The sequence below is a fragment of the Hibiscus syriacus genome, unplaced genomic scaffold, assembly GCF_006381635.1.
Source record: "Hibiscus syriacus cultivar Baekdansim isolate YM2019G1 unplaced genomic scaffold, ASM638163v2 tig00013738_pilon, whole genome shotgun sequence".
NCBI lineage: Eukaryota > Viridiplantae > Streptophyta > Magnoliopsida > Malvales > Malvaceae > Hibiscus > Hibiscus syriacus.
In genome coordinates, this window is record NW_024062308.1 from 802,615 (window position 1) to 874,703 (window position 72,089).

Below are 72,089 nucleotides of genomic sequence, written 5' to 3' on the forward strand. Positions count from 1 at the left end.
CAAATTTCTAGAATTTGAGTGAGGACGCCTCGGATGATCAAGTTCAAAAGTATGCACAGACATGCATACTACAACTGATAGGAGGGTTGCTGATGCTGGACAACTGCATCCAAGTTCACTGTATGTGGTTGCAGCATCTTGACGATTTTCTTTTGGTTGGATCACTGAGTTGAGGCTCTGCAGTTTTGGTATTCCTGTATAGGGAGATGTGTCGAGCTAGTGACTATAGGAAAAATGCTATCGGCGGATGTCTCTTTCTGCTGCAGTCTTGGGCATGGTATCTCTTGCCCTTTTTATGTTCTATTGTAAAGAACTCATTCGTATTCCCGCTACTATTGAGGTAATTACAAAACTGATTTCGTATATTAATCATTTTATCTAGTGTATAATAAACATTATTTCCTTCAATAGGTGGTCTATTGATAGGAAAAATCATCAGGATCTACCTGATGAATTAGAAATAATCAGGCTACTAATTGATCAGAAGGTTGGCACAGAGGTATGTATTTTAATGTTTGAAAATCTATTTTGTATTATAGTTATATAATTAGATTATTATTTTGATAAGAATTATATATATATTTGTTTTAGTTTGAATGGGCTCCTTATTGTAGTGATAATATGAGGATTTACATCACACCTGAGTTAAGGGGCCCATTAAATGATTGGATGGTGGTGGTCCCTCTAATCTGTTATGCGATTGTCGAGTGGCACCCCACTGATCGCGTGCTCCGATAATTTGGTTTTGTACAACCAATTCTGGAAGCACCTCAAAATATCGACCAGTTGCATAACACAGACGTGGTAAGACAGATATAGATTGGCTGGTGAAGTATTATAAGTGGGTCATGATATGGGAGGATCGACATCGGTGCATTCCCCATAGAGAACCCATTTATGTTGACCATTTGACGGTTGCAGATGGTTATTATGAGTGGTTCAACAGTAACGGGAAACTGTTCCTACTTTCCTAGGATGTACGAGGACGGAGCATTCATCGACGTCGATAGAGACGTGCACCGTCATAACCCCATCGTTCCCCGACTCGTGGACGGAGAGTAAGTGCTTTCGGTTTGTCATCAACTGCACCACCGAAACCTTCACATCAATCACTGTCTGCAATGACGTACACCCCGCAACCATATCAGATGCCACCACCGTCTTTCCCATACCAGATGCCACCGCCGCCACCATCACAAAGTTATATGACCCCTCCTGGATGATATTATGGTTCTATGTTTGCAGGTTTGACTTGGGATTCATATGATGGTTATTTGGCAGGTGCAGCCTCACCACCGATGGCTGCCGCATAGACACCTCATGTACAGTTTTCTCACTCATCGATGTTTGTGCTTTCTGAGTTTTCCCAGTTTTCTATGAGCGGTGGGATAGTCAGTCATACACCTCCAAGGTCCTTATTCTATGGAAGTGCTACACCATCATTAGTTCCTCATCAACAAAATGTATTTGCTCCTGATGACGATGACGACGATGATAGTAATGATGATGATGATGATGACAGTGAGGAGTTAGAACTAGTTATACAAAGAAATCCTCCTCGAGACATACAACCACCGCCTTGCGGAACACATTCGCACCGCATACATCGATAGTTTTTGATATTTTATTATATTTGTATTTACTTGTTTGTTGGACTTTCTTTATTGTAATTTTTTTATTTACCATTTAATTCTTAATTTATTTTGTTAATTTTGTTTATTACTTAATTTAAGCGAATGGTGATGATCATTTAGTGCTTTCTAATTGTTTTTATAATAATAATAGTAAATTTATGTATCAAAAACAATTATCTTTTAAAAGTTTGTTGTATTTAAAATTATATTCAAATTATTTTGATAAAATTTAATAATTGTGTTCGATAACTTTCTTAAGTTTTTCACTTATTATCTCTTTTATTTTAATCACATATAACGCCAACGTCGAATCCCGTTGTACCAATAAAAATGTGTCATATATTTGAATGGTTCTTCTTTATCAATGTTGATGGATAATTTGCGCTTTAAATGGTTCTTCTTTATCGTTTTCTTGTATTGTTTTTTAATTAATCAGTGGTTATCAAATGACATTAACTTTAAGTAAATGTGAATTAAATTACAAGAACTATTATTTGATAAACAACAACTACATCAATTCCTCATCAATGGTTACTTGTTGACAAAAGAAGTAGACATGTTTTTCTAGTGTGTCATGGGTTTCTACAATGCCCACATCTTCTGAATTTTATTGGATTTTGGCCGACCACAGTCCCTCAATAAAGTCGGATCTGGTATAATCGGAACCCAATTCTGAACCTCATTAATGTCTTTTTCATTACCTATGGGGAAACTCAAATTCGTATACCTTAAGCACTTCTGATAGTAGGTATACGAGATCCACAAAATGGTTATAGTCATGATGGGTATGCGAGCAAGCTGCTATCACATGAGAGCATGGAATCTTCAGAACTTGAAAAAACCCACAGTCGCACCATCTGTCCCGTAGATTTACTCTTAACGAGTTAGCTTTAATCCCTTGAAATGGTCGCAACATCAATGTGATACGAAACAATTCATGCGTTCTAGAGAAGCTTGTTACATATATTCCATTTGATGCAGCAATTTTTTTTGTAGATCTGTAACTAATCTAGGGTGATAGACATGACCGCCTTACATCCATGTTCGAGTTTGTCCCCCGAGCTTCGCAAAAAGCGCCCCCAAATGAAAATATGTCATTTTTACTAAAGTCGCTACAAGTAAGTGACATGCCCTTTTAAGGTCGAATTGATTGCCTCAGCCAAGTTGGTCGTCATGTGTCCATATCGAAATCCACCATCATATGCATTTGTCCACATTTGTTTATTGATAAGGCTGATGTAATCGTATCATTCCTCGTTCTTCACCCGCAAATCTTGAAGCATAGATTCAAATGTTTGAGGTAGTAGTTCATAACTTGATCACAAGTTTCAGTTACTTGTTTCTTTAAAAAATAAAAATGATCGAAAGAAAAAAAAACTACAACAGTTTCACTTACCCATGCGCACAAGTAATGGGCGCTCATCATTCTTCTTGAACCTTCCATGGTAGTTCGTAGTAATGTGTCGGATACAGTACCAATGTTGACAAAGGGTGGTTGCCATATTGGACCCAAATACTTCATTGCTGCTTTGATCCCAGCTCCGCGATCTGAAATGACACAGATATTTTCCCTCGTGATAACATGTGAAAGTAAGTTTCAGAGAAAAAAAGCCCAAGAATCTATATCTTATCCTTCAACAATGGCAAAAGCAACTGGAAGAATATTACGATTACCATCTCGGACAACTGCCAATAATAAAACTTGCTTGTATTTTCCATACAAGAAAGTCCCGTCAATCTAGACCACATGCTTGCAATATTTCACAGCATTAATGCACTGTATGTAAGTCTAAAAAACTCGGTAGAATTGACATCGATCACGAAAAACTTGATCATTATGGTATGCATGGAAAGTTTCGAAGTCCACAATTATCCCAGGATTCAACCTCCGCACCACCCTAAACCAACTTGGAAGTTCGTTGTAAGATGCATCACATTCGCCATGAAGTTTTTTAATGGCATTCTGCTTTGCCTTCCATGCTTTTTTTTATGAGACGGAATGCCCATACTGTGATTGTATAGCTAAAATCAACACAGTAATAGCTATATGGAAGCTTGCTTTTACCATGGGCATGATGACTTGGCATATCACTTCAGAGTCCAAGTTGGGATGATCTTGGTTGATCCCTCCAGCACAACATGTGTGAGGACCGTTGTATACCGTTAGTTCCCATCTATTGTTTTTCCTCTTCATTTTTGATACGCAAATCATCCAATTGCATCTGTTTTCACATCGACACAATGACATGCATACTTTTCTGGCGTAGAACGGTTGACTCTGGACTGAACAGAATTATGGATATTGTAATTTTTTATAGCTGTCATCGCTTCTTTTTTGCTTAAAAACTCTATGCTTAAATATAACTCATAATTAATTATTGATGAGTAAAATCCATAGTTACCGATATTAGGCATATCCGTAAATTCTAGCTCGTACATTGCATCATAGTCAGCTTCATACATGTGTGTTGGAGGTTCAGTTTGTGCCACATTTGTGTGAACTTCATCTTCATCATCATTATCATCAGAGTTGAACTGCGATGATTCTGGGTGAATGAATAGTCCAGTCTCAGCACCATCCGCATCTGGCTCACGAAGTGGTTCTTCTGGTGGAGATAAGGGTTCCTCCATGCTCACCATATTTATGTCAAAGAACCTACTACTTGCATGTCTTCCCCTTGAACTAGAAGGCATCTCGATATTAAGATCAAAAAAACTCGCAGTAGAATGCCTCCCCCTGGAGCTTGAAACCATCGTGTAAAATGGAAACTGCACAGATTGTTGCTTCGAGGGCATCTCCATATTTAGGTCAAAGAAATTGACAGATGAATGCCTTGCCCTTGAACTGGACGCGATGTTACCATACAGATTGTTCGTAGACCCACCTCAGTACAGATCGTAAGGAGTTGCTGATGAATGTCTCCCCATTGAAGTTGATGGGATAGAACCATGATGTGGATTTCCCATTATGGCATTAAAATCATTACATATTACTGTAGTTGGGTTGTCAACTTAATCAACTTGATCAGCTTGTTCAGCCAGCCCATAGTGGGAGCTTAATGACAGACCTCGAACAACATTCGCTTCAACAAACTTTACATACATCTTCGTATCGATGTCTGAATAATGATTTTGAGAATCAACTATTATTTCAACATTATCATTGTTCGATAGTTCGAACACTATATAAGTTAACGGAAACAATGATGTTGGAAATCTGTACTGAAGCAACGACATTCTTCTAGTACTTTCAACATGAACCTTCCTTGAAATCTTCGTTATCGACTCCTTAAGAGTTATGTTTCTCTTGAAGGATATTTTAACGTAATGATTTTATATGAAAACAACGTCAGTTTCATATTCCCAAATTTCTTCATCATAATAAACAATAGCTGAAATTCGCGTCATTCTTAGAGTTTGAAAGTGAGACAGTCTTATATCTGCAAAAAAACTGAAACAAGCCTAATTAAATAAATAATATATGAATTGAAATATAACACAATAAAATTTAAATAATTTAATTTTACACATAAACGTAAATAATTTAAATAATATAATTTTATATTATTACCGTATCGGTAAAAATATTTCGATGTATGCTCCCTCTTTTCAATTTTACAACCACAAAATTAATTGAAAATAATTAGTACAATATTTTTTTCAAATAATCATATATAATTATAAAAAATATTATATATTAACAAATTACCTTACAACGAAAGATCGAACGAACTTTTGAATAAAATATAAGAGGATTGTTGGGTGATATTTACGGGTTGAAAGGTTTATTGTGTGATTTTTCGGGTTGAGAGGATTATTGTGAATGTTTACGGGTTGAGAGCGTATTTATAGCCGAGAGAAAAATTTAAAAGCCAAGAAATACATATATAATTATACAAGGTGTGTCCCATGCACCGCGCCTATCTGGCACGTGTATCAGACGACGGTAAGGCGCAGCCTATGAATGCGCCTTACCCTACGTGGTATAAGGCGCGACCCATGCACCGCGCCTTACCCTGCGCGGCGCTACATCACCGTAAGGCGCGGTGGATGGGTCGCGCCTTTTTGCAAAGGGTGTTAGATCAGAAAATATATCTAAAAGGGTATCTGGCAGGTAAATATATAACGAAAAGGTGATTTTTGGGGAAAATCGCCTACGAAAAAAACAAAGCATATTGTTTGTAAGATAAAAGAATTGAAGACAAACTGGTTTTGATTTACAGGTGTTGTAGTATCTTATTATTATTATTATTATTATTATTATTAACTACTTGTATTCGATCTATTGATCGACTAATCCAAATCGAGTATTGCTGTAACATCCTCAATACCGGGTTAGTGACTAAATTATAAAATTTTAGAATTTAGTGATTTAAAGTGGAAAAGTTGAATGGTTCAATGACTTATTTAAAATAATATCTGAAGGGTTACTGGTAATTATTAAAAGAATGAAAGGGCAAAATGGTCATTTAATAAGGAAATAATTAAATAATGGTTTGTGCGTATTATAATACCCATGTGAATCATAATTGAGGAGATAAGTTTCCAGCTTATCTTCTTCAATTTTTTCTCTTCTTCCAACCGTGAAGCCTCATAGCCAAGGTGAATTGATTTTCTTATGGTTAATTTCTGGAAATTTCAAGAGGGTTTTGATTCTTTAGGTGTTAATTAAGCTTAAGGAAAGCTTAATTTGTTTTAAAACGACAAGATGAAAGGTATATGAGAGATTAAATATTAGGGGTTCTTAGATGAAATCTTGAAATAAAGTTCATAATAAGAATTGAAAGTTGGATTTGACTTGTCATAAGTGTGAATAATAAGTTATAAGTGTTAGAAATAAGTTTGGATTACATGGAAATTTTGGTATGATTCTTAGCCTTAAGAATTTGGATGAAATAAAGGAGATTATATGAACAAATAGTATTAATATGGCACATAAGATTTCATGATTATGTTTTAATGTAATAGAGGGAAATAAGTCCAATGATAGTGAAGTATGTGAATATAGTATATGTGTTATGCAATATGTGACAATAAGATATGAAGTATAGGAAAGGATTATATGAGTTATATGAAAAACATGATTCAAAGTTATGTGATTTCATGATCACAAAAGATAAGTTATGTGATGGGAATGATATAATAAGAAGCTATGTGATAAAAAGATATAGATTTATGTGATATAAAAGTGTGTATGCGAAATGACATGATAGGTGATAAAAATCGTAAGCCTATATGGATATGTGATAGGAATGGTAATATGTGAAATGATATGCAAGAGAATGCCTATGTTATGTTATACGAGAGCTATAAGTATAGTTGTTATGCCAAGAGTCGATGGTTATCGATGTCCTTTGAGACATATGGACAGATTTTACCTATGTCTTTCGGGACATATGGACAGTATTACCTATGTCTTTCGGGATATATGGACATTATTACCTATGTCTTTCGAGACATATGGACAGTAGTACCTATGTCTTTCGGGACATATGGACAGAATTACCTATGTCTTTCGGGATATATGGACAGTTACCTATGTTCCTAGGAACATATGGATAGGTCCTTTGGGACACAGATTTCATATGTAACTTAGTGAATTTTATATGAGATGTGGTGACAACATAATTTTACACAACCTTGTCGTATTTTTATACCTTGAGTTCTCAACAGTGTACATGGGCTAACAAAGAAATTTAATAAGTATACTGAATATGAATTGTTAAACGTGTTGATAAGGATATATGTGCATGTGGGTATATGTTACAGAAATGATATATGTTTTTTTGTTATGATATGATAGTAATAAATGTTCATGCATTAACGTTTTATGGTTTCCATTATATGTTTTATATGCCTCACTAAGTCATCGACTTAGCGTGTGATTGTTTCACACGTAGGTTTGGAAAGCAAAAAGAGAAGTAAAGAGGAACAAGGCAGGTCAGTTCTCCTTACCAAAGATCAGATCAGGAATGTAGTTGAATTACACGTATTTAGTTATATAGAATTGAGTTGGCATGTAATATAAGAGATTTGAATCTGATATGCTCTAATTGGTTTTGTAAAATTATATGATTGAGTTTTGTAAGGTTTTAAACGTGTATATGTAAATGGTAATTTTATACGGATAGAAGCTTAAGTTTTTATGAATTTATATGTATTTTTACGAAAGTTACTGTAGCATTACTGTAGCAGTGCATCGATGCACTATAGTAGTATATCGATACACAATTGATATTCGAAATATTTCACTGTTCATGATATTGTTCATTACTGTTCACAGTACTGTTTATACCATATTTTACTGTTTATAAATACGTTTTTGACTTTAATTTTTATACTTAAACATAATTTAATAGAATATTATGGTATTTTCTTAAAAAGAGTTCAAATGTTTTGATAATTTGCAAGAATATCATTTTTAAAAGTTAATGTGACATCTCAGACTCGTATCTGTGTCGGGTACGGGTTGGGGTGTTACAATTGCAGTATTGAGGATGACCCTCCCAACCTATCTTGTTTCATTCCCAAATTCTAGGATTCGAAACCAATATCTTATTAATAGTGAAAAGAATCATTATACATAGTAATTTATGTATAGAAATCTTACTACATTAATGGTTTTTGCTTGGGGTTGGATGAGATATGGACTTAATTTTAAGCGGCTTAACCATATATATAGAGGTTAGATGTTGGATGAAATATTAGTAAACCAGAGAAGAACACATCATTTAAAGTTAAAATCATGATAGATAGCTTTGATTTTTTTTTCTGAGTTGATGAACCTAAATGGTTGAATTCTAGCTTGCCACTCACCCACCCTATACATTAACTTACAACACTTGTTTAACACAGTTGCACACTCGCCTACTCATCATATTTCATTTCTTTCTTATGAAATTGTAACAGTTGGTATACATCAATATGGACAGTATTCACTCAACGCACAACAAAAATCTAAGATTGGCCCAAACTAAACCAAAAGTCTGGGCTTATGTATAAAGCTTAAGCAGGCCCTTCACCGTCCCCTGGCATAGATTATTGGGTAGACTACGTATTTAGTATATAAACTATCAATTTTGATTTGTTTTAATATCTAGACTTTTAATTTTTTTAAAATCATACCTAATGTTTAGTTTTTGTTTCATTTTAGTACCCGTCGTTAAAAACTTAACGTGTTTAGTACTTAAACTATCAATTTTAGTCCGTTTTAGTACCTAAACTTTTATTTTCCAAAATTTAATGTTAAATTTTAAACAAGATACTAAAATGAAACAAAAACTAAACTTTAGGCATGGTTTTGAAAAAATTAAAAGTTTAGTTACTAAAACATACCAAAATTAATAGTTTAGGTACTAAACGCATAATTTACCCTAGATTATTTTTGGCACGTGGATGATTCTATAGGAGTGAGTTTATGATTAAGTTGAGTTAAGTTAAAAAATTTGAGTTTTTCAAGTTGATGAGTTGTATTTTATGATTCAAACTTAATTTGAAATTTTTTCAGAGTTTATGAAATTTGAGTCGAGTTAAGTTGTTCGGGTTTCTATACAAATTTAATTGTAATTATTTATAGTATTGTGATATGGATTGATTCCAATTTTTTTTACTTTCTATAACCATATAATATATATACATATTCTTTTGCAAATTATAATGTTATTTAATAAATCAAATACAATCTTAAATTATATAATATATTTATAATATTACATTTTAAAGAATATATTTTGAGGGTAACGGATTGATAAGAGTATAAAGGAGTCAAGTAATGATGTGAAGAAAGAATTTACAAGCAATTGTATTGAAATTATCAAATTGAGTAAAATACAAAGTGAATAGATTAAATTAAAAAAAAAGAGTACACGTTTAGTAAAAAAAATAGGAATCAAAGTTACATAATTCTATAGTTGTAGGTAGGGGTGAGCGTTCGATCGAGTTGAGTCGAGTAAAAAAAATTTGAGTTATTCGGGTTGACGAGTCCTATTTTATAACTCGGATTTGATTTGAAATTTTTTCGAGTCGAGTTGGTTTTATAAAATTTGAGTCGAGTCAAAATTTTGAGTTTCTATTTAAATTTAATTATAAATATTTATAATATTATAAAATTATTTAATTCTAATTTAAATGATATTTTATAATCATATACAACATATATATATATATATTGTATTTTTTTCATATGTGATTTACATATACCATATAAAGTCAACGAACTCAACTCAAACTGCGACTTAAACTTGAAAATCAATCTACTAATTACAAAAACTTTTGAGTTATTCAAGTTGTATTTTATAACTCAATTTGAATTTGAATTTTTTTTGAGTCGAGTCGAGTTTATGAAATTACAATTTGAACTCAATTCGAGTCTAGTAAAAAAATTCGATTTTTCGAGTCAAGTCGAGTTTTGCTCACTTCTAGTTGTAGGGGAGCATGTTGCTCAAATTTGATAAAAAAACGAATTAAAACCATTAACTCAAAAACCGACTTGACATTTCGAATCGATTCGAACAACTCAAAATTGAAAAAAAATAGTTAAATCACTTTTAATCACTCCTATTCTATATATCGATGACCAATGCTATTTTTCTAATAATTACAATCATAATAACAACGAATTAACCGAACTAATTATTCCTTGAAAAATTAACAATTAATTAGTATAAGTATTAATTAAACTTCAATAAATCAACAAAATCAAATATTTATTGCTTTCTTAGAAGATAAGTAAATTTTTAAAACTTGAACTCATCTGAAATTGGACTGTTCTTACCATTATTTTGTTTTTCTTCCTCCTTAAGTTTGCCTCTTCCCCAATCTTACCATCACAAAATCCACATGACCCAAACTTGTTCATACTTCCATGGGCTTGGAACCATTTGCATACACGTAAAAGACCCCTAGTTCTACACGTCTCACTTAATAATTTTCTTTGCATTTCCCCAGTTTTTTTTTTCTTGCCTATAAATAAGCTTATCAAGAATCAGCTCAAAGTAGATTACAAGCAAATCCTAAACCCCCAACCCTCATTCGATCTAAAGCGAAGAGAAAACCCAGGAACAATGTCGCAGAAAGCAATGGAAGTGGTGAAGAACTTGGACATCAAAAGGTACATGGGAAGATGGTACGAGATAGCTTCGTTCCCGTCAAGGTTTCAGCCAAGGAATGGGGAGAACACAAGGACTAACTATACTCTGAACCAGGGTTTCAAATCGCGGTCGCGGTCGCGTTTTCAGTTATTTCGGATTTATCGTGATTGCGGCCGTTGAGGGCGTTACGCGGACGCTATTACGGCCGTCGCAGGTAACTCGGACAACGGCGAAACCGCTATATCGCGACGCGGTCGCAAACCGTTTTTAAACCCTGCAGAACGAAGATGGAACAGTGCATGTGCTTAACGAGACTTGGAGTGACGGCAAAAGAGGGTACATAGAAGGCACCGCCTACAAGGCTGATCCCAGGAGTGAGGAGGCAAAGCTGAAGGTGAAACTCTATGTTCCTCCTTTCTTGGCCATCATCCCTGTTGTGGGGGATTACTGGGTTTTGTGCATTGATGATGATTACCAGTATGCTCTCATTGGTCAACCGAGCTGGAATTATCTTTGGGTATGTATGTGGTTTCTCAATCTGGTTTGTAGCAATTGGAGTGGTTGATGATTGGTTGTCTGTTGTTGTTGTTGTAGATATTATGCAGGCAGACACATATGGATGGTGAAATCTACAATCAGCTGGTGCAGAAAGCTGAAGCTGTGGGCTATGCTCTGAGTAAACTGCACAGGACCCCACAAAGTGATTCTCCACCACAAGTAGATGACACTACCAAAGGCGTTTGCCCATCGGTTTTAGGGTGGTAGAAATCATTAAAATAAATACTGCATTGTAGAATGGTTTTGCGTGAACTCAATATTCCCATGTTGCGGTTGTTCTGTAAAGAAATAAGTTGGTTTCCAATTGAAGGTTTTAACTGTGAAATTCTCATCAGGTAATAAGCAATTTTGGTTAAAACTGAAGTGCTGTTATTTGGAGCAACCTTGTTTCGACTCTTGCTGTTGATCCTGTATTCACTTTTTAAGCCCTAACCAATGCAAACGGCTAATAACAATAATCGTAATATTATCTCCCAAAATATATCATTTGTATGGAGTTGCCCTTTAACATTATTTTTTGAGATATTTTATATCCTAAAGTTTAAATCGTTACCTCATTTATCCTAACTCATTAACTCTATTAAAAAACACAACTATTTATGCGATTATATTTTTATCATCCAATTATTTTTTTTTAAATTATTATTAAACTAATTTTTTTTATTACTCAATTATTTATACATTTATTTTTATATATATTATGAACTCGAACCCAGTTTAAAATATTTATCCCTCTCTCATCATCAACCGTTCAATTCTTTCCCACAACCTTATTAACCCCTTCTCTTATTTTACTTTAGAACTATCAATGAAATGTAGTGAAAAAATTTGAAATTGTATAAATTTTAAGATATTGGGAGATATACATATTTAAATCGGTGTAAGTATGTGTTGTGTTATACTTTTTTATATATTCACTTACACCAATATAAGTTTGTGCTAATTACAATCGTAAAAGATCGAAAAAAATTACATTATGTTTTACATCAATAAAGCGCCACAAAATATTTCTACACATTATAAGTTTTGGCCGCAAAGTCAAAATGCATAATCCTGCATATCAGACTTTGTCGTTCAAATCTATATCAGCTTATGCCCTCTACCGAAGTAAGAGGAGGAAGCTGCATGGTTTTGTATTTTAAAATATGCTTGTGCCAGCTCTTAAAGTGATCCATGTAATGCTTGGAATACCTCATAAATGCGTTGCATATGGTGCACCCCTTCAGCATTCTCATTTTGAAGAGATGACCACATGTTTTTTCATTTCCCCATTTTTATTTTGCTTTTGCAATTAGGAGTGACTAAATGAAACAGCATAAATAGTTGAGTGACTAAATGTATAATTTACCCTTATATTTTTAACATAATTGATGATTTAGGACAAACGATATAACAATTTAAATTTTAGAAGATAAAACCTATTAAGAAATACTTTAAAGGGAAAACGAGATAACAACTTAAATTATATTGATCAATATCGATCAAACAATTTAAATTGTTACTTTTTTATTTTTAAAATTGATTAAATTATTTTTTAAAAGAAACGAAATCGAAATTATAAGCAACTTAAGATGTCTTTTAAACAAGGATTTTAGAACCACTATTTCTCAGGCCTAAACAAAAGTGGTGAGGCCCAATTGTTTTTAAGTAGCAAAGTCCAGTTGATAATAAATAGGAAAGGCCCAAGATTTTTCCAAGTAAACATTTTAAGGTAAAATACATAAATAGTTCTCCGACTAAAAGTTGTAAAATAATTACCCGATAATGATATGTTCTAAATTTGTCATTTTTCGTTCAAAATAGATGGCAGTCTGAGTTTAATATTAACCTAGTATTGTGATATGATAAAATTTGATCTCATATTCTCAAAAAGCACACAGTTCAAATCGTTCTCGAATTATATTTTATCATATCTTAATTAGTAGGTTAGCGTTCAATTCAGACGATGGTTAATCTTAAAACTGAAAAAGATGAGTTTAAAAACTATAAATAGTCAAATGACTCTTTTATAATTTTTAATAATTGACATATTCAATAAATTTTTTTATAACTTTTAATAGTGGAATAAAATAGCATTCTAGTCGAGGGACTATTTGTGTCATTGTGTGCTTTATCCTATCTTTTATATCACAAATTTAACCCTTTCTTTTAGTTGATTTTCTCCATCTCCAGATTTCCCTCCTCAGATCGTTGAGAAATCCTAAGGCTCGTATGCCGTAATCAGGTAATCCTATAAAACAATTTGTTTATTTTTTTCCATTTGTAAATTTGCTTATAATTATTTGAAAATACATGGTCAATTTTCTTTGCAACATCGTGGAAATTCTTTAGAATATGAAGTTTTCTGCTCATACGAATTTCTGGGTTTTGTTGGAATCCCAGAAAAAAAAATTACATTTCTTTGCTTGATCGTGATGATAGTAGTTAGATGGGTTGTCTTTAGTTGCGTTATTTACCATTTGATTGGAAAAGATAATTGACATGATCTTGTTCTGGAACAGTGATGTGTAATTAGTGAAGGTCTGAAATCTCTAATCAAGTTATTTCTTATGTTGGGTTAATTTTACTGGTTTGAAATGATAACTTTGGAGCTCAAAGTGTTGTTTTTTCATCACTGTGAACACATCCGTTTCACATAAAGTAGCAGGTGATTCATAAGGCTCTTTTTCTCCTTTCTATTCTATGTTTCCCTTTCAGTTACCAGTAACCCCGAACTTAAATAAAGTACCAAGGCCATGAACTGAGGTAGTATCCTTTGCGGCTTTTCCAGCCAACTTCTTGACTTCATTTAACAAGAGGTGCTTAATTTTCCTGCACTAAACATTCGCTGCCGCAGCCAACGTTAACCAATCCCTTCATTTTCCCCACAAATTACATGCAACAAACCTATATTCGTTTATACATTCTCCCTGAGTGCAGGTAACACAGACACGTTGGAAACTGGAGCCAGTGTCCAATGCATTCTGTAACTGCAACTCATATACTTTGTTTCCATGTCTCTAGTCCGGACCAGCAAAATATGATCTGATACTGATACCCAAGCCCTTAATGCAAATAAGGATTTTCTTAAACAACAGGAGATGCTTGGACTTTTGTTTTAAGTTTCCAGCTTCTCCTGCAGATAAGACAACCATTTTAGATTTAAAGTTGTTTTCTCTAAGAATAGAACCTGCTAAACCAACTCTTAGGGGATGGTCCAATCGGTGGAGGAGTACTTATTTAGAGTTTTTTTAGGAATGCAGCTTCTATTTGATTCTTGTGATCTTAGCTATTTGGATTTATTGCAATTAAATTCTTCAATTCTAAGGGAGAGATCTGAGACTGGACTAAACTGCTCTGGCCAAAGGGCTTTTCATAAACAAATGGTCAAAGAAGAAAATAAACCCAATCAGCTAATTTATCAGAATTAAATTCTTCAATTCCTCAAAATGGAGTTAACTGTGAAATGCATGCATAGTTTCATTGCATTTCACATATGTGATAGCTGATTCATTTTTGTCTGCAGTTTTCTAGCAGCCAAACAGAAAACAATATTTTTATTTTCCTGTAGAAAATGATTGGAGCTGGGAAGATAAAGCAATACCCAAACATCCTTGAGAAGCCCCTCAGCAAGGGAAAACAAGAGGTTCCCTCTACTTCTTCTGAAATGTATCAAAATAAGATATGAAGTTTAAACTAGAGACTTGTTTTTTTCTTTTTCCTTAGTTTAATTATTTAAACAGTATATTCATATTGTTAGCCATTAAATTAGTTGAAAATTATGACCTAATTACACAAATTAGTCTCAGAATAATTAAAAAATAAGTTCATTGAGAAAATTATTTAGAAAATAGAAAATTTTACATAAACCAAAACAGGAGTAGGTTTTATTGGGGATTTGTTTTATCCATTTTGGAGTCAAAAATTCAAACTGTTGACTGTTGTGCTTCTGGTGCAGGTTAGCTTGAGTGCATTTGCATTCTTGTTTTCTGAGCTTGTTCAGTACAATCAAACACAGGTTGATAACATTGCTGAATTAGAAAGAAGGTATTTTTTTATGTTTGAGATCAGATAATTTATAGAAGATTTCGAAAATTGACCAAACATCCTTGTTTCACATTAAAGCAAATGCTGGGATTATGCTTAGTTTAGTCAATGATTCTTCAATTGTCAATGAATCTAATATCATTCATGGTAATTGATCAGGCTGGACGATGCAGGGTATGCAGTTGGGGCTAGAGTTCTTGAACTTTTATGCCATAGGGATAAGGTACAACACATTCATAGACTATACTGAGACTGCTATATCAACAAGGTTCTCTTTTTTATTCTTTAGTAGCATTCTTTAGGTATTACTTGCAAGTTGGCCATCTACCTTGTTAAAGTAGTCTTGGTTCTTATAATTAATTAGGTGAGAAAATTTTGATGTAATATAAGGACGCTGGCCTAACTTAGCCTGGTGCTGATATCTCAATTAAGTTTGCTTTTATATTTTGTTTCTGGGTTTAGCAATGTGTTTCCACACGTGTGCTTATATGTGCATATTCTCTTTTATGCAACAGGGAAACAGAAGGGAGACATGATTGTTGGGTATTTTATCTTTTGTGCACAGCACTGTTTGGAAGGTGTTATTTGGAAAGGTAACAATCTCGTCTAGCGGTGTAATAATTGATAGTTTGATGATATTTTCATACAGAATTTGTTAGTCTCCCATAAGTTTATAGGCGTGATAAACCTAGCTGGCTAACATGTTTGGCATGTGATTAAAATCAGTTTAGTCTCAAGTTTAGCGCTTGTCTTACCACTTACCAGCTCTTTTTCGTACTATGTTAGGTGGCTGATTCACTTGAACAGGGCACTGAACATGAAGATGAATACATGATCAGTGAAAAGGACCTCCTTGTCAACAAGTTATACACTTTTCATCACTCATCTCTTGTATTGCAATTGTTTCTACCAACTTGACCTCTAGTACTATATTAATAATCAACTGTTTTGTTTGCATTGTAGGTTTATTTCAGTTCCAAAAGGCATGGGAACATTTAATTGTGGGGCATTTGTTGCTGGAATAGTGAGGGTAAGTTCTGCATTCATTTTGTGTATAAAATGACTAATTGTTTGGTGGAAGTTCTTATAGGATTTTCTTGTTGGTTTTGGAAGGGTGTTTTGGATGGGGCAGGATTTCCAGCAGTAGTAACAGCTCATTTTGTACCCATGGAGGGGCTGCAAAGACCCCGTACAACTATTTTGATAAAGTTTGCTGAACAGGTAAGGACTACTGTTATGCTCTTGCATCTGATACTCCATTACTTGAAGTCTGGTTTGCCCAAGTGTAGTTTTGATGTTTAAAAAGTATTTGATCCTTGGTTTTATGTTTATGGTTTATGTTACTTGGTTTGAAGTGTACTTCTTAATTTGTTTAGGACCGGTGGTTTATTCAAAATTTAAATCTCAATGGGATCAAAATACCAGCTTATCCAAAGATTAATATGAAAATACTGGTGAAGGGTCAAATAAGCACCAAGAGAGTTACTTGAGATACGAGTAAGGAAAAAAAGAAGAAATTTATGCAGATAATACGTGGGCTTGGTTTCCAACACTTCAATAAGATACAATATATTTCTGTCCATGTTTTCTTAATAAAATACAGCCGGTTATGCATGCCTCCTTTTCCTTTGAATAACTTGTCGAACTGCTGCTGTCCTTTTCCACTGTAATCTATTTCAATTCCTATCATCATCATCATAGCCGGTTATACATTCGTCCTTTTTGTTTCCCCTGCTATATTTGAAGAAGGATATGTTGCCTGCACAATAAGGTGTATGTCAGAAATATCTATAATTTAAAACGTGCCGGATACAGTTGTTGCACTCGAATACTTTATAGAAAATGAAGAGTCGGAACAAAATAAGAAAAAGGAATCCAATGTGCTACATGTAGTAGCTATTAGTTTCCTTCAGAATATGCTATTTACCGCTTGTTTTGCATAACGTTCTATTGTTGTCTGCGTCATAAAAAGGAAGCCAATGTGCAAAATTGGCAAGGGTTCTTATTTATATTGATGTATATACTGGATATAAAGATTAATCCCTTCTTTATTTGTGCTTTAACTAGGTTTTGCAAAGAGAAGCGAGGTTAGGTTGATTCTTGTTGTGCCTGGGACTATCTCAAATTGTCCACGTCTGCGACACAGTGAAATTCAGATGCTTCCTTAATCTAACATGGATTAGCCGATTGTGATGGTTTGTGTAATGTAAAAGTAAAATGTCATCATTACCATATGGATTATTACGGAGAATGCGAGTTTGTTTGTTTCATGTAATTTTTTTATTGATGATTTGAGAAAAATGAAATTAATTTCTTGGAAAGTTAATCCAAATCATATTTTGTATTTTTTTTCCAAGAATAAATTGTAGTGAGAGAGATGAAACTATCAAAAGTAAAGCTGCATTAAGTTAAAAGGAAGACAAATCCATTGCTTGCTATTAGCTAGGAAGACAACGACAGTAGAAGGCGTTGAAAGGTGTCAGAGAAAAAAGGTCTTGTTAAGTATATGTTTGACTCAATCGACATCGCTTGCATAGCTCGGTTGGTTAGAGCACCCGTTTAGTAAGCGGGAGGTCTAGTGTTCGACTCTCAATGAAAGGATGTTGGATCTTTTTCACTCCCAAAATACTGTTGGCTGGGCCTAGCTAGTGCTTTTGGGTTGGGTCGGTGGCAACAATCCCAACTTGCGCTTTTAATTTTATACGTTTTAATGTTTTCAGACCCCAAAAACCCTAGAGTCAGATTCCATCCCTCTAAATTTTATATTAGCTGAAATATCTGATTGTTTGACTTTGCTTCTTTCTCTTTTGCTACCTGGAACCAGAACCTCGGATCCAATCTTCAGCTTAAAATATGTCAGGGTAAGTGAAAACTCTATCAACATTGAAGGCCATTTTCAGTTGAAAATCCGTGTTGTTTCCATGAAATTTGATCCTGTTGTTGGATTTGTTTTATTATCTCCACATGTATTCAATTTGCTTGAATTTTCCCGATGTAGACTTTGGGTTTTGTTTTCTTTTGTGTGTGATAAAGTGATATGGTATCTAATCTATGCTAATTTGGATCCCACTGTGTGTTCTATTAGATTATTTGCCTAGTTGATTGACTTCTTGTTTGTTAGAAATTAAGTATCTTGATATATTATTGGGTATTTGTTTTTCACCGGTAGGAATGTAAGTTAGTATTCCAATTGTCCCATCTTGAGATTAAGTCTTATTGAGATTCCATTTTGTTCTGAATTCATAAATTTAACCACCAAGTTTTATTTCTTTGAAAGATTGCTTCCTCTGCCTCTACTTATGTCATGCTCTTGTTTATGGCTTTTGCAGAGAAGAAGTTGCAGTTGCCCAACCAGAGGCACCAGCTGCACTTGGTGAGCCAATGGACATTAACACAGCCTTGCCACTTGTGGTGAGGAATTCAAAAGCTCACGGTGGACTTGCTCGTGGCTTACATGAAGCTGCCAAGGAAATTGAAAAGCACAATGCCCATCTTTGTATTCTAGCAGATGACTGTGACCAACCTGATTATGTTAAGCTGGTCAAGGCACTCTGCGCTGACCATAACGTTAAAGTGCTACGTGCACCTAGTTCAAAAACACTTGGAGAGTGGGCTGGTGTAAGTAACATTTCATTGCTTGTTTATGTTTTTTTCCCCCTTGCATTTGCAGGCATACTGAGAGTACCATTTGAAATCTACTAATGCATTTTTAATCAATTTTGTTTTCTGTGACACTGTCTTCTTAACCTAAGAACCTGTGTGTATGTATGACTAACAACATCAATTATTTTTTACCTAGTTACTCTTGTGACTATGGAACGTGTTCCTTAGTAAATTTGACTGCGTATTACACCCCCAACTATTGAGATGCTAAATGTACTTCACTTTTCATGCAGTTGTGTAAGATCGATTCTGAAGGGAAAGCACGGAAGGTGGTTGGTTGCTCTTGTGTGGTTGTGAAGGTATGGGCACATTACATTGAAGTACATTGTCGCATAAATATATTTGTTTCATCGATCTGTTTGGTTAGTTTTTTACATCTTATGTTTGACGAGCAATGTCTAATTATGATTCTTAGGGTTTTTTTACTGTAGGATTATGGTGAACAACATGAGGCTGTCGAAGTTGTTCAACAGCACAAGGATTAAGTGAAGTGGATGGTTTCAGGGTAGAATTAGAGTTTTTGTTTTTGGTCATTCATGATATTTGGTTGAGCTATCTTGTTTTCTGAAGGCTAAACTGGTTGGTGTTTCTTATGTATATGACCTTTTTCCTTTTAAATTATTGGCAAACCATTTCGATATCCGACAATTTTTATATGTTCTTTTCACCTCTTCTAATATAGTATACATGCCAATAATTTTTTTTATATAATCATTAATATCCGATCAATTGGCCGATTTGTTCGGATTGGACATTACATAGTTCTATTATAGGGGTGGTCTTTTTAACTCGGTTTACTTCATTCATGTCGTCAAGCTTTGAACCTGCCTTTGTGAGATTCTTTTGATGCTTTAACGGGGATTGCAAGGGCAACGACTAAATGGCAATTTCAACATATGTCGAGGTCTTAAAAAGTTTATGTGCTCTTGAGAGGCATGATTGGATTAACAAAGTGGGTGAATCGGCTTTATTACCAATACCACGGTGAGCTGTTGTGGTCCACGGCCATCATTTAGAGCATCTGCTCACCGACTCTTAGGTGGCGTTTGGTTCGTTGGAATATTTCTAAAAGAATTAGAATCTGTGAAGGAATTGGAATCTGTAAGAATTGGAATCTGAATATGAAACCTGTTTGGTTGGCAGGAAATTAAATTGAAATCCAAATTCATATTATGTTTGGTTCGCAAACATGTCAGATTAATTTGATTTCAGTAATATAAAATGACATAATTGTCAATTTTTTTTTGCTTAATTTTAGTTTGTTTTATAACTTATATGTAACAATATATTATAAAAATTTAAAAAATATTAAAATTTCATTTTATTGATTGATTATTCATTTCAATAAATTATAAAAATCATACTAATAAACATTATAAGTTAAAATCATCTCAATTAAGGATGGTCATAGGTTGGGTTTTTGGTCCATCCGACTCGACTCGAGAATAAGGGAACCTCCACCCTAAACCCGAACCCGACCCGAATATCACATTTAAAAAAACTGACCCGACCCGAATCCAAATTTTTTTTTAAAAATCTGATCAGATCCCGAATTTTTTTTAAAAAAAATCGACTCGAATACCAAAAGATTGATGAGGGTAGTATGATCAAATTTTACATTCCCTCTAAAGGATTTTAATTCCATCATGTTATGGATAAAATTTACTTTCCCTCCTTTGATGGAATTGGATTTCAATTTTCCCTTTGAAAACTTGAACCAAACATGAGAAAATAGTGTAATTGGATTCCAATTTCTCTTAATTCTAAGGGATTCTAGCGAATCAAACGTCACTTTAGTTTGTGGCTTATATCATAAGTTGATCCTACACCATTCACCCAACATGGTTTTGCAACCAAAGCAATGAATTCATTTTTCAATGTTCCAGCTAACTCCTATATGGTTAAAAAGCCAATCCTACTCCTTTCATTTAGCAATTTCCATCAAGTTCCACATGGCAGATAAGACTCTGAGCAAGCATACACTATTCCAATTAATTGGATATCTCAACTTTTTTTAACCTCTGCAGGGTAAAAGAAGAGTAAAAAGAAGTTGGAGCCGAGTCAAACTGACAACAAACTCGAGGCCAACTAATGTGTGGTCGGAAGAAAATGATCAGAACCATCTCTTTCAAACTTGGCAAAATCTGAACCACCTAAACAACCCAAACTTTCGTCCCTCTATACTTTTTTTTGGGTATAATATCAAATTTTATCTTTTAACTTCTGATAAAATAATTATTTTAACTTTTATTATTATTCATTTTAGTTAAATATTTTTAATGAAATTGTTAATTAACGAACAATAAATATTTTTTATTGATATGCTATTTTATGCATGTTTAATTCTTTATGTAGTATATGATATATTTTTTGTAGTGAGGCATATACTACATTATTAATTATGTGTGAAAATGTTATGCACAAATGTTGACTAATTTAATCAATTAATGATTTTCAATCGAAACGAATCATTTTATTAAAAATAAACCGTTAAAAACTAAAATACTTTGAAATAAATTAATATTAAAATGACTAATAAATCAAATCCTAAGGGTAAATTTTAACAGTATACCTATTTTTGAAGCTTAAAATTGTCTGTCTAGTTTAGTTGGTAGAGTACAAGGCTCTTAACCTTGTGGTCGTGGGATCGAGTCTCACTGAGGACAAATCATAACGGAGGTCTTCTATGGAAGCTGCTCGCAACCTGGCGTTGGGATAACCTACTACCCTACCTCCCCTTACCCCATTATATATGGGAAAAGGATTAACTTATTTTTGAAGCCTATAACATGAGAACCAACACCAGACACTCGTTGCCTCACCTTTCACCCCAATCTGCAAGCCTAGTTTCTTTGTTGCCTGCCGTTGGAGTGAGCAAATCCAAGAAAACAGGTAGGTTTTCTTTGTTGGATAAGTGAGCTTTTTTTCACGATGGCAGAGACTGGAGTGTTTGCAGACGTATTGGAGGGAGGTGTTTACAAATATTATGCTGATGGAGAATGGAAGCAGTCTTCTTCTGGAAAAAGTGTTGCAATTATCAACCCAATAACCAGGAAAACCCAGTACAAGGTTCCAAGGTTGAACCAGCTAAAACCACTGTATCTTGCTATATATATATATGCATGCTTCTGTACACAAGAAGAGGTGAACACCACTCTGGAAGAGAGCTGAGCTACTTCATAAAGCTGCTGCCATCATAAAGGAGCATAAAGCACCAATTGCTGAATGCCTTGCTAAAGAAATTGCAAAACCTGCCAAAGATGACAGTACTGAGGTGCATGATAATCTGCTCTAACTTATTTCCTATGCAATTTTCTTTTTCAACAGATATTAAGAAAACTGGTTTTGAAATGATTCCATGAAGGTTGTGAGGTCTGGGGATCTGGTTCCTTACATTGCTGAAGAAGGGATAAGGATTCTTGGTGAAGGGAAATTCTTGGTATCTGATAATTTTCCTGGAAAGCAGAGAAGCAAATATTGACTCACCTCCAAGGTACTGTTTTATTTTGTATTGGAATTGCATTAAATTAGGTATTGATTCATTCATTGCTTCGGCAAATGGAAAAAAAACTGCATATCTTTTATGTATACAGATTCCACTTGGAGTGATTCCACCATTCAATTATCCAGTCAATCTTGCTGTTCCGAAAATTGCACCAGCGTTGATTGCTGGAAATTCCCTTGTTCTCAAGCCACCAACACGGGTTTTTTTTTACATGCATAATTGGATAAGATTGTGTCTTAAAATGAGTTATAGAAACAAAAATCTAAAATCTCTCATGTAATCTTCTTACAGGGTGCTGTCTCTGCTCTTCATATGGTACACTGCTTTCATTTGGCCGGTTTTCCCAAAGGGCTCATGCACACCCCAATTTTTTTCAATTTAAAAAAAAAATTGGAAATTTATTTGTTTTTAAGGAGTAAAATGTAACTTTTCAAAACTTTTGGGGTTAGTTTCGAAAATATGGTAAGTTCAGAGGCTTAACCATGAATTAACTCATTTTTTAAAAAAAAGAGTTTGGTGCTGAGGGGAATTGAACCACAGTCACCCGGGATGAGAACCCATGCCTTAGCCACTAGGCGAGGATACTGTTTGTGCTCATTTCTTAATAAACATATGTTATAATATATTTTCTAACCGGGTTATGAACCAAGGCAAACCCCTCCATTCTCGAGTGTATCAAGCCATCTCTGTCGCTCCGTCCGACCGCCGTTTAACGTGCTGTGACCACCGTTTAACTCACCAACAGCCGGTGAGTAAAACCCCTCAACTCCCATTCTCGAATCGGTCGCCTAACGTCGTGGAAAAGCCAAAGAAAGTTCGTCGAAATTCCTAGCCCGCGTTCTTTTTTCGCGAAATCCGGCCGATCCAGTGGCCGTCTCGCCTCACTGCCGGCGTGGTTGGACTCGTGGCCTTCTTCGCTCAAAATCTGGCCCTTGGGTTACTCTGTCGCCGTCATTTTTCCTGTCGTAGGTGTGGTAAGCTTGGGTTTAAATTTTTGGTTTATTTTTCTTTCGGTTTTGGCATGATTTTGGTTGATCATTGGATAGATATCGAATGTGATTGGTTGATAGAGGTTGTGGGAGTAATTGACCACCGACCAAACCCATTTTCATCGGTTCAAGCACTTCCACTCGCCGTCATATGCGCGTGGGGCTTGCCCCCAACTTTGGTTCTTCTAGAACCGGTTCAAGTAGACCGAACCGGTTTGAACCAGTCCGAGTCAACTAGGACTGAACCGAATCAACCCGAACCAGTTTGACCCGTAGACTTGACCCGACTCGTTGACTTTGATTTAACCCATTGACTTTGACTAGAGTTGATAGTTAACTTTGACTAGAGTTGATAGTTAACTTTGACTTTGATCAAAAAATCAAATTTTCTGAAAAGTCATATTTTATATTTTTTGACATCCTGAGTCCGAATCGAAGTCCGTTTTTCCAAATTCAAATCTGAAAGCCTCTGAATTGACCGTTAAACCTAAATGTGCATATGTAAATTAAGTATTTATTTCAGTGCATCAATCTTAACTAAAAGGTCAATGACTAATTAATGTTATGTTATATTTAAGGTACTTGTGGATCTCTTGAACGTTCGTCTGCTCGACCCATTTCCTCCCAATCCGCTTGTCTGCGAGAGTCCGTGAATACTCGTATTTTTTTGTAACCATGTTTAATATTTAGTTTAGTATATTTACTCCGATTATAATCATGTGCTTGTATAACCTAGGTTCTCGTTCAGTAGAAGAGCGTAACGAAGTCAGTGCTCGTTAGATCTTTCGGACTGAAACTTTTTTGCAAGGTGTGTTCCTTATGTGCCATATATCTGTCTTAAATATCTGTTTGAAATATCATGTGCACATGATTGTTTTCTCTGATTTGAAATATAATGTTTGAACTGATTTGACTATTGTATAAATTATCTAATTTGAAGCATGATTCTTGATTTACTGAAATTTAAAACATGATTGCCTGTCTTATGATCTTTGGTTACTGTTTTACTAAATTGATTATATGTCTGAACTCTGATTTACTGCTACCACTAGTTATGATCTTTGGTTACTGTTTTACTAAATTGATTATCTGTCTGAACTCTGATTTACTGCTACCACTAGTTATTGTCTGAAAAATGTTTTTATTTGGAGTACTCTCGGATGTGGCATGAAGACTCTGGCAGGTTCAGTCGCTGCTGGTAATTCCTTGTATAGGTTCAACACCGACTGGTAATTCCTTATGGACCTAAGATGACTCTTAGGTGGGCTCCTGAGCCTAGTGGTAAGACCTTATGGACCCTAAGGCACTCCCTTAGGGTGGATCCTTTGTTGTGTGCATTGTGTAAGTCCTTATGGGCTTGAGGTTATTCCCCTCAGATGGGTACCTACCCTTAGGTTGGCACCTACGCCCTTCGGGCATAGGGTAAGTCCTTATGGATGCAGTTCTGAGGAACTGCATATAGTGTTCGGTTGGAGGGCGATTATGCAATTTCAAACTAAAAACACTACTAACATTCTCACAATTTGGTACTGAACTTATTTTGAAACCTTTACCGGTGTTTCATGACTTTATTGATGAATTGGTTTTGAAATCTAAATTGTATGTTTATTTCTGCACTGTTGAACACACTGAGCTCCCTAGCTCACTCCTCCAAATTTCTCTCTTTCAGATACATTTGGATAGGCGACCTGTACCTGGCACTTGGAGGAACTACACATTCATACAATGACTTTTTATTGTAATGTTTTATCTTCCGAGCTGCATTTAATTTGGCTGACATGTGCCTATGTTTTGAAAATACTACTTTTGTTACTGATGTGAGATTTGTCTCGATACTGATTTCGAAATATTTTATTTTTACGACTTCAATTTACTGAATTTGAACTTTGATGCTATTAATTATATTTTTAAAGATGTTTAATTATAATTCATATTTTAAGTTATTAAAGAATGTTTTTGGAAATTTTTATCGTAATCTGCTAGATTTGGTCGTAACGCATAGGTTGGGTCTAGAGGGTTACATCTCATTAGCTGTGTGACGGGGAAACGCTCGAAAATCGGCGACTTCCTCACCATGCATCCTGGGGTTAACTGTATAAGCCAGTTCCGGGTCATATTGGACACTCTAATTAGCTATAGTTTTTCTATATGGTTAGCATGCCATATATAATTTGCATTCTCTTTTTCATTAGTTTCACTGACGGAGACACCGGCATCGCGAACTCGAAGAAGGCGGGAATGATCCCTCTTCAGATGGAACTGGGAGGAAAAGATGCATGTATCGTACTCGAGGACGCGGATTTGGATTTGGTTGCTGCTAACATAATCAAAGGAGGATTCTCTTACAGGTAACAACATTAGCTGTTTTCACTTATACTGGACATTAACATGGCATCAAGTGTAAAATCTTTTGCTTGTACAACTACCACAGTGGTTAAAGATGCACGGCTGTTTAGGTCGTGTTGTTGATGGAATCGGTTGCTGATGTCCTGGTGGAGAAGGTTAAGGAAAAGGTAGCGAAATTAACGGTGGGAGCACCAGAGGACGACTGCGACATCACTCCGGTGGTATCGGAGTCGTCGGCGAATTTCATCGAAGGACTGGTGAAATGACGCCAAAGAGAAAGGAGCTACATTTTGTCAGGAGTACAAGAGAGATGGAAATCTCATATGGCCATTGTTGTTAGACAATGTTCGACCCGACACATGAGGATTGCATTGGAAGAACCATTTGGACCGGTTTTACCGGTTATAAGGATCAACTCCATCGAGGAAGGTATCCACCACTGCAATGCTAGCAACTTCGGACTCCAGGTATTTTACATGCAAAAAGAACATCTCTGTTTCTTCCATTACAGTAGTAGCTCAAACAATGCATGCAATACTGCAGGGATGTGTGTTCACCAAGGATGTGAATAAAGCAATATTAACAAGTGATGCGATGGAGACGGTTCAGATCAATTCTGCACCAGCTCGTGGACCGGATCATTTCCCATTTAGGTAACCAAAACCTACAACAATACTTTGATCGACATTGTAGTAGAAATTCGAGAATCATGATTTGGTGACAGGGTTTGAGAGACAGTGGGATAGGGTCACAGGGGGTTACCAACAGCATCAACATGATGACAAAGATCAAGAGCACTGTCATCAACTTACCAACCCCATCTTATACCATGAGTTAGTTGGGCAATCCATGAATATCAGAATAATCAATAATTTAGACACTGTAATTTGTATTTTATCGGAAATTATGTATTTTAAAACCCATAATAGATTGATTTAAATGATAAATAACTTGATATTATTTAAGCAGGTTTCGGGTTTAAATTTTTGTGTTTGCAGAAATTTTTTTTGGTAAACTCATCAACTAAAATTAAATATGTAACGTAAGTCAATCTGAATTAGTCGGAGTAAAGTCTTGGGCGAGGAGGAAAAAAAACCCGCAATAATTTAGTGTTTCTTATATGCTTAACCACCCAATTAATAACCGGCCCGACTCGCTTTTTTAATTTTGGGCCTTTTTTATCCATTAATTGATGGAATATTGAGTATTGAATGGAACATAAACGAACTCCATTGATCTGGTATAAAATTCCCGTTTTGAATGATTGATTGAACGTAAATGGAATTCGAATTCTCTTTTTCAAATATGAAATTTTCCATTTCCCACTCGTCATTGCCTGTGCTGCATAGCTTGCTGATTACAGGTCTGATTTTCGTAATTAATTAACCAAGTCAAAAATCTAAAGATAAATAACTTTCAAATTTTCAAAAAGAAAAATTAAAAATGAAATTTACATTATCCCAGTTTCAATTATGTGTTCATTAGCAGCGTTTGTAAAAAAAAACGTTAAATAACACAACCAATACCTGCGTTTTACATAAAAACGCCACAAAAAGTTTAGATATTTTGTGGCGTTTGTAACAAAAAAACGCCGCTACATACCAGACATTTGGCGGCATTTGTATCCTTAAAACACCGCTATATACCAGACCTTTTGCGGCGTTTGTATATGAAAAACGCCTCTATATACCAGACCTGCTGTGGCGTTTGTATCCAAAAAAACACCGTTAAATATCTAGACTTTTTGCGGCATTTTTGGAACAAGTGCTGCTAAATATGAACATCTATTGTGGTGTTTATTCAAAAAACGCTGCTATATTTCTTCACCTATTGCAGCGTTTTTTGTTATCAAACGTTGCGAGCTTTAGCAGATCTAGTTTTCTCGACGCTTCTTGCGGCATTTTTAATATCACTGCAAGTGTTTTTTGCGATGCTTAAAACGCCGCTATAGGTAAAAAAACGCCGCAAATGTACAGTTTTACTATAGTGATATATATCTTTAATTTTAAAAGTTTCTAATAATTTAGATTATTAAATATTTAAATATATTTGATCTTATATTTTTCATATTAATATTAATTAGATTAAATAATTAATTAATTAGTCACATGTATGGTCCAATTAATGAAGGGGGAAACATCTTTGAAAATTTAATTGTTGCCAAAAACATCTCAAATGCATTTTTATTAATGCATAATAGGAATAATTACTTAGTTTTGAATGGGTTTATTATTATGTTTTAATAGTGTGGTATGATTATAAGATTAGGGGCAGAGCTAAAAAATTTGATTGGAGGTGTCAAATTTAGAAAGAGTAAATTATAGGATTAGCCACTTTCATTTAAGCTTTATATATTTTTTTCTTATTGAATTCAAAAATATATATAATAATTTGATTACTTTCACTTTTATTTAATTAAGATGTGATCACTAAGAATTAATTGTCGGTAGACCTTTAATGGAGTGCTGTTGTGACTTAGTAAATTTATAAAAATAAAAAAGGTAAACTACACAAATGGTCACTAATGTTTAAGCAAGTTTTTGTTTTCTCCACTAAAGTTTCAATAGTAACATATTGGTCAGTAAAACATCAAATATATCCTTGAACAATTACTTAATATCTAATTCACCCTAAAAGTTTTCTAATTTTCCAATATTTATATATATAATTTTTAAATTTTAAAAATAAAACTTAGAAGTTAACTTTTTTTGGCAAAGCAATCAAATATTTTGAATTATAAACAAAAAAAATTGAAAGATTTTGGAATAAGTTAGATATAAATCATTGGTCAAGGACCTATTTGATATTTTACTGATCAAATTGTTACTTTTGAAACTTTAGTGAAGAAATGATAACTTACTCAAACCTTATTGACTATTTATGTAATTTATCCTTTTTAATTTTATAAATTTATTGGGTCACATCAACAATCTGTTAAAGGCTTAACAACAATTAACACTCAGGCCTCAGTGATCACATCTTAATTAAACAAAATCAAAAGTGGTCAAATCTTAGTTAAATAAAAACGAAAGTGATCAAATCTTAATTAAATAAAAATGAAAATAACCAAATATTATGCTTTATGAATTCAATGAGGAAAATGTACAAAACTTAAAAAAAGTGATTAATAATGTAATTTACCCCTTTAGAAATTATATGAAGAGTTTTTTAAGTGCAAAATTTGAGTTTTAAAATTTTTATTATTAAATATTTTTAAAATGGGGGTAATTTCTTTATTAAATGGTGTCAAAACCTTGTAGAAAGGGTGTCATTTTTTATGTTATGTTATGTTATGTTATGTTATGTTATGTTATGTTATGTTATGTTATGTTATGTTATGTTATGTTATGTTATGTTATGTTATGTTATGTTATGTTATGTTATGTTATGTTATGTTATGTTATGTTATGTTATGTTATGTTATGTTATGTTATGTTATGTTATGTTATGTTATGTTATGTTATGTTATGTTATGTTATGTTATGTTATGTTATGTTATGTTATGTTATGTTATGTTATGTTATGTTTGTTATGTTATGTTATGTTATGTTATGTTATGTTATGTTATGTTATGTTATGTTATGTTATGTTATGTTATGTTATGTTATGTTATGTTATGTTATGTTATGTTGTTATGTTATGTTATGTTATGTTATGTTATGTTATGTTATGTTATGTTATGTTATGTTATGTTATGTTATGTTATGTTATGTTATGTTATGTTATGTTATGTTATGTTATGTTATGTTATGTTATGTTATGTTATGTTATGTTATTATGTTATGTTATGTTATGTTATGTTATGTTATGTTATGTTATGTTATGTTATGTTATGTTATGTTATGTTGTTATGTTATGTTATGTTATGTTATGTTATGTTATGTTATGTTATGTTATGTTATGTTATGTTATGTTATGTTATGTTATGTTATGTTATGTTATGTTATGTTATGTATGTTATGTTATGTTATGTTATGTTATGTTATGTTATGTTATGTTATGTTATATGTTATGTTATGTTATGTTATGTTATGTTATGTTTGTTATGTTATGTTATGTTATGTTATGTTATGTTATGTTATGTTATGTTATGTTATGTTATGTATGTTATGTTATGTTATGTATGTTATGTTATGTTATGTTATGTTATGTTATGTTATGTTATGTATGTTATGTTATGTTATGTTATGTTATGTTATGTTATGTTATGTTATGTTATGTTATGTTATGTTATGTTGTTATGTTATGTTATGTTATGTTATGTTGTTATGTTATGTTATGTTTGTATGTTATGTTATGTTATGTTGTTATGTTATGTTATGTTATGTTATGTTATGTTATGTTATGTTATGTTATGTTATGTTATGTTTGTTATGTTATGTTATGTTATGTTATGTTATGTTATGTTATGTTATGTTATGTTATGTTATGTTATGTTATGTTATGTTATGTTTGTTATGTATGTGTTATGTTATGTTATGTTATGTTATGTTATGTTATGTTATGTTATGTTATGTTATGTTATGTTATGTTATGTTATGTTATGTTATGTTATGTTATGTTATGTTATGTTATGTTATGTTATGTTATGTTATGTTATGTTATGTTATGTTATGTTATGTTATGTTATGTTATGTTATGTTATAATTCATATGGGTAAAAAGAAAAAATAGAAACTTTTGGGATGTCAATTGACACACTAGGCATATATTGGCTCTGCAAATGTATAAGGTAGTATATGTTTAAAAGTTTCTTAATTAATTGATAATGCAAACACTCTGACATAATTGCTCAAACCTTGCACCTCTTAAGAAGAATAACATTTCATTTTACCACTAAGATCACTTAATGAATTCAAATGAGTTAATTGTTAAAAATAAATAATTATATTAAATAAACATGAATCAAAATAATATTTTGTATTAAAATAATATAAAAATTAAAAATAAAATTATATGAAAAATAGCTTTAAAACAACCAATTTAAAGGTGTCAAAATACACATACAACTAAATTCAAATGTTAATAGAAACACATAGCATTTAATACATAAAAATACCAAGAATAAGGGATAAACATTTTTTTTGAAAAACTATTAAAAATATAATATGAACTAAGATATAATATAAAAATTATTTTCAATATATAAGATAAAATATTATACTCCATCTTAAACGCACAAAAGATACATTATATAATATAGAAAATATGAATACAATATAAATATCAGAAGTCGACGACATAACCAAACATAAAATAATCATTTGAATAGGCTTATACACGTAATCGAGTATAAAAATATACACTGCATTTACTCTTATTCAGAGCAATATACAACATTACTAGCTGGAAAACCACTAAGGGCTTCCAAGAAAGTTCATGGGGACATTCTTTTTACGATTAAAGATTGCAGATCGTATCATGATCTTTCTTTAAATATCCCACATCGGTTGCTAACTTCATCTGAACATTTCAAAGACTAATTTAAAATTAATACAACCAATTAGATAGCATCTTATATATTATAAACAAAGTCTCGGAATATATATTAATACATAACCTCAAACACCCACCAACAAACAAACAATGTAATCATGTTCTTTTGATGTTGTAGTTGCTCTTCAACTAACGAGGTTTGAGAATATATATATTCATGTGTTTTGATTATAATCTTTTGTTAATCGAGCATCTGTCAAAATAACTTATTTTTACTTAATTTCCAAAAAAAAAATATTAGTATTGTTGTTGTTGTAATATATAAAAGTGCATGAATTCAAATATGTTTAAGTATTATATTATCTTTCAATTTATAAATGAGAAAAAGATTTGATTGTTGTATACATCTTTGATCTCTTACTAAATACATTATATTACAATAATTTATTTGAATAAATTAAATTATATATTTTATACATATTTAATGAAAAATCTAGATATATTATCACACATATATTAATAACATAAAATTTTAGTATAAATTCATACAAATAAGATTTTAAAATAGATATAACCGATAAAATAAAAAAATAATTGAATAAAATTTAAACTTTAGAATGAATAATAAATAATTAAAAGGTAAAACAAAAATAATGTTAATCTGATTCATGAAATAACTAGGCAAGTTACAAGACTACAAGTAGATGAAAATGATAGTGAGTAGAGATTTAGCTAATTACCTTACACGGTGATGATGACGATGCATTTAAGTAATTAAACTGAAAACGACACCGCAGAGGCCGTGCTCTCTCTCATGTTTTTATATATTTAATAATCCCATCCCTTACAAATTGAAAGAGAGAAGAATCCTGCCTTCGTCTTCACTCTTGGGCAAACACAAGAAGGAAATAAAACTCATTCCCAATCATCAGGCTTCTTCTCTAAGTTTCCCTTCCTCTAAACAGTTAAGCAAATCCTCAAACTTTTATATATATATATATATTTCATTTAAAACAGTTGTTTGGGGGAATTATGCAGCCTTGTAGCCGTGAAATGCAAGCAATGGACTCTCTCTTAAACCAAACTCAACAAATCCCTCTCCAAGACCTTCAAAGCAACAGTCAGCAGCAGATCCAAACCCCACAGTTCGATCCCACTTCCTCCCACGACGACTTATTAGAACAGATGCTCTCCACTCTCCCTTCTTGCTCATGGTCCGACCTCAAGTCACCTTGGGACCCTCCTAAATCCGATGAAACCCCAGCTTCTAACCCCGTCACTAATGTCGCCTTCCACTACGATGAAATTCTGGCCTCCAAGCTTCGACAACATCAAATCTACGGCGGCGGAGGGTCTTCTCCTGCTACTGCTGCCATGAAAATGATGATGCAGCAGCAGACGATGTTACCCGCAGGTGGAGGAGGGTTGACTATGCCTTTGTCTTTGGGTAGTAGTGGCTCTCATCATCAGAACGATATCTTCGATGGGCCTGCGTTTAACTCCCCCAATCAACAGGTTCACGTCAGTTTTTAGTTTTACCCTCTCTTCGGCTAGAGTACAATAAAACTGAAATATAGAGCATATCAATGAACGATTGCAGGGTGCAGAGGGTTCAATGCAAGCTTTGTATAATGGTTTCAGTGCTGGATCTTTGCATGGGACTAATCAATCACCGAACCAGTCCCAGCATTTTCACCATCTTCAGGCAAGCCTTGTTTTCTCTCTACACTTTACCGAACGAAAAGAAGAGCCTAAAGAGGGCTAATGGTTATAAGTATTTTATTATTCAGGGAGGCAACATGCAGACGCCAAACTTTGGAGCAACAGCAGGGACAATAACGAACCAAACTCAGGCAAGTGGTTCGACGACCGGAGGTACACCGGCTCAACCCAAACAGAGAGTTCGGGCTAGAAGGGGCCAAGCTACTGACCCCCACAGCATCGCTGAAAGAGTAAGCAAAGCAAAGCCTTAATCATAGTTTGTTTTACTGTACAATACAATGATAGTACCATTCAAAGAAGCTCAAAAATGATATCCGTAATCTGAAACGATACGTGTTGGCAGTTACGTAGAGAGAGAATTGCAGAGAGAATGAAAGCGCTTCAAGAACTGGTTCCGAATGCCAATAAGGTACGTACACTAGCTCCCGTCTCTGGCTTCAAACTCTTTCGTCGGACTCGGCCAATTGTTTAGGGACGCGTGTCTGTTAGTATGATAAACTGACCGTCACAGACCTGTAACTTTATTATTTAGTTGGTCCCGATCTCCATTCCGATACTTACTCCTGGAAAATAGTTGAGTAATTAGTAACTGAATGTATCTGGTTTTAGGGTTTTTAATAAATAATTAATCATCATTTTGATCTTTAATAATTAAAATAGTGATATTATGAAAATAATTAATCCATGTTATTATTATATGTATGTTAATTATTTTTATGATTATTATGATCAATAAGTATTTTGTTTTTGTGGGTGTGGAATGACAGACAGATAAATCTTCAATGCTTGATGAGATAATAGATTATGTCAAATTCCTCCAGCTCCAAGTCAAGGTTTTGCCCCCCCCCCTTTCTGTCTCTCTCTCTTATTTTTTTTAAATTATTCTGAAGTATTTATTTTATTAAAAGAAATTATGAATGATTCCCTGAACTGGTTGACATTGTTTTTAAGATTATTTAATTATGTATACTTAATCCAGTTGTAATTATATGTATGGGCCTTTCTGACAATTAAATTCTTGCTGCTTCCTGGAAATTATGCAGGTTCTGAGTATGAGCAGATTGGGCGGTGCCGCTGCTGTTGCTCCCCCTTGTTGCTGATATGCCTTCTGAGGTAAACCCTAATCGCCCTATTACGTCTGATTTTATGGGTTGAAAATGTAAAACATAACAAGAGGGTTATGTCTTGTCTTGTTTAAATCATTCTGTTCCTCTCAAATCACACCACAAAACGACAAAACAAAAGCAGCACGCTTGCCCCCACTGTCATAGATTCCTCCTTTTTCTTTGTTTATTTTAGTTTTAGACGTTTATTTTTTGTCCAAGCATCTCTTTTGTAGGGAGGAGGCGATTGTGTTCAGACGGCCGCTAACGGTGGTGGGTCCATTCAGCGGAATTCTAACGGCAACCAAACGTCCGCGAACAACGACAGCATAACGGTGACGGAGCACCAAGTGGCCAAGCTTATGGAAGAAGACATGGGCTCCGCCATGCAGTACCTGCAAGGGAAGGGTCTCTGCCTCATGCCCATTTCCCTCGCCTCCGCCATCTCCACCGCCACGTGTCACTCCAGGAACCCCATGATCAACAATGCCAACCCCAAATAAGGGCGGCGGCAACCACCCTTTACTTCAATCCAACGGCGAAGGTCCTTCCTCGCCTAGCATGTCCGTGTTAACGGTGCAGTCAGCTACTGTGGGTAATGGCGGTCTTGATGGTTCCGTTAAAGATGCTGCCTCTGTATCCAAACCGTGATAACGGCGTTGACTGACTTAGACAACATAAAGGTAAATCAAAACAACACCACCAACAACAACACAAAAAAAAAAAAAAAGGAAAGAAAGATGGCAGCTTTAAGTCTATGAAAATAAGGTGGTCTCCAAACGACTCCGTATTTACATAGAGTTTGAGCAAAGCCTGGCAGGCAGCTAACCTGACCGACTCCAACGACAGTGGAGAAGAAGCAGAAGAAGAGGATCAAACCCGATCCTCAGAACAACTTATTCTTGTTATTATTAAATAATTTTAAGTGTTCCTTTTGTTGGTTTTTCCTTAACTTTATTATTATACATGTTTTTAAACTTAAATGTAAAATCAAAATGAATGGTATTCATATTTTTAATTTCCTTTTAAGTGTGGCCGTGGTGCTTATATTTGTATTAGTTATTACTAAGTTTAAATTATATTTGATACCTTATTAGTGTATGCTTTTTTTTAATAATTAGTGTATGGTTTTTATGCATGATCGATAAATAATTAATGTATAAGAAATATGCATCCACGATTAGGGATGGGTAACAAGACGAGGCAATTTTTGTAGTTTTAATTCCAATTTAAAAATTTAATGGTTTTCTTATTTATTTTAGTGTTTGATTGTATTTATTCTGTTTTAATTAATTTTACTGTAGACATCCGTTTTTGTCCGAATTTTAAAAAAAATATTATTATTTTATTATTATTATTTATTTTTATTTTTTAGGCCCTATGTTCAAACCCCCCACCATTATACTAAACCCCTAAAAATTTGGCTAGTGCAACAACACTCAACCGAAGGTAGACCACGCTAGAACGTGGGAGCCCTATATCTATCACAAGTGGTGGTGGGCCAAAGAACTCTCCTTATCTCTCTCTCCCATTCCCTTCTCTCACTTATAAATCCTTCTCAAAGAACACACGGAGGGGGGAAGCATAAACGTAGAAGCAAAGGCTCAAATGGCACTCGAGGCTCCGAGTATGAATCTTTTCCCTCAGTTCATCCCCAAGGGAGATTTCACTCGTGTTCCTTTGGTTGATACAATGCAAGAAGCTGCTGTTTAACAAACCCTTTACAAAACTTCAAACAATAAAGACGGCAGTAACCAGTAGAACGATTGTATCCGAGAATCCAAGACCTGCACAAGGGAAAAACACGAAATGGGGAGAGGCTAAAAAGTTCGATCTAAATGACAGTTTTTTTTGCTTGCTGGGCGTAACCGACTCGTTACCAATGCTCGTAGTGCAGCCTAAGGCATAGCCACGACCGCAAGCTGTGGCTTCTAGGACTGCTGTTATGAAGATTTAAATCATATCCTGCTATTAGTGCAACCAACAAAGAAAAGCGGAGAGTGAGCAGCAACAAGCATCGATGGTGAAGTTCCTGAAGCCAAACAAGGCGGTGGTCGTCCTGCAGGGCCGCTACACCGGTCTCAAGGCAGTGATCGTCAAGTCCTTCGACTAGGGAACCCGCGATCGCCGTTACGGTCATTGTTTGGTTGCAGGGATTCAGAAATACCCAAGAAAGGTTATCCGCAAGGATTCATCCAAAAAGACAGCCAAGAAATCTTGCGTGAAGTGCTTCGTCAAGCTCGTCAATTACCAGCACGTGATACCCACGCGTTACACCCTGGATGTGGACCTCAAGGATGTGGTCTCCGTCGACTCCCTCCAGAGTAACGAAAAGAAAGTCTCCGCCTGCAAGGCTGCCAGGCAAAGCTTGAGGAAAGGTTCGAGACTGGCAAAAACAGATGGTTTTTCACAAAGTTAAGGTTTTGGGATTTGAGGTTTATGTTATTTCTGATCGCTGTTTTTGAGTTTTATTTAGTGTTTTGAGCATTTGTTTTATCACCAGGTATTGTTGGTTTTGAGCACTGTTTTATGATAATTCTGAGCATCGTTTTTATGATAAAAGTTGTTGTGCAAATATTGGGGTTAAAACCCCTTTAAATATATTATAAATGGGACCCATAAACTAAATTGACGTGTTTTCTCTTTTGTTTTCCCTTTAAATATTGTGTTTTCCCTTTAAATATGTTTGTGTAAATTGACATGTTTGAGATTTTCTAAGGGTTAATCCATGCTAGTCATGCCATCTTTCAACATCATTCATTTTACTCCTTTTTATTTATTTATTATTTTATTTTATTTTATTATTTTTTACTAACTTTTATTTATCTTTTTTTTATTTATCTTTTTTATCTATTTTATTTTATTATTATATTATTATTTTTTCTCTTTTTTTCTCTTTTTTCATATTTATTAATTTATTTATTTTAATCTAATAATATTTTTGATTTTAGGGATACTTTTCAACTAATCAAAGGTAAGTAATTTGAATCGAACGTTTTTTTTAAAATTTTAATTTTAAATTTTTGCAATTAAGACAACCGACAAATTAATTGGTACCGAATGGGCGGTTCAAGGGTGCTAATCATTCCTTGACCGTAACCGACTCCCGAACCCGACACATTTCTGGTAAAACGCAGATTATGTAAGATGGTGTTCGACCCACCTAAATGTTTTTTTTAAAATGGTCGGTAGAGACTCTAACCCAATTCATTTAATCCAAGTCAAAGCCTAATTTCGGGACCCAACCGAAAGACGGCCGCGACAACTTGGCGACTCTACTGGATACAGGTAAGCGAGTCAGGCCGAAATTAATTTTTGGTTGTCTTTTTACGCGAAAATGGTAAATTTAAATTTAAATTTATTTATTCGATTCCAATTAGTTACCTTTGATTATTTTTCAAATAAATAGTTGTACTGACATTTTTTTAATGATTTCAGACTTTTGAAAAGTTTCTATCTCTGGCTTTATACCTTAGCTCCGAACCCTATTTTAGTGGGGGTAAAAGTGACGCCTTCGTGTGAATTTATTCACCGCACAGACCTAGCAAGTAGCCTTCAGGATTCATATACCCTATGTCTTCGTGTGAATTTATTCACCGCACAGACATAAGGGAATGTGTTTTCTCGAGTTTAACTTAGTCCACACAAGCTTGTAATGAGCTTAGGACTAAGGGTCTGGCAAGCCCAAGGGGACACCAGTAAGGAGAACTCGAGTACCCTTTTAGAACCTAAACCGGGAGAGTATAGGGAATTAGAGCCCACCCCAAAACCTCATTCCAAACCCTAGACTGCTTTGTTTCTTGCTTTACTTTCTGTTCAAAGCATGCGAACTAGACAAATATGCGGTTAGATTTTGTTTGAAATTAGCATGCGAGATAGAGATCATGTCCGGGTAGGAATTAAAGCATGTGGGGTATGATTTTTTATTTTTTATTGTTTTGATTTACCTCACTAATTTTTTTTATTTTTTATTCTCTTTCATTTTGTTTTTCATCATTCGCATCATTTAAAAAAGGTGTTGATCCACCAAAAACGTGTTTGGTAAACATGAATAATCTGCATTAATGAACAAAGGGGCTGTAATACAAGAGATGAAAATACAGAGGACAGTCTACAAGGCGACTATGTGTCACATTCAATCCAGAAAACGTGGTGCCCACAATTGAAGAGTGTATCACTCTGCTACATTATAAAGGACTCATAATGAACCAGGTCTACATCAAGCACAATTAAAGTCTATCTTTGAAGAACTGACTAGCAGAGGTTGCAGGGGCAAGATGAAGGTTACTGATCTTAGGAATCCCTTCAAAGACAACAATGGCAAAACGATAGCTGAAATTGGAGACCCTTGCTGACGAATTCAAGAAACAGACAAATAAACTTTACATAGTTCCTATCAATTGAGGGTTCCAATGACGTATTCGTTGGGAATAAGTTCAACAAAGGATAAATGTCAGAGATGCAGCCATTTGAGACTTCTTGGGCCAGTACTCAACATTTGCACGGTTCGTCCAGAGAAGCCATGACGGTTCGACAGGTTATTCAACCGGTGATAGACGAAGGCAGAAGACTAGTCAACATATCAGAAGTTGTCATGATATTTTTGTCTCTTAAAAGATAAAACACTTTTGTCCCCAATAAGGATTATTTCTAATAACAGACACATTTTTTAGGATCAATGCCTTGAACATTGCATGCATTATGCATTTAAACATATTTTGCATTTTGTCATTTTTTCGTTTCATTCGCATTAACTAACGGAAGAATGTCTAATCTGAAGGAGCACATACTGGATACACCACCTCAAGCATTAGACACACCCCATCCGCATAACACCCGCCTGAAAAAGAAGAAAATGGAAGCTAGAATTGCTCAGATCGAGGAGAACATGTTGAAGCTCCAGAGGGAGTTGGAAGACAAGATAAACCAGAGTAATCTAGACACAATTATGAAAAATCAAAGTCCTTGGTTGATCAAATTATGGCCAAGTTGTCTGGTCTACATCAAGCAAGTGCACCTGGGGTCGATGCCACGGAACTCAATCTAGTTTCAGACTTAGTTCTTCCTCCGAAATTCAAGTCCCCTGAATTCGAGAAGTTTGATGGGAATAATTGCCCATCCGCTCACATCACCATGTTCTGTCGAAAGATGACAGGATATAGAGGAAACAACCAACTCCTGATTCACTGCTTCTAAGAGAGTCTGTCGAGCTCAGTCATCCGATGGGACAACCAGCTAAGCCGATCAAATATCAAGACCTGAAAGGACCTGGCCAAGTCATTTCTGGAACAATACATGCATGTCAATGACATAAGGCCAGATCGAGTTATGCTACAAAGCATGAAAAAGAATCATAATGAGAGTTTCAGGCAATACGCACAAAAATGGAGGGACTTGGCTATTTAAGTTCATCCACCGTTGGATGAAAAAGAAACTCGGAAGCTCTTCGTACAGACCCTGAAGGCTCCATACTTCGGGCACCTGGTTGCGATCACATCAGGAAGCTTTTCAAACTTGGTTATGGCCGGAGAAATGATCGAGTCAGCCATAAAACAAGGCAAAATTAAATATGGGGAGGCCAGTAGGAAACCTCCTATGCGAGAACGAGATGGAGAGATTAACAACATCAACCATGCCAGTAAAGGTGTTACAATCTCCAAACCAAAATTAATTGTAGCTGTACTGTCAGGTACTTCTAAACAAGATTCCAAAGAACCAATGAGGGAAAGGGAATATTTCAACCCTATTCCTATGACCTACAAAGAGCTTTATCGCAACTTCTTGACACCCATGTAGTGTCACCATACCAGGTGGAACACATGAAGCCCCCATACCCCAAGTGGTATGATGAGAATGCTCATTGTGAATATCACGGCGGTGTCCCAGGGCACACAATTGAGAACTGTTACACATTCAAGAGAGTCGTACAGAAGATGCGCAACTAGAACTGGATCGACTTCAACAACTTAGTGGCATCCAAGTGAGGGAGATCATTTCGTCATTTGAGGCATTCTGTTTGAATTTGTTTTTTCATTTTTTTCTCAAGTTTTTGTAAGGACTTTTAAATAAATTTATGTTACTTTAAAGATGTTAAGCAATGAATCACATTTGCAAACTTGCAATTCTTTTAATATCAACTGAATTAAGAAACTCTGTAAATGGTTCAAAGTTACAGATCTTTGACAAAGTAACATGATTTAAAACAAGGACCTTGGCCTTACTCAAACTATACCCTCAAACACCATACCCTGCTCTTGCAATTAGCCAATATAACATTTTCCTTTCATAAGGTGCAGACAACATGGGACATCCTTTTGCATATGACATTACTATGTTTTTTTATTTAAGACGTTCAGTGATGATCATGATCTTCACAGGTGAAATAGTCGAGTAGGTAAATCTAGTTTAGGTCAGTTGTTTGCAAATTGAACTCTAAAGATGAGATTCCTTGACTTTAAAAAATACCTAGACTATAACAGGTTCTTCTTGACAAACTTAAGAAATTTGATCTGTATACCGAGATTATAATATTATATATATACAATAAAGCTTGAGTTGTCCCTCTAGAGAAATTGGTTAAACGCCCCGGTTTTATGGATAATATTCAGCTAGCCTAATAAAGGTAATTATACTACACAATAAAGCTTGAGTTGTCCCTCTAAGGCAATTGGTTAAACACCCCGACTTTATGGATAAGATTCAGCTAACCTGATAAATGTGTTTATATATTAAGTTGTCCCTCTAGAGCAATTGGTTAAACGCCCCAGCTTTATGGATCCAGCTAGCCATTTAATGGAAAATTTAAATAAGGAGTTTCAGTAAAATGGACTAAGGGAGTTAAGGAACACCTGTTATAGTCAACATCACACGAGCACTCAGAAATTTCATTTTTAGACCGATATTTTCGCACTGTCTTTGTTAGAGGAGCCTACAAAGCTTGAACAAATGGAACATTTCAGAGAACCGAAATAGAAAGTCTAGCAATTGATAATGCTAGTTGCGTCATTTTGTCCCCATCCAATTATAATGCCGAGCCAAAGAAAAAGCATGTTGCAATAACAAAAAAATTGACATTTTTTTGTTGGCTGAAACCTTAGGTCAACCTAAAGTTAACTCATCCACTTGAATATTTTGCAAAGAGGTATAACTCTGAAAGCATTAAAAGAGCTATTGATTCCTTTGATATACTTTGAACTCATGTTTATAATTTGATTCAATTGCGAGCATGAATTAAGGAGCAATATTTTACAACATTTTTTATCCTTTTCCCTCCTAAAACAAGAAAATGAGAAAAACATTTTCAAACAAAACAATCTCAAATGTGAAAAGTCCTGGAAGCTGTTAAAGCTCATTTTGCCTCTATTGAAGAAAGAACGAACAATGCCAAAATTCGAGCATTTCTCATTTCTGAAAATAAGCAGTTCGAGAGACCAGATAACACTTGTGACAATATCAACAACCTGAGAAGAAAATAGGGCATGGTCGATCCCAAGGACAAGACCGGCAGACACAACACGAGACTCCAATCCAAGAGATAAAACATAACTCATTCATATTGCATGCATCCTAGGCATACTTAAGAGCATCACATTTATTAATTTTTCACATACATGATTTTTTACAGCTTCTAGAGTCAAGTATCAACTTCAAAATGAAAGATACTCGATTCAAAAGCGCATTCAAAAATTGATGGTGGTTGCTCAACTTCACAGCGAAGGGGCGACTGACTGTCAACAAATAACTTTTCAGTTTCATTCAGAGTCAATTTCAACTTCACAGTGAAGGATATTGGACTCAAGACAACACAAGCTCAACTTCACAGTGAAGGGGCGACTGACTGTCAACAAACAACTTTTTAGTTTCATTTAGAGTCAAGTTTAACTTCACAGCGAAGTATATTGGACTCGAGACAACACAAGCTCAACTTCACAACGAAGGGGCGACTGATTGTCAACAAACAACTTTCCAGTTTCAGAGTCAATTTCAACTTCACGACGAAGGATATTGGCCTCGAAACAGCACAAATATTTGGACTTCAACTTCACGACGAAGGATATCCAATTCAAGGCTCAACTTCACAACGAAGAGGCCATCCACGGTTTCAACTTCACGACGAAGGGAATCGTGCTCACCAGCAACATTTATTGGATTTCAACTTCACGACGAAGGATATCCAATTCAAGGCTCAACTTCACAACGAATGGGCCTTCCACGGTTTCAACTTCACGACGAAGGGAATATTACTAATCAACAACATTCATTGGATTTCAACTTCATGACGAAGGATATCCAATTCAAGGCTCAATTTCACAATGAAGGGGCCATCCACGGTTTCAACTTCATAGCGAAGGGAATCATGCTCACCAGCAACATTCATTGGATTTCAACTTCATGATGAAGGATATCCAATTTAAGGCTCAACTTCACAACGAATGGGCCATCCACGGTTTCAACTTCACAACGAAGGGAATCATGCCCACAAGAAGCAATGCAACCCTTGGATTTCAACTTCACGATGAAGGATATCCAATTTAAGGCTCAACTTCACGACGAAGGGGCCATCCAAATTTCAATTTCACAACAAAGGATATCGTGTTCATTTGCAACATAGCTCAAGGTAAGAAGGGCTATTTGCCAACAAAAGACCTTCGAGTTCGACTACGCTCAGCTCCAAGGCATTTCATTTACAACATAACTCAAGGCTAGAAGGGTTATCTGTCAGTAAAGACCTTCGAGTTCGACTCCACTCAACACAAAGGCACCATCATTTGCGACATAACTCAAGGAAAGAAGGGCTATCTGCCAAAGACCTTTGAGTTCGACTCCACTCAGCTCAAAGACACCATCATTTGCAGCATAGCTCAAGGCAAGAAGGGCTATCTTCCAAAGACCTTCGAGTTCGATTCCATTCAGCTCGAGGGCGTATCAACCGCGTTGCATCAACAAAGAACTACTTTCCGGTCAAATTTTCACACCCAGGTCTTTAAATTGAGAAGAAGACCAAGGTCGACCAAGATTGGCAACAAAGAGTCACTTTCCGATTCACCTACGATTTTGACTTCACAAAGAAGGATATCGTACCCAATGGATTGACTTAGTGTCACAACAAACACTATCAAGTCTCAAATCAAATAGAACCAGACAAAAACTTGTTGTCTTTTTCATCTTTGCCCTATTCTTGTTAACACAAAAATGTGCAAAGAGGGGCAGTTGTAGACACCCGTTTTTATCCGGGTTTTTAAAAATATTATTTTTTTATTTTATTATTATTATTATTATTTTGTAGGCCCTGTGTTCAAACCCCCACCATTCTACTAAACCCCTAAAAATTCAGCTAGTGCAACAACACTCAACCGAAGGTGGACCACGCTGGAACGTGGGAGCCCCATATCTATCACAAGTGGTGGTGGGCCAAAGAACTCTCCTTATCTCTCTCTCCCATTCCCTTATCTCACTTATAAATCCTTCTCAAAGACCACACGGGGGGAAGCATAAACGTAAAAGCAAAGGCTCAAATGGCACTCGAGGCTCCAAGTATGAATCTTTTCCCTCAGTTCATCCCCAAGGGAGATTTTACTCGTGTTCCTTTGGTTGATACAATGCAATAAGCTGTTGTTTATCAAACCCTTTACAAAACTTCAAACAATCAAGCCGGCAGTAACCAGTATAACGATTGTATCCGAGAATCCAAGATCTGCACAAAGGAAAAACACGAAATGGGGGGAGAATAAAAAGTTCGATCTAAATGGCAGTTTTTTTAGGCTTGCTGGGCGTAACCGACTCATTACCAATGCTCGTAGTGCAGCTTAGGGCATAGCCACGACCGCAACCTGTGGCTTCTAGGGCTGCTGTTATGAAGATTTAAATCATATCCTGCTATTAGTGCAACCATCAAAGAAAAGCGGAGAGTGAGCAGCAGCAAGCATCGATGGTGAAGTTCCTGAAGCCAAACAAGGCGGTGGTCGTCCTGCAGGGCCGCTATGCCGGTCGCAAGACGGTGATCGTCAAGTCCTTCGATGAGGGAACCCGCGATCGCCCTTACGATCATTGTTTGGTTGCAGGGATTCAGAAATACCCAAGAAAGGTTATCCGCAAGGATTCATCCAAAAAGACAGCCAAGAAATCTTGCGTGAAGTGCTTCGTCAAGCTCGTCAATTACCAGGACGTGATGCCCACGCATTACACCCTGGATGTGGACCTCAAGGATGTGGTCTCCGTCGACTCCCTCCAGAGTAACGAAAAGAAAGTCTCCGCCTGCAAGGCTGCCATGGCAAAGCTTGAGGAAAGGTTCGAGACTGGCAAAAACAGATGGTTTTTCACAAAGTTAAGGTTTTGGGATTTGAGGTTTATGTTATTTCTGATCGCTGTTTTTGAGTTTTATTTAGTGTTTTGAGCATTTGTTTTATCACCAGGTATTGTTGGTTTTGAGCACTGTTTTATGATCATTCTGAGCATCGTTTTTATGATAAAAGTCTGTGCAAATATTGGGGTTAAAACCCCTTTAAATATATTATAAATGGGACCCATAAGCTAAATTGGCATGTTTTCCCTTTTGTTTTCCCATTAAATATTGTGTTTTCCCTTTAAATATGTTTGTGTAAATCGACATGTTTGGGATTTTCTAAGGGTTAATCCATGCTTAGTCATGCCATCTTTCAACATCATTCATTTTGGTCCTTTTTATTTATTTATTAATTATTTTATTTTATTATTTTTTACTAACTTTTATTTATCTTTTTTATCTATTTTATTTTATTATTATTATTATTAATATTTTTTTTCTTTTTTTTCCTCTTTTTCATATTTATTTATTTATTTATTTTAATTTAACAATATTTTTGACTTTAGGGATATTTTTCAACTAATCAAAGGTAAGTAGTTTGAATCGAACGTTTTTTAAATTTTAATTTTAATTTTAAATTTTTGCAATTAAGACAACCGACAAATTAATTGGTATCGAAAGGGCGGTTTAAGGGTTCTAATCCTTCCTTGATCGTAACCGACTCCCGAACCAGACACATTTATGGTAAAACACAGATCAGGTAAGATGGTGTCCGACTCACCTAAATATTTTTTTAAAATGGTATGTGGCGACTCTAATCCAATTCATTTAATCCAAGTCAAAGCCCAATTTCGATGCCCAATCGAAAGACGACCGCGACAATTACATTATAAAATAAAAGTACGTCTTGACTTTATTTAAATACCTTTTTTATTTTTATTCAATAAGTTATGAAGATAATAGAAATATAGCGAGAGATTTTGTAATAATTATATATATTATATTAATTATTTAAATAAAATTAAATAAAAAACGGTTTTAAATTCGATTCGATCTTAACACTCTTATTGGTAACGTTAAAAACCACTCGTAACATCATTTCTACGTAGGAAGCATTGAATAATTACGCAATTATTATACATGGATGAGTGAGGGAGTTTTATCTGAAGAAAGAAGCCAGCCAGGTTCTTGCTTTTATCACCTTTTTTTTAGGTTTAAGCAAGTGGTGTTACTGACAAGTAAAGGAACGTGTATCGGCTTACAAGTCAACGCCCGATCTGCTTTTGTTTATCTTCATTTTATTGTTATTATTATTATTATCTTAATAAGAGTAAATTACACAAATCATCATCGCTACTTTAGCTAGTCTCTTTATTATTGAAAGGTATAAAATGATCATTCGATTATAGGACGTTATTTTATTTAATATCTTAACTGTTGAAAGTTATAAAATAATCTCTCAATTATAGGACGCTACTTTATTGAGTCTCCTAATTATTAAAAGTTACAAAATGACCATCTAATTGTTCATATGTTCCAAATTCATCCTTTTTCGTTAAAAAAATGTATATTCATTTGAGCTGGACATTAACATGCTGACTAAGATATGATAAAATCATATATTTAATGATGTCTATTGACACAGTCGTTGGCTCATTACCTTTAAGCACAAACTCAACGACATAATACAAATAGAGATTCAATCCATAAAATACAACTTAAACAATTATGTAATTATATTTTACTATATCCTAGTAAGCAGGTTAATATCCAACTGTCGACATGCATTTTCGTCCGACTTTATATTTATATGTTAATTCATGTAAAATGTATATGTATATAATATATACATACATATATATTATATCAATATATATTATGTCATATTCATTGGCTATTTTATTTTTCAGGTCCAATATTACAAATGTGTTTAAACTCCAAGGCCCAGTACACGTAAACCCAGCTGCCCAACAACAGTGGATCTAAGCAGCCCCAATAGGTGATCCGGACCCGCGAACCAAACCATACTCGAATGGGTCAAGGACCCGAATCGGCCCCAAGTCAAACCCAAGCCAGCTAGGGTTTTTCAAACCCTAGCAACTTCTCGCATGCGCCGCATCTTGAAGAACCCGCGCTCCTCACGTAACCGGCCGAACACGCCCAACGTTCAACCACCCGTTCCGAGTTCTCCGGCGCCGTGAACGCATAAGACACAAGAGCACCAAATAATTCAATGTATTTTAGTCCCAACAGGATATTGAAAATCAGACTAAAAATAGCAAATATAGGGCTATAAATACATGTACTACTTACATTAGAATAGACACAATATTACTACGAGTACCCACTAGCAAAAATACGAGAGAAACAACATCGAAGATCAACGTTTTGTAAACCTTTTCAAAGCAAAATAAAGGGTAAAAAATTCGTACCTTTCTCGTTTTATCTCGCATGTGTATTTCCTTCGTCGTTTTGGTTCAAATAAAACCCAAAAGAAAGGTTTTTCGGCGATGAAATAGAGGGAGAGACTGAGACCTTCGATCTCAGATCTACTCTCCCCCGATGCATTTTTTGAAAAACTGAGTTTGATATTTGAGTCATGGGCTATAAGGATCTTTCGAAAAATGAAAAAAAATTAACTTTCGCTGCCGTTGACCGGCGGCCGAATTCTGGAAATCTGGCAGTGTTCTTCACGGCTCAAGAAAACTTGAGAGAAAATGAGAGAGATGGGGGGCTCATTTGTGAATTGAAAAGAAATGAGATTTAAAAAAATGTTGGCTTAAATACATGGCCCATGGACCCTGTGTGACCCGCGCGTCAACCTGACCCGGACACTAGGGTCTACGTGTTTTTAAACATAAATAGGGAAATCCCCAATTTGGTCCCTCTGAGTTTTCTATACATTTATCTTGACCCAAAAATCGATTTTTAAACCCGATTTCTTATTAATCTAGTCCTCAATTTCACTTTTATTTTAATTTAGTCCTTTATTATATTATATTTTCATTTTTTATCCCTATTAAATATTATTTTCCCTTTTCTCTAACATTTTAATTATATATATGTCCATTTTTTCCTTATTTATTTTTATTTAGGTACTATATTTGATTATTACATATATATTTATTTGTTTTCGTTGTTATTGTCTTTTATTGTTTGTTTATTATTATTTTCAATTATTTATTTATTTATTTATCTTTTTTTCTTTCCTTAACATTTTTTTACGCATGTTCATTTTGTTTACTTACTCACTTATTTTTCTTTTTTTCTTTTATTTTGGTTATTATTATTATTTATTTTTATCTTGCATTATATAATATATATATATATATATATATATATATGTTATTTTTATCTTCTTTATTTTATATATTTATTTATTTTCTCTTTTATTTTTAATTTTTAATTTTCTTTATTTTACTTTATTTATCTTATTTACTTTTTTGCTTTATTTTTATTTTTATCTTCTTTATTTTATTTTCTTTATTTTATTCATTTTCACTTTTTTAACGTCCTTATTTTTTATGGGTATTTTAATTAATCAGAGGTAAGTTTTGGATCATTATTTTACCCTTTAATTTAAACTTTCAACTTTCTTAATTAAAGACAACTGGAAATTACATGGTACCGAAAGGGCAGTTCAAGGATGCTAACCCTTCCTTGACTGTAACCGACTCCTGAATCCGATACATATTTGGCAAGACGCAGACCAGGTAAGAAATAAGGTATCCGATCAACCCATTTGCTTTAAAATAAATGATCGGTGGCGATAATATTTCGTTTAATCCAAGTCGAAGTCCAATTCCGGGCCTACCCAAAAGACGGCTCCGACAGCTTGGCAACTCTGCTACAGATAGATAAGTGAGTCAGGCTAAGGTAATTTCCAGTTGTCTTTTTAATGAAAAGGGTAAGTTTAAATTTTAAGGCAATCTTTCGATCCTTATTATTTACTTTTGATTAAGTTGTTTCAAATAAATAGTTGTACTAACGATCTTCATTCAATGATGTCAGCCTTTTAAGTTTTTCCGTCTAAAGCTCTATACCTGAGCTCTGAACCCTATTTAAGTTAGGGTGAAAGCGATACCTTCGTGTGAATTTATTCACCGTGCGGGCCTAGCAAGTAGCCTTTGGGATTCATATACCTTATGTCTTCGTGTGAATATATTCACCGTGCAGGCATAATGGAATATATCATCTCGTGTTTAACTTAGTCCACATGAGCTTGTAATGGGTTTAGGACTAAGGGTCTGGCAAGCCTAAAGGTATACCAGTAAGGAGAACTCGGGTATCATTTTTTAGAACTTAAATCGGGAGACTATAGAGAATTAAAGCCTACCTCGAAACCTCATTTCAAACTCTATGTTGCTTTGATATTATTCCCTGCTCTATTTCATGTTCAAAGATTTGAACTAGAAATATATACGGTTAAGACTTGTTCAAAATCAACTTACGGGATAGAGATCATGTCTAGGTAGGAATACTAAGCATGTGGGATAGATATCATGTGGGGTAGGACTTTTATTTTCATGATTGTTTTGATTATTTTTACCTCACTAACTCTTTTCATTGTTTTTCCTTTTATTTTAATCATTTGCATCATTCGAAAGAGGTATTGATCCACCACAAACGTTTTTGTTAAACATAAATAATCTGCATTAATGGATAAATGAGTTATAATACAAGAGATGAAAAACTCAAAAGTCCGAATATGGTCAGAGAATACTCAGATTAGACCGGGATTTACGCCGAGCACACCAAATGTTAACTTTTTGAGCTGACAAAGGTTGCAGGTGTAACATCTGCAATACCGGGTTAATGACTAAATTGAAAAGTTTCAAAATTTGGTGACTAAAGTAGAAAAATGAAATAATTCAATGATTATTGGAAATATATGATTAAGGTTATTTAGTAATTATTAAAGGAAATAAAGGGTAAAATGGTCATTTGACCAAAAAGATTTTTATCTTTCTTTTAAGGTTATAAAAACGTGGAAGGGTGAGAAGAAAAGAAAGATCTGGAGCTTGGGTTATCTCCTTCCTCCTCTCTTCCCGTAAGCTCCATGGCAAAGGTAAGTTTAATTTCAGTTGGTTAATTCTTGAGTTTTAAGCTTAGTTTTGATTCTTGGGGTGCTAAGAAAGATTATTTAGAGATTAAAGTAGGTTGAAACTTTAAAATGGATGAGTTATGAAGGATTAAATATGAAGAGTTTTTAAGTGAATTAGTGAAATAGAAGGAGTTAATAGATTTTGAAGTTGAATTTGACTTGTCATATGGAAGAGTAAGAAGTTATAAGTGTTAGAATTAATTTTGGATAACATGGAAAAATTAGTATGATTCTTGAATGCTATGTGGAAGAGTGAATTTTTAAGTTGAAGAGATATTGAATGAAAATTTATTGGTTTAAGTATGTGTATGAAAGTTAGGAATATTAAAGAGAGTGAAGTATGAAGTGTTGAGCTGAAAATGAAGTGATATTCGAGCTCAAAATGTGATTTCTGGGCAAGGGGAATCGATACCCATTCAAGGGGAACCGATACCCCCTCAAACGAACCAAAATTTACAGAATGTCAAGGGGGAACCGATACCCCCACAGGAGGGAACCGATTCCCCCGAAAGGAAAATTGTAAATATTGGTTTAATAAGTTCGTTAAGTTGCTAGTATCAAATTACAAGGTGTAGGTATCTAATAATTGTCTTAAAATGTATAATTTTGTAGATTCAGAGCCTAAACGAGTTCCGGAATCATTGACAAGTAAGATCGATAAAAAGGGAAGATAAGAGATTTAAATGGACTAGTGAGGCCAGGTGAGTGCATATTAGTATTATATGATGTTAAATGGAAATAAGACTTGCGACAAGTCTATATTCCATAGAAAAATGCATGAATTCATAAATAGAAGTATATATGTGTATGATTTATATGTGTTGACATGTTATTGTATATATGTATTATATGGTTGATGTGAATATGTGATATGTTATGATGATATAAACCATATGATATGATAATAAATTATATGAATATAAAAGATAAGTTATGTGATAAGATCTTTGATATATACATATATATAAATGAAATATTACTACGTGAATACATGTTATGAGATAATTTAAGTAATAATATGAGAATATGGTAAAAGTGAGTTTATGAGAAAGGATATGAACTAAGTAAGCAAAGGTTACATAAATAATATATTAACTAGGAGACTTGAACTTCAGTGATACTATAAGCATATAAGATAAGATAGAGGAGAAAGATTCATATGCTTAAATAAAATTATGATACATTAGTTGTATAATAGAAGCTATGGAGTGATATGAAATGATTATAGGAGTTGTACGGAATTGAATTAAGTAAATAGATTAAATTGTATATAAAAGAAATAATAGAAGTAATATATTCATGTTTATAAGTATAATGTAGGTTAGGTAATGTAAGTGCATACTAAGAAAATATATAATAAGGTAGATGATATGATGTAAATTATATTATGAATTAGTGATGTAGGAATGAGATATAAATATGCAATAAAACTTATGTGTTATATGATAAATATGAACATATGAGAATAAGAGATTAGATAAGTGACTTGGTGATAGAAGCTATATGACCATGAATTAGGTAAATATGAATAATTTAAGTGATATGTAACTATGAGTATTTGAGTATGTATCCATGTGAGTTGATTCATGAGGTTATATGAAATATTATACTATATGACTATGTGAGTATATGAAAAAGAATATAGGTACATGCAAGTTATATCGAAAGGAGTTGTGTAACCATGCCTGATATGTATTACATGTATGAGAATATAAGAGAATAAAACATAAACTATATGAAAAGATATGATTCATGTGATGTGAACCATGTGAACATATGAGAAAGTGTAAAAGTTATATGTTTTACATGATATATGTGTTTTTACAAGAAATGACATGAGCTATGTGATTACATGATTATAAGAGATCAGACATGTGATAAAAGATAATTAATATGCATGTGTGAATATGAAATGATATAAATGACAATGCCCATGTTGTGTGTCATGAGAGCTAGGGGTATAGTTGGCATGCCAAGAGTCGAGGGTCTACGCAGTCCTTCGGGATATATATATATTCTTTGGAACATGTGTGAAGTCTTGTGAGACACATACTTGATCCCTAGTATATGTATATGATTCTTAAGGAATGATATGTGGTTCTTATGGATATTATTATATGGCACTACAGTGCAATTCTACTTGGCACTTCAGTGCATTTATATGAGCTGTGGTGACAGCATTAGTGTACAACCTCCATAGACTCACATATCTATAGTTCTCACTTATGTACATGGGCTAATCAAGAGATATAAACAAATATATGTTAGTGATATGATAAATGTTATAGAAATGATATGATGTTGTGTGTGTATAGTGTTTGATTGAAAAGGTTAAGCATAAAAGTATGTGATTACATGATAAACTGTTAATGATGAGTTATGTGTATATATGTATTTACTGTAATTAATCTGATATGATTTTACATGATATGAGGAAATCATGTAATTTGGTATAGCATGATAGAACAGAACATGCATGTATTGATATATATTATAAAGTGCATTATAAGTTTTTTATGTCTCACTAAGTCATAGACTTAGCGTGTGATTGTTTCACACGTAGGTTACAGAAGCTAGAAGAGAAACGAAGAAGAGTAAGGCAGGTAAGCACCTCCCTTACAAAATTTCAGATCAGAAAATAGAGAATTTAAATGTTTTTGGTTATTTTGAGTATAGTTGGCATGTACTAATTGGTTGAATTAGTTATGCTCTGATTGATTTTGGGTATTGTGGTCAATTTATGTAACTAAACCGCTTTTACTTTAATGAAAGATTTAAATTTTCTTTGAATTTTATCAAGAGTCAAAGTTTGAAAAGTCAATGTGACACCTCAGACTCGTATCCGGGTCGGGTACGGGTTGGGGTGTTACATTTAATGGTATCAGAGCTATGGTTTAGTTGATTCTCTGTATAAACCGGAGTCTAGAGTGTCGTATAATATATACATGCCAACAAAATAGAAAAAAAATTTTGATATGAAATTGTAAGGAATATGATGTCTTGCTGATAGAATAAGTTTAATAGAATACAATAGAAATGTGATTATAAGAAATGACAAAGTGAATCGATAGCTGACAAATCTGATGGTGATAGCAATTCACCTGCCCTGGCCAGGCAGGATGAAGAGTAGAAACCTCAGAAAGTGTCTTATAAGATTAAAGGTTTCTTTCAGAAATTGAAATCATATTCGAATAGTTATAAAAGGTTCTCACTGTTTCGAATCGAAAAAGTGACACGGAGAAGTTTTGTTATAAAGTGAATAAGATAGAATATGGTGAGCAAGTGTTACCATAAGGACGTTAAAAGATCTAAGGATGTGGTCAGAATTTGTGGAGAGTTTGAGAATAAGTGCATCAGTGACAAGCGTATAAGATATATACAGTCAGAGTTGATGAGTTTGAAATAAAGGAATAATACTGTGTATTAACAAGAATGTGGATAGAATAAGGGTTTGTATTTTGGATGGAAAGAGTTAGCGTTGGCTAACCATATTATGTGATGGAAAAGGTATAGAATTTAATATTTTGAGATGTTGTCATGATAAGACAACCAAATATGAAATGGATCTGGATACAATTGTATATTTGGATCATAGTACTGTGGTATAGTAAAGGGAATAAGGATTTGTATATTTGAGTAAAGCTGAGGATTGATAAGAAGAGTTTAGGAATGGGTATATCGATGATCAATTTATAAGATAAAGTAAGTCAGAATGTTTAGTTGAACAACGGAAATTATATGATGTATGAGAATAGAGGTGAAATTGACAAGTTAAGTAAACGAATTTTGAGATAATTTCGATTGGAAAGGATGCATGTGATTGGTTTATTAGGGTTTGTGTTCTAGAATGGACAGATGTTATTGATTAACTGTCAGAGTAAAAGTGATAGAGTTATAAGATTGGAAGAAAAGGAAAAGTTGAGTTAATCAATTATGATGTGAATCTGAATATAGTTGGGTATTCTGATCATATAGCTATGATGTAGAAAAGGAGATAAGTATTTGCATGGAATTTTAAGAAATGAAAATACAAGTATAAGAAATGATAAAGAACAAAGTTCTGTATAAGAAATAGGTTATCAAAGTTATGAGGATGCAATGAAGATTGGTATATAGCGATGAATATAGGTGATAAGACAAGAGTATGTGAACATGAAAGGAAATATATGATTTGTGTATAAGGAATAAATAAAGGAATAATGGAATAAAGAAATGAAATGGGATTGTGATAGAGAAGCGGTGGCGGATTGATGAACGTTGCTCTTGTTGAAGAATCAAACCTAGAAAAGATCTAGACTCGATGAAGAACAATAAGGGATGAATGGGGAAGGTGGCGGTAATAGATAGGGTTTTTTTAGGGTTTCTTTTTGGTGCTGGAAACAAGATAAAAAAATAAGATTAAAACAAGATAAAGAAAAGATAAAGGAATTGCAAATAAAATAAGATAACCAAGAAATCAAAAGATCTCCCTTATGAAAGTGAACGGTAAAGATGATTGATGACGTGGATGAATATGTGGAAAATCAATGGATAATGTCCTATCGAGCCCTCCTAGTCGCAATGAAAAGGCAAACACAATAATATGGCTCTAACCAACCCTCCTAGTCGCGATGAAAAGGCAAATTGGAGTGTGAAGATTAATCTCCCTCACAAGAACTTGAAAGAACTCAAGGAGAAGAAGCTTCGAAGGCACAAGGCAATCAACACTTGCAAAAACAAACTCTCGTTGTATTATTAATCAAAGAAATCTTGAATTACAAAGTTTAATGAAGCCTCCTTTATATAGGGGCTGAGTTCTAAAGGTCTAAAATAACTAATGAATAAAATAATAATAAACTAAACATATCTTAACTCTAATTCCTAATAAAATAATAATAACTAAAGATAATATTTTTAACCCAACCTTAATTCCTAATAAAATAATAAATCTTTTCCTAAAAGATAATGTATCATCCTATATTAAGTTATATTACAAATAATCAATAAAAATATTGAAAATTCGTAATATTTACAAAATCCCGTATTAATCCCGTATAGGATTTTCTGCATGCACCATCTTCAGTAAAATAGCCATATCTTGAGTTCCCGATATCGGATTGATGCGATTAAAGAACCGTTGGAAATATACAAGACAGATGGTTGTATCTCAAGAAGACATCTTGACTAAATAAGATCAGGATCCCATTCAAAAAGTCGTCGTAAGTCTGCTTCTGTTCTGATCTTCTTTTCCAATGCTTGGACGAGTGGATCATTTGGAAGAGTTATTACTTCTTCCTTTGATGTGAGCCTTGTGATTCATGTATCATCCTCCCTTTCTTAAAAAATATTCGACCTTGAATCTGAAACATTAAAGGGAGCAACATTAGAATCGTTTAATGATTCATTCACAATATACTTACCGAATAGATATGCTTTGAATCTTCGAGACTTTGTTCTTCTAATAGGTTCGAGTAGAAACATTAGTCCAAAGAAGCATGTATTATGGAATATGGTGCATGTATCATTCCCCCACTCCTCAAAAGTATTCGTCCTCGAATCTGAAAATCCAAGAGAAAGAGACTTAGATGTGTTGAAAGGAAAACTTGTGAAACATTTACCAGGATCAATGTGATGTGTCTTTATGCGTTTCAGTCGAGGTTTATTCTTTGTAGGAACTGATTTCTTGTAGTCTTGAAATCCTCTTTTGTATACAAGTCTTGTAATCTGATGTTTAGGTTGAAATTCAACATGGTGTCGACCACTGTTTGCTTTCTGTATGATTTCTTCAGATAATTTCTCCATGGTTTTATTCGTGTGTGGTGAGAATGAGTGTTTAAAAACCATGTCAACTGGTTTGTTAAAGTAATCCCTTAAGTCTCCTAAGTGTGGTTCATGAATTAATAATTCTCGACAGGAGATTTTTGGATTGTAGAACCTGTTTAGTTTGCAAGGAAACTCATATACAAGATAAAACTCATTAAAAGTACTTTTAAAAGTATGGGTAGAAATATCAGAAATATCAGAGTTATCGTGATATACATTTTTATATGTTCAATTCTTGGAATAGTAGCATGCTTAAGAGTATACCTTCGTGGTAGTGCATCGTCTAATGTGTTTTGCTTACCTCGGTCAACTACGCACTTAAAGGATTTGTGTTTAGTATGGATGACAACTTCACGAGCCTTACCTGGTAAGAAGGAGAATAAGTATGTTACAATGTCATTAAAATGAGTAATAAAATACTTACCTTTGGACTCCCGTAAATCATGACTCTTCATTGATATGGCATAGTGATTAGGGTTTTTAGGTGGTAACCCGTCAGGAGGGTCACCTAATATTATTCGACAACTCTTGGCTATGGAAGATGGTGTGGGCCAGTCTCGTGTTTCTTTTACTATTTCATCATTTACATGGATTTCCTGTGCACGAACTATAAAGCCTGTAGAGTTGTTCAAATCATGTTTCGTCATTAAGATGGCGTCACGACTAAGGCTTTCCTGGATATAGCCTTTTTGTAACAAATCCAACTCTTTGGTTTCTTCGAGATTGTATGTTTGATGAGGTATTATGGAACCTTGAATTAGATTGGTTTGGCATTGTTTTCCTCTTTTCAGTGGTAGTTCGTTAGGTAGATCACCTAACACTTCTCGAAAATCCTGTAAAAGAGATGAAAACACACTAGGCAAATCCTTGTTAATGTTAGAAATCGAAACAATTGATTCCCTAAAGTGAACAAGATGCAAGGCTGTTTGTAAAAAAGGTTCTCTCTTAATTCTTTTATGCTCACACATAGATTTTGAGTCACTCTTTTCTTCTCACATTTAGGTTCACTCACCTCCCATGGGTCATTATTCTTTTGGCTTTTATAGCTAGTGACCTCTTTTACTTTTGCCTCTTTCTCAACTTTTTCTTTTTTTGCTTTCTGTACCTCCTCACAAATTATCATTTGATCTTTAGGGACTGGAAGTGTGTCATTCTTTGCTGGTCGTTCTTTCTCCTTGTCAGGTTTGTCATCTCTTGGCTTTTTAGTGAAGATGGAGTAGAAGATGAGGAAGGATTTGAAGGATTACCTTGGTAAGAGGATGAAGTACCTTGGTAATGTTCACTTAATCGAGATCTCCTTTGGATTTGTGCTTCAATTGTCATTACTTTCTTTAGTGCGTCTTCAAGGTTTTCGTACCCTTGTAGATCAAGAAGATCAATGATGTTTGAGTTTAAGCCGACGATGAATCTTGACACGGTAACCTCTTCTTTTTCGGTTATGTTAGCCCTATTGAGTAAGGACTGCATATCCTTATAGTACTCTTCAACTGAACTTCTACCTTGTCGAAGTCGGTCTAGTCATAGTTTAACTTCTCGTGTATAATGTGTCGGTAGGAATTGCTTTCTCATGGTTTGTTTGAGGTCAGTCCAAGAAGTGATTGTTGGAATTTGGAAGTTCTATATCTTTTTCCTTGTTTGCATCCACCAAGTTCGAGCATATCCTTCGAATTGTGTGGTGATGAGGTGAACTTGTTTAGCTTGGGGGCAGTCATGGTATACGAACATGAGATCAACTTTTCCTTCCCATTCGATGTACCTGTCTGGATCATTGTCTCCTTTGAAAGACGGGATCGTGAACTTTGGTTTTGCAAAGAGTTTGGGTGCTTGAAAACGTGGTTGTTCTCGCCCGAGCACCAAAAGTTCAATATTGTTTGGCCTTGGATTCTGGTTTGGTAGATCCAGTTGTGGTTTTTGTTGTTCTCTCACGATTTAATCAAATCTTTCAACTTGAGTCGTGAGTCGGGTAAGTGTGGCTAAGATAGCCGTAAGTGTCTTGTTGTTATTGTCGCCCATCCTGAAATCATAACACTCAAAAGAAAATTTTAAAGTAAAATAAAAATAAAAGGAAGAAAATTCAACAAAGCAAGAAACCTCACAAGTCACTCCAATAAAGTAACACAACGAGAGGCAAGTAAGCCGATCTTGTACTCTTTAAAACTCACTTTACCAAGTAGTCTTCCACAGTTCGTATCGGAGTTTGATTACTAGCAAATGAGATAAGAAAAAACTTAAAAGTTCTAAGAGGCCAAACAAGGGTTAGACTCCAAGAGAACGAGAATGCAAAGAAGGAAGAAGTATGCAAACTCTTTAGTCCTACTAACACAAGAAAGATAATGTGTTAGATAATGCACAAGAACAATAAAAAGAAAAAACAAAAGAACTTAAAGTACTAAGAGTCAAAGAAAAAAAAGAACCAACCTAGAAACCTGGAAAACGCTGGATCAACTTGAGCAACGTTTTTGAGGGGGTTACCGGTGTCCAAAATTTTTGGTCAAATTCTTGAATGTCTTTCTATGCGTCAAGAAACCACTTGTAAACTTTCAGAACCAAATACCTTCAGTAGTATCCAGTGGACTCTGTTGAACGGTGAGTCCTCAAACAATCTGTTTTTCTTGATCGCTTTGTTCGAAGGTGTTCTTGATCTCCAAATATTCTGATTTTTTTGTGTAAATGATTTTAAATATATGAAGTTTCAATCTGGAAATTTTCACCACGAAATTCATCATGTAGAATTTTCAAGAAATTCGACAAGATCCTAGACCGAATCTGCCGATGAAACTTGAAGAACGTATTTGAAGGCTCTAATGAACTCCGATTTGAGTGAATTTTGGACTAGATATATATTAGGATGAATATGATATCTGAAGAAAATCATCCCTGAATACCTTCGTTTGATTTTTTTTTGAAATTTTGGCTTTTTTGTTTGTTTTTTTTTGCCTTTTTTTTTGAAAAAAATAGCAAACTGACAAGAATGATTTGAATATAAATTAAAATTAAATAAAAAGAACCTGAAACGATGAATCTTTTCTGGACTAGCTCCGTTAGGATACCTTGACAGTTATGTGTGCAATAACAAGCAATATTGTTTGCTTCTTTCCAAGAATCGGCCCAAATCTGATACCAATTGATAGGGAAGTGGTGGCGGATTGATGAACGTTGCTCTTGTTGAAGAATCAAATCTAGAAAAGATCTAGACTCGATGAAGAACAATAAGGGATGAATGGGGAAAGTGGCGACAATAGATAGGGTTTTTTTAGGGGTTTTTTGTGTGCTGGAAACAAGATAAAAAAATAAGATTAAAACAAGATAAAGAAAAGATAAAGGAATTGCAAATAAAATAAGATAACCAAGAAATCAAAAGATCTCCCTTATGAAGGTGAACGGTAAAGATGATTGATGACGTGGATGGATATGTGGAAAATCGATGGATAATGTCCTATCGAGCCCTCCTAGTTGCAATGAAAAGGCAAACACGATAATATGACTCTAACCAACCCTCCTAGTCGCGATGAAAAGGCAAATTGGAGTGTGAAGATTAATCTCCCTCACAAGAACTTGAAAGAACTCAAGGAGAAGAAGCTTCGAAGGCACAAGGCAATCAACACTTGCAAAAACAAACTCTCGTTGTATTATTAATCAAAGAAATCTTGAATTACAAAGTTTAATGAAGCCTCCTTTATATAGGGGCTGAGTTCTAAAGGTCCTAAATAACTAATGAATAAAATAATAATAAACTAAACATATCTTAACTCTAATTCCTAATAAAATAATAATAACTAAGATAATATTTTTAACTCAACCTTAATTCCTAATAAAATAATAAATCTAATCATAAAAGATAATGTATCATCCTATATTAAGTTATATTACAAATAATCAATAAAAATATTGAAAATTCGTAATATTTACAAAATCCCGTATCGGATTTTCTGCATGCACCGTCTTCAGTAAAATAGTTATATCTTGAGTTCCCGATATCGGATTGATGCGATTCAAGAACCGTTGGAAAGATAAGAAACATACAGTTGTATCTCAAGAAGATATCTTGACTAAATAAGATCAGAATCCCATTCAAAAAGTCGTCGTAAGTATGCTTCTGTTCTGATCTTCTTTTCCAATGCTTGGACGAGTGGATCATTTGGAAGAGTTATTACTTCTTCCTTTGATGTGAGCCTTGTGATGCATGTATCAGATTGAGTTAAAGGATCAGACACAATAAAGGTTATATGGAAGTGTAGGTGATAATTTTGGATATACAAGTGAGAAAAGAGTGATTGGTGAGGTGAAAAGATTTTATAAAGTGTATGTTGAATCATATTTAAAGATGATTTAAGGTCGTTTTCTTGGTTAAATGATGATGGAAAATGAATTTGGTTATTATTATAAGGTAGTTAGAGATGGATTTATGATATTGATTGATGAAAATGGATTGAAGTTACTGGTTGTTGTTTAAGTGATAAGTGACATGATATGAATGTATAAAGGAAAAAGGTAATTGAAAAGTTAAAGGATTGAAAAGTACGCTTCCTGATGTTGACAAGAAAGAGTAAGTAAATGAAGCACATGAGAACATTAGAAGATATGTTTTATCAAAATGTTGAGTGAAAATTTGAGGGCGAATTTTCTTAAAAAGGAGGGGAGATTTGTAACATCCGCAATACCGGGTTAGTGACTAAATTAAAAAGTTTCAGAATTTGGTGACTAAAGTAGAAGAATGAAATAATTCAATGATTATTGGAAATATATGATGAAGGTTATTTAGTAATTATTAAAGGAAATAAAGGGTAAAATGGTCATTTGACTAGAAAGATTTTTATCTTTCTTTTAAGGTTATAAAAACGTGGAAAGGGTGAGAAGAAAAAAAAGATCTGGAGCTTGTGTTATCTCCTTCCTCCTCTCTTCCCGTAAGCTCCATGGCAAAGGTAAGTTTAGTTTCAGTTGGTTAATTCTTGAGTTTTAAGCTTAGTTTTGATTCTTGGGGTGCTAAGAAAGATTATTTAGAGATTAAAGTAGGTTGAAACTTCAAAATGGATGAGTTATGAAGGATTAAATATGAAGAGTTTTTAAGTGAATTAGTGAAATAGAAGGAGTTAATAGATTTTGAAGTTGAATTTGACTTGTCATATGGAAGAGTAAGAAGTTATAAGTGTTAGAATTAATTTTGGATAACATGGAAAAATTAGTATGATTCTTGAATGCTATGTGGAAGAGTGAATTTTTAAGTTGAAGAGATATTGAATGAAAATTTATTGGTTTAAGTATGTGTATGAAAGTTAGGAATATTAAAGGGAGTGAAGTATAAAGTGTTGAGCTGAAAATGAAGTGATTTTCGAGCTCAAAATGTGATTTCTGGGCAAGGGGAATTGGTACCCATTCAAGGGGAACCGATACCCCCTCAAACGAACCAGAATTTACAAAATGTCAAGGGGGAACCTGTAACACCCCCAACCTGTATCTGACCCGGATACGAGTCCGAAGTGTCACATTGTCTTTTCAAACATTTATTCATATAAAATAGTGAGTAATTTAAAAACTTTTATAACATTGAACTTATTCAAAACGTTTACAAAACTATTCAGAGCTTATACAATATATATTCTTTTGATTACATGCCAACTAAAACTTTATTTATTTAAATACGTATTATTCACCTCTTTTCTGATCTGACATTTGGTAAGGAGAACTGACCGGTCTTGCTCCATATTGCTCTTTACTCTACTCGAAACCTACGTGTGAAACAATCACACGCTAAGTCGTTGACTTAGTGAGGCATATAAACATATAATAAAACCATAGAACATTTCATATAACAAAACACATACCTGTACAAATACTATCATTATCATTAACATATCTATCATATAATATCATACAATTTTCCAATGAATACCCATTTCATTCGATGAATATGTATTCTAAATATTTGATCATGACATTTCAATATGCATGTATCTATTACATGATAACATATATAATCATATCATGCACATACGAAACTTACCTTCTTGTACCACTTTCACTTTAAAGTTTGTATTTCAATTGCCCATGTATATTATTGAGAATAGAGGTATGCGAGTACATTGAGGTTGTGCACTAATGCTGTCACCACAGTTCGTATAATTGCACCGAAGTGCCACGTAGAATTGCACCGTAGTGCCATATAATAATATCCATAAGGACCACATATTATTCCTTAAGAATCATATACATATACTAGGGATCAAGTATATGTCTTACAAGACTTCACACATGTTCCACAGAATATATATATATCCCGAAGGACCGCGTAGAATTGCACCGTAGTACCATATAATAATGTCCATAAGGACCACATATTATTCCTTAAGAATAATATACATATACTAGGGATCAAGTATGTGTCTTACAAGACTTCACACATGTTCCACAGAATATATATATATCCCGAATGACCGCGTAGAACCCTCGACTCTTGGCATGCCAACTATACCCCTAGCTCTCATGACACATAACATGGGCATTATCATTTATTTCATTTCAAATATTCACATAAACATGTAATTCACTTTCACATATCACGTATCACATAGCTTCTTTTCATATTATCACATAGTCACATAGTTCACTTACACGTAGATCATTTCCATATAATTCACATGTCACATATCTCGTGTTCTTGTATTCATATAACATATAATCACATAGATTACTTTCACATCACATAATTCATAGTTATGATTTCATATATTACCTAATTACAAAGCTAATTCACCTATACATGTTTTCATATACTTTCTATCATTTCTCACCCAATCACATTTATTCATGTAAACATACTTATCATATCTTGTTCACATATGATCATATACTTCATATAACATATAGAAACACCTAGAACACTTTTACATAGCTTATATCGTATTTCTAAATATATATCATTTAATAGTATTTTTAGGTAATAATTTAATCTATTTACTTAATTCAATTTCATAATTTCATTATAATCTTTTCATATAGCTCCATAGATATTTAGCATATAACTTATCTTGCATATTCGTATCGTCCCTTTATATTCAAGTTTCCTAATTGATATATTATTCCCATTTCATTCTATAATTCAATCTTATTTGGTTCCCTTAACTCTCATTAAATCAAAAGCTCTATTATACTAATTCCCATGATGGATCATATCACTATGTACTTGTCCAACTCATGTTTACCTAGTTCATATCACTTCTCATGAACTCACTCTCATCATATTTTCCTATTCTTACATCTTTTATCTCATAACCATGTATTCACATAGTCTTATATTCCATTATCATATTACTTATATTTATTCTCCTATGACTCTTATAAACATCTATTTCCATTTCCCTACATCTCTTGACTTATCTTCTATATTCATATAATTTCATAACTTATTTTATATTCTCTCATTAACACTTAACCGTATTTTTTTTCATAAATCACATAGCACATACCAAACAAAACATATAAATTCATATAATCAAACATACATACACTTCATATCGTTAACATACTTATAATCAAGACTTAATGAGCTATTACTATAAGAATAGACTTATCACAAGTCCAATTTCCATATAATCTTATACAATAAGATGCACTCACCTGGGCCTCGTTGTTTTGAATCAATCCTAATCCTTAGTTTGTTCCGGAACAAGCTTTCATTCTATATCTACATAATAATACATTAATACTTATCAGTATACTGATTGATATATTCGAAACTATCACTCCTTAGGCTCAGAGAAAAGCCAATTTCATCTTTTAATGAAGGTATGCATCGATGCACTACTGATGCATCGGTGCATAAAATGCATTCAATGTTGTATTATTACTGGGATGCATCGATGCATGCCTTATGCATCGATGCACTAATTGCATTCGATGTTTCTATTTTAAAAGAGTGCATCGATGCATTACCAATGCATCGATACACCTTCAAGTAATTTCTGGGTTTTAACCTTGATGCATCGATGCACTATGAATGTGCATAGATGCACTCTGCCCAGAATCCTCTTTTATGCCCGAAAATCCACTCTTTTCAGCTTAATACTTCATATATCATCCCCTTTCTTATTATTAACTTACATACTCATATTCAAACTCATTCCTATTCATTAATCACCTCTTTAACATCAAAATCCTATTCTCCATATGTAATTCAAAAATTACACTAAATTTTCAACATGTTCCAAATTCAATTCTATTGCTTCTAGCTTTTTAATTATACCATTGACAAGTCAAATCCATCTTTAGAACTAGAAAAACCTTTCTATAACAAAATTTCATTTCTACACCCTTCATATCATTTCCTTTCTAATTCTATATTCTTGATGTTTAAAGCTTATATAAGCTTTCCTTAAGCTTATATAATACTCTAAGAATCAAAATCAACTTATAAATCCAAGAATTAAACAGTTGAAATTAAACTCACCTTTAAATGAGGCTTACGGGGAGAAGAAGAAGCTGGAGAAGAAGACTCTGGATAATTCTCTCCTTTCCCACGTGTTTTATAACCCTAAAAGAAAGATAAAAAATCTTTCTGGTCAAATGACCAATTTACCCTTTATTTCCTTTAATAATTACTGAATAACCTTCATCATATTTCAATAAGTCATTGAACTATTCAATTATCCTACTTTAATCACCAATTTATGAAACTTTATATTTTGGTCACTAACCCGGTATTGAGGATGTTACATAACCGATACCCCCACACAGGAGGGAACTGATTCCCCCCTAAAGGAAAATTGTAAATATTGGTTTAATAAGTTCGTTTAAGTTGCTAGTATCAAATTACAAGGTGTAGTTATCTAATAATTGTCTTAAAATGTATAATTATGTAGATTCAGAGCCTAAACGAGTTCCATAATCATTGACAAGTAAGATCGATAAAAATGGAAGATAAGAGATTGGAATGGACTAGTGAGGCCAGGTGAGTGCATATTAGTATTATATGATGTTAAATGGAAATAAGACTTGCGACAAGTCTATTTTCCATAGTAAAATGCATGAATTCATAAATAGAAGTATATATGTGTATGATTTATATGTGTTGACATGTTATTGTATATATGTATTATATGGTTGATGTGAATATGTGATATGTTATGATGATATAAACCATATGATATGATAATAAATTATATGAATATAAAAGATAAGTTATGTGATAAGATCTTTGATATATATATATATATATAAATGAAATATTACTATGTGAATACATGTTATGAGATAATTTAAGTAATAATATGAGAATATGGTAAAAGTGAGTTTATGAGAAAGGATATGAACTAAGTAAGCAAAGGTTACATAAATAATATATTAACTAGGAGACTTGAACTTCAGTGATACTATGAGCATATAAGATAAGATAGAGGAGAAAGATTCATAAGCTTAAATAAAATTATGATACATTAGTTGTATAATAGAAGCTATGGAGTGATATGAAATGATTATAGGAGTTGTACGGAATTGAATTAAGTAAATAGATTAAATTGTATATAAAAGAAATAATAGAAGTAATATATTCAGGTTTATAAGTATAATGTAGGTTAGGTAATGTAAGTGCATACTAAGAAATACAGAATAAGGTAGATGATATGATGTAAATTATATTATGAATTAGTGATGTAGGAATGAGATATAAATATGCAATAAAACTTATGTGTTATATATGATAAATATGAACATATGAGAATAAGATATTAGATAAGTGACTTGGTGATAGAAGCTATATGACCATGGATTAGGTAAATATGAATAATTTAAGTGATATGTAATTATGAGTATTTGAGTATGTATCCATGTGAGTTGATTCATGAGGTTATATGAAATATTATACTATATGACTATGTGAGTATATTGAAAAGAATATAGGTACATGCAAGTTATATCGAAAGGAGTTGCGTAACCATGCCTGATATGTATTACATGTATGGGAATATAAGAGAATAAAACATAAACTATATGAAAAGATATGATTCATGTGATGTGAACCATGTGAACATATGAGAAAGTGTAAAAGTTATATGTATTACATGATATATGTGATTTTACAGGAAATGACATGAGCTATGTGATTACATGATTATAAGAGATCAGACATGTGATAAAAGATTATTAATATGTATGTGTGAATATGAAATGATATAAATGACAATGCATATGTTGTGTGTCATGAGAGCTAGGGGTATAGTTGGCATGCCAAGAGTCGAGGGTCTACGCGGTCCTTCGGGATATATATATATTCTTTGGAACATGTGTGAAGTCTTGTGAGACACATACTTGATCCCTAGTATATGTATATGATTCTTAAGGAATGATATGTGGTCCTTATGGACATTATTATATGGCACTACGGTGCAATTCTACGATGCACTACGGTGTACTTCTACGTGGCACTTCAGTGCATTTATATGAGCTGTGGTGACAACATTAGTGCACAACCTCCATAGACTCACATATCCATAGTTCTCACATATGTACATGGGCTAATCAAGAGATATAAACAAATATATGTTAGTGATATGATAAATGTTATAGAAATGATATGATGTTGTGTGTGTATAGTGTTTGATTGAAAAGGTTAAGCATAAAAGTATGTGATTACATGATAAACTGTTAATGATGAGTTATGTGTATGTATGTATGTATTTACTGTAATTAATCTGATATGATTTTACATGATATGAGGAAATCGTGTAATTTGGTATAGCATGATAGAACAGAACATGCATGTATTGATATATGTTATAAAGTGCATTATAAGTTTTTATGCCTCACTAAGTCATAGACTTAGCATGTGATTGTTTCACACGTAGGTTACAGAAGCTAGAAGAGAAACGAAGAAGAGTAAGACAGGTCAGTACCTCCCTTACAAAATTTCAGATCAGAAAATAGAGAATTTAAATGTTTTTGGTTATTTTGAGTATAGTTGGCATGTACTAATTGGTTGAATTAGTTATGCTCTGATTGATTTTGGGTATTATGGTCAATTTATGTAACTAAACTGCTTTTACTTTAATGAAAGATTTAAATTTTCTTTGAATTTTATCAAGAGTCAAAGTTTGAAAAGTCAATGTGACACCTCAGACTCGTATCCGGGTCGGGTACGGGTTGGGGGTGTTACAGCAGGGGCAGACGAGAAAAAGGGTATTGACCTGGGGAGTCTCTTCAAAGATAACAAGAACAATATGGCAAAGTGATAGTTGAAACTGCAGGCCATTGTTGATAAATCCAAGAAGCAAACAAGTGAGTTCACTTCAATTGAGGCTTCCAAAGGCGCTTTTGTTGAGGGCAGACTCAACAGAGAGTGAAAACTAGAGATATAACCATTCGATATGCTTGGGACAAGTACAAAAAATAGCACGTCACATGCACGGTTTAACCAGAGAGGCCGAAATGGTTCGACAGAGTATTCAACCGGTGACATATGAAGATAGAAGACGAATCAACCTGTCAGAAGCTATTCGGGGTCTAGAAGAATATACCTTTAAAATGTTTTTTGTCTCTTATGAGATAACACTTTTGTCCCCAATAAGGATTATTTATAATAACGGGCCCATTTTTGGATCAATACCTCGAACATTTCATGCATCATGCATTTTTGCATACTTCGCATTATTTTTCTTTCTTTTTCCTCATTACAATCATATTAACTAACAAATGATGTCTCATAAAAAATGAACAAAAACTGGACACACCGAGCTCGTTCAAAGAAAAGGCAACTAAAAGAGAAGCTTTAAAAGCAAATCGACGTTACCTGAAGTGTGTCTGTGAAAAGATCCAAAGCGATGAATAAGATACTAATACGTGTTAGTAAGATTGAGAAAATTCAAAAGCAACTCATAAAAACCCAACGGGAGACGATCGATCAAGCAAGAAGATTTCAAGATGAATCCAGAGAACAAATGACCAAGTTAATGGATATGATAAATGTTGTGATCCATGGGGAAAAGCCACTAGTGGATCCCTTTTTGGATGGGACTATGAATGTCGGTGATGAAACTGAAACGATAATTACCAGAGGACTTGTTAAGGAGCCAGATACTTCAGGTCGACTCCAAAAACCAAATGTTATGGTAGAAGGGTCCACTAGGCCAACAATGGAGGGGGATCTAATGAGGGATGAAATTTCCCTTATGAGAGATAAGATTCACTCAAAGAAAAGGCTCATAGAAGATGACCAAATGTTGACAAAAAATGCCAAGAAGGATCAACTCCTCGTGATTAGAGGTTCTACCCCTTTTCAATCTTTAAGTCAGGACACTCAAAAGTCATTGCCAAGTAGTTTCTCGTCATGGGGACTAGATGAGAAGAAAAAGAAAGTGCAGGGCTTTCAGTTCACTCCCTTCCATTTTTCACTTGAAAAATTACATCCTAAAATGCTCACAGCCAGATTGATTACACCTGGATATGTCCAGCCACAGTGGCCCCCGAATGAGAAGTGGACCTACAAAGAGATTCCTTGGATAAATCAGGATGGAACCTCAGATTGTTCAGTTAAGATTCCTGGCAACCTTGAGGACCCTTTAGAACAAGCAATTCAGGGGTGCAAGGTAGAAGAAAAAGGGATCAAGGTCCAAAACTCGGAAGTCGTTACTGCAATAGAAAATTCCTGGGAAGAACATAAGGTGCAAAAGGGTGAAAAAGAAAATCCGAGCAGGAGGGCTTCCATGAATGTAATCCGAGACTGACCCATGGGTTTGAGAATGGATGGGGCAGATGTAGCCAAGAAGACACCTCAAACTGCTTTAACAGAGGATTCCTGCGAAAAACCTAAGGCGCAAGAGGATCGGAAAGGAAATCCAAGTAAAAGAGCTTCCATGGATGTAATCTGAGACTGGCCCGTGGGTTTAAGAATTAGTGGGACAGACGCAGCTTCGAAGATACCTCAAACACCTATATCAGATTTCCTGAAGGCAAAAGGGATTCTGGGTAGCTCAGGAGGCTTGACGAATATTACGCCAATCACAGCTGCAATATGCGTTCGGGATCCAACCAAAACTATCACCATTGTGGAAAGTCATTTTGGATCTAAATTTGGGCCCAATTTCCAGCAACCAGGAAGGGAAATGCATAATGAAATTTACATTATCCTAGCTTATGGACTCAAAGTATTTCTTGGAATATATGTATTTTTAATTTTAAAAGTTTGTGATAATTTAGATTATTAAAATATATTTGATCTTATATTTTTCATATTAATATTAATTAGATTAAATAATTAATTAATTAGTCACATGTATGGTCTAATTAATGAAAGGGGAAACATCTTTAAAAATTTAATTGTTGCCAAAAACATCTCAAATGCATTTTTATTAATGCAAGATGGATTTTGGGCAGCTCAGGAGGCTTGACGAATATTATGCCCGAGCTGCTTTTGTTTATCTTCACTTCATTATTATTATTATCTCAATTAGGGTAAAGTACAAAAATATCATCCATTGGACGCTACTTTAGCCCATCCCTTTATTATTGAAATTTATAAAATGATCATTCGATTATAGATTATTACTTTGTTTGACCCCTTAACTATTGAAAGTTATAAAATAATCCTTCAATTATACGGCGCTACTTTATTGAGTTCCCTAATTATTAAAAGTTTCAAAATGGCCATCCAATAGTTCATATGTTCCAAATTCGTCCTTTTTCGTTAAAAAAATTGACAGTCATTTGAGTTAGACATTAACATTATGACTTAGATATGATAAAATCATATATTTAATGATGTCTATTGACACAGTCATTGGCTCATTACCTTCAAGAACAAACTAAACGACATAATACAAATAGGGATTCTACCACAAAATACAACTCAAACAATTATGGGATCATATTTTACTATATCCTAGTAAGAAGGTTAATATCCAACTCGGACGGTCGTCATTTGTTTATGGAAAACGACGAGTTTGAAACATATGAATAATCAAATAAATATTTTGTAACTTTTAATAGTCATGTGATTCAACAAAACAGTATCCTATAGTCAAAGGACTATTTTTTAACTTTTAATAACCGAGAAACTCAACAAATCAATGACCCATAATTGAAAGACTATTTGTATACTTTACCATTTTAATAAATGTACATAGAAAGAAATGTTAATATTAGTTGTACAACCTTTACAAGTATTCCAACTTCTTGATAAACTAACATACCCCTCTTTACTTGCCTTTTAATATATAAACTTATGTGGGCTTCCTCATCCGAATAGGGTTGCGTGAAAAATAATTTCTTTATATAAGACATCCATCATATTATTTCTCGAACTAGAATTTTTTATTAACCTGAAGACGCCGTGCACTCATGGGGTATTCTCAATTTACCTAAAGACACCATGCAGTCGTGGAATCTTCTTTGTTTACCTGAAGATCCCATGCAGTCGTGGTGTCTTCATATTTAGCTTGAAGACACGTGGAGCACCTGACGTTTTTAGGTTGATACTGTTTAATTCACCCTATATGGAAAAATAATCCCCGAGCTGGACTATATTGGAAATTAAAAAATTTCACTTACATTATCTCAGCCATTTCTCCGGCTTATGTGACTCTCACATTATTTCCCAAATCAAAATTAAATAACTATTTAGGGTTCGTTTGTTTTACAAAAAATAAATTATATTTCTTAGAAAAATACTTTCTTGAAATCATTTTATAATATTTAAATGATGTTATGTAATTCATTTTCCACAAGTTGATAAATTTCTTAAAATTCTTTGTCATAAACATCAAATGCAACAAATAATATTAATTATTAACAAAATAATAATAATAAATTTCAAATATTAAAATTATTTATCTAATATTATTTATGTGAATATTATTATTAAAATATTATATTTACAATTTTATTAATATATTTTATTAAAATAAATATTATAAAATATATTAAATATTTACTAAAATAAAAATAATATATTATTAATTATATTATTACTTATTAAAATAATAATAGTATTAAACTATTAAAACTTATAATATTAAAATAAGAATACTATATTATATTTTCATGAATATATTTAAAAATTCAATAACATTATTTTTATGAAATTAATAAATAATATTAATTTTATTAATAATTTATTGTATATTTTAAAATAAAAATAAAATATTATATTATAAAAATTATCAATAAATATAATTTAATAATTAATAATTTTATTAGAATGATATTAAAATAATATATTAATATTAAATATAAAAAATAATAATGTTTTGAGTGTTTATACTTTGAAGTGAAAAGTTCGTAAAATAACTTTGAAAAATTAGACCGTAAGTCATTTTTTTAAAAATGCAAAGAAAATTCAGTTAACCAAGAAAATGAATTACATTAACATCTGATTTCCACCACCCAAACACTGAAAAATGAGCAACACATTTTCCAGAAAACCAATTACAAAATACAACCAAACCCTTAGAAAATATTATTTTAAACAGAATTGGGGGTGGTTACAAAATATTATTCATATCTTTCCCACATATACCAAGAGTTGTTTAAACTTGGGACTTGTAGAGAATAACATTTCCTTTACCACTAGAAAAGCAGAAGAAATTGTTTTAAAATATGAGAGTGTTTGACTCAATGTACAGATGAGAAGAAATTGGTAAGCATTCAACCGAAGCAATAAACATAGTCAATCTCCATGGTTTTCATTGATAAAGTCAAAGGGATCTGACTCCATTTGGCCTTGATGATTTTTACTTAAACTTGTCTAATCCGTCATCTTTAATTAAGATAATCTTCCCCCAAGATACATTCAACCAAACAAGTTCGCAGTCGGACGGTGTTTGTTTTCTATCGTCACCAAAAGTTATGGTTATTGAATAATTAATTTAGACAGATCATTAATTGTTTAAAATAAGAATGGTTAGGTCAAGAGACACAAGGGCCACACACACACACTGGTAATTAAGTAAATGTTTGACGAACAGAGATATTTTAGAATAAACTAAATGAAAGGGAGGTGGGAGTGGGGATGGGCAGCAGCTAAGGAGTGCAGGGTCTAAGCGCGTTGACTTCTCAATCCTATCATCGGAGAGTGGCGGTCTTTAACCCATTGGATATCATTATACTTGTATATGACAAGCTAGTTTGTTTTTGTCATGTTAAATGTAATTGTCAGATGCGATAAAGAAACATTTACTTGGATGCATCATCAGTCGCACTCGCATCCCTCCAAAGAATAGTACAACTAAGTTATGCTGTATCCAATAAACACAACCAACAAATATATATGAGCCACTCAAGCAAGAGGGTGCCTGCCGAGATTCATGTTTTCAACAATAATAAAATGGTAGATGACCCAATTTTCTCCGGCTGAAAATATTATCTGCTTAGATTAAAGGTAGGTAGAGTTGAGAGTAGACTGGTTGTAGACACCCGTTTTTGTCCGGGTCTTTTTTAATATTATTATTATTATCGTTATATTATTATTATTACTACTATTATTATTAATTTACAAATTTTACATTTTGTTGCAGGCTATTAAGCCCATCAGTACATCAAGCCCAACTGCCAACCCAGACCCAGCCCAGCGTCCAGGATCAGACCCATCTGCTGACCCAAACCCAGCCCGACTCAGTAACCTTAGACATTAGGGTTTTCATCTTCTCTTACCCAGCGCCGCATCATTCAGACCGTTAGATCTGGACCCGATCCAACGGTCTAGATCAAGAGCTATTTAGGGTCTGAAACCCTAACCATAGTTCTGAGCCCTAGCTTTTGTCGTCGCTTGTATCCTCTGCTGCCGCCGATTGCTCCCACATGCACCAACAGTGACCCAAAGCCTATTCAAGTCAGAAAATTAGAAGAAATT

At 33.9% G+C, this 72,089-nt stretch overlaps 3 protein-coding genes and 4 pseudogenes across 3 annotated transcripts; all 7 read left to right on the forward strand.

Moving 5' to 3' along the window:
* The first annotated feature begins 10,696 nt into the window (after window positions 1-10,696).
* Window positions 10,697-11,488, forward strand: LOC120206373 (temperature-induced lipocalin-1-like). The gene is made up of 4 exons (XM_039206044.1): window positions 10,697-10,743; window positions 10,838-10,937; window positions 10,995-11,240; window positions 11,318-11,488. Exons 1-4 carry the CDS (start codon window positions 10,697-10,699, stop codon window positions 11,486-11,488), a joined length of 564 nt encoding a protein of 187 aa, XP_039061975.1.
* A 1,970-nt stretch (window positions 11,489-13,458) lies between these two features.
* Window positions 13,459-17,558, forward strand: LOC120206353 (annotated as a pseudogene).
* Window positions 17,559-18,061: 503 nt separating this feature from the next.
* On the forward strand, window positions 18,062-19,613 carry LOC120206354 (40S ribosomal protein S12-like). Its single transcript, XM_039206035.1, has 4 exons — window positions 18,062-18,168; window positions 18,637-18,925; window positions 19,204-19,269; window positions 19,402-19,613. Exons 1-4 carry the CDS (start codon window positions 18,161-18,163, stop codon window positions 19,453-19,455), a joined length of 417 nt encoding a protein of 138 aa, XP_039061966.1. The 5' UTR covers window positions 18,062-18,160; the 3' UTR covers window positions 19,456-19,613.
* Window positions 19,614-21,801: 2,188 nt separating this feature from the next.
* LOC120206401 lies at window positions 21,802-26,680 on the forward strand (annotated as a pseudogene).
* Window positions 26,681-32,233: 5,553 nt separating this feature from the next.
* Window positions 32,234-34,877, forward strand: LOC120206402 (annotated as a pseudogene).
* A 1,210-nt stretch (window positions 34,878-36,087) lies between these two features.
* Window positions 36,088-36,554, forward strand: LOC120206374 (annotated as a pseudogene).
* Window positions 36,555-43,959: 7,405 nt separating this feature from the next.
* On the forward strand, window positions 43,960-44,463 carry LOC120206375 (60S ribosomal protein L27-3-like). Its single transcript, XM_039206045.1, has one exon. The coding sequence runs from the start codon at window positions 43,999-44,001 to the stop codon at window positions 44,461-44,463; it is 465 nt and encodes a 154-aa protein (XP_039061976.1). The 5' UTR covers window positions 43,960-43,998.
* Window positions 44,464-72,089: the final 27,626 nt, after the last annotated feature.

Bases quoted from the DNA above. Each gene is read 5' to 3' on its own strand.
- LOC120206373 (XM_039206044.1), top strand. From the start codon at position 10,697: ATGTCGCAGAAAGCAATGGAAGTGGTGAAGAACTTGGACATCAAAAG. The intron at 10,744-10,837 runs GTACATGGGAAG...ACTCTGAACCAG, and splicing joins AAGAACTTGGACATCAAAAG to GGTTTCAAATCGCGGTCGCG. The intron at 11,241-11,317 runs GTATGTATGTGG...TTGTTGTTGTAG, and splicing joins CGAGCTGGAATTATCTTTGG to ATATTATGCAGGCAGACACA.
- LOC120206354 (XM_039206035.1), top strand. The intron at 18,926-19,203 runs GTAAGTAACATT...CTTTTCATGCAG, and splicing joins CACTTGGAGAGTGGGCTGGT to TTGTGTAAGATCGATTCTGA. The intron at 19,270-19,401 runs GTATGGGCACAT...TTTTTACTGTAG, and splicing joins GCTCTTGTGTGGTTGTGAAG to GATTATGGTGAACAACATGA.
- LOC120206375 (XM_039206045.1), top strand. From the start codon at position 43,999: ATGGTGAAGTTCCTGAAGCCAAACAAGGCGGTGGTCGTCCTGCAGGGC.